This window comes from Salvia miltiorrhiza, unplaced genomic scaffold, assembly GCF_028751815.1.
Source record: "Salvia miltiorrhiza cultivar Shanhuang (shh) unplaced genomic scaffold, IMPLAD_Smil_shh fragScaff_scaffold_57_2, whole genome shotgun sequence".
Lineage (NCBI taxonomy): Eukaryota > Viridiplantae > Streptophyta > Magnoliopsida > Lamiales > Lamiaceae > Salvia > Salvia miltiorrhiza.
Genome location: NW_026651470.1, coordinates 235,772 through 307,860, shown reverse-complemented (window position 1 = coordinate 307,860; position 72,089 = coordinate 235,772). Strand labels below are relative to the sequence as shown.

The 72,089-nt window shown below is 40.1% G+C and overlaps 1 protein-coding gene across 1 annotated transcript; it reads right to left on the bottom strand.

Annotated features, from left to right (window-relative positions):
• Positions 1 to 49,092: 49,092 nt before the first annotated feature.
• Positions 49,093 to 50,519, bottom strand: LOC131002989 (uncharacterized). Its single transcript, XM_057929463.1, has 4 exons — positions 50,508 to 50,519; positions 50,044 to 50,409; positions 49,565 to 49,572; positions 49,093 to 49,198 (listed from the first exon to the last, which is right to left on the bottom strand). Exons 1-4 carry the CDS (start codon positions 50,517 to 50,519, stop codon positions 49,093 to 49,095), a joined length of 492 nt encoding a protein of 163 aa, XP_057785446.1.
• Positions 50,520 to 72,089: the final 21,570 nt, after the last annotated feature.

The following is a 72,089-nucleotide window of genomic DNA, read 5'->3' as shown; positions in this document are numbered from 1 at the left end:
CCTCCGACAACGATGGGTTTAGCATTAGACATACACCTGACTAAAAATTATACTCCATTATACACTTTTTTAATCATTATTTACTTATGGTTATTCATATATGTTGTTCAAACGGGACTTTATCAAATTGTTGCTATCCAACGCTTTCTTGGAGACGACATCATGGATTTCTTGAAGCAGCTTGAGGAAGGCGGGCTCCACATTCTCGCCGCTGAGCGCGGATGTTTCGAAGAAGAATAGGTTTTGTGTTTGGGCGAATTCCAGCGCATCCTCTGTGGGAACCGCTCTGGAGTCGACGAGATCAGCTGGAGCTGGCTCCATCTCCGGTTCCAGCGATCGTTGGGCACCAGCCGACATTTAAGTTGCTTCGGTTCCAGCGGTAGCTCGGCTTCAGCCAGCGCTGGGTTGCTGTTTTTCTAATTCCTATCAAGTCCATGAAAATCCATGAAAATCAATTTAAAAAGTCAGCCAAACTCTACATAGAGTCTATGAATTTCCTAAATTCACAAAAATTTATGAACTTTTTAAAATCCAAAATAATCCAATACACCCCTCATGATTAACAGTAGTCAAACTGAAATGAAAAATGTGAAATTAAAGTTTGAGAAAAAAATTCTCTCAAAAAAAGAAAGTTTGAGAAAAAAATAAGAGAAAATTTAGCTTAAGATAAGATTTGAGCACCTAGAAAATACTCCATCCGTCCACAAATAGTAGTCTATTTTTGTCATTTTAGGATATCTACAAAAATTAGTTTCTTTTCAGTTTGGGTAACTATCTATCACATGATGGACTCTATTCTCCACTCACAATACAATTAATTATCATTATAAATACAATTTTTTAAGTGGATCATTTCTCCACTCATAATACAATAACCATTCTCATTAAAATTCGTGCCATCCCTTATTAGGATTATTTTTTATGGACGGAGAGAGTATCAAATTGGATCCAAATTAACTTAAATCAGCACATAATAAGTGTTCAAGTTGTTTGTCTTATCAAGTGATAAATCAATTTTGCAGCTTATCTGTTGGACATATAAGAGCATACATAATGGGGGCTTGGAAGCCGGAGCGCACCGGGCTTGGCCGATGTAACATCCCGTACTTTTCCTTATTGAGAAATAGTGTCTTAACACTAATGAGAGTACTGAGGTGTCGAAATACGAGACTATCTTTTTATGAGCGGATAAGACAGATTGTCTATAAATAAAGTTATGAGGGAATAAACCAATGATAGAGTTAGAGTGAAGAGATTTGAGAAATGAGTTGAGATAGAGATGCTGATTGAATTGAGCTGAGATTTTATTTTATTTTCCAACTACCGGGAATAGAGTTACCGGATACCGAATTATCAGAGTTTGACTGCCCTATTAAGAAAATAGGAATAATGAGTTGGAAATAGAGTCGAGAAAGAAAGAGTGAGGAACCTTGATGAAAAGAGTCGGTCGGAGAGACGTCTAGTTTGTTTGTGTTTGCCGACTGCTTTGATGTGATGTTATGTGAATTTACGTGACTATTTGACTATGTGATTTTTGTTATGTGGGTCTTTATGAGGAAGCTATTATGATTTTATTTGAGGACTTTAGCACTTGGAATTTTGATTAAGTTTCCAAAGCAAGTGCGATTTATTTTTACCGAGAAATCGAATGATGCCGGTTTATGGAAATTTTTCCTAGCATAATATTTTTAAATTATTTTTCCTACGAAGAGGAATATTATAATTGAGTGAGTGCACTAATATTAGTGCTATAATTATTTTATTTGGACACATGAATAATTATGCTATGGTATTTTATTAATGAGAAACATTTCCATGATTATTGTGGTTATTATTTAATCACCCTTCTCACACTATTATTTTAATTTCTCAAGTATGTGACTAAATACTACAAATTGCCAAGTGTAGAGATTAGAGAGAGAGTGTAGATATTAGAGAGAGAGAGATCAATATTCCCTAAGATTACAAAATCTCCACAAGATCACACAAGATCAATTCATATCTTGCGAAATCCTCTTTCACTCCTCACTCCCCCATTTTCGACCATCACCTTCTCTCCCTCATCTCTCACTTTCCACCATTGACATCCATTGTAGAGACCTCCGAAGCTTCACAAAATTATGCCAAACACATAAATCTCCATCAAAATCTTACCTAAACACCTCCTATCAACTTGAATCCAAGGAGATCCTTGAAGATTGGCTTCAAAGCTAGAGAGAGAAAGTTTGATACTTGGTGTAAGTTTGGGTAAGTGATCATGTAATCCATAGATATGGCTTGAATGATGTTGTATGTGTGTATTCTTGAAAGATTGAAGCAAGAAAATCACCCCCTTCCTTTTTCAAAATTTTCGAAAATTTGGGTCTTCAACCCTTAATTTTTTTTTTCTTTTTCTTTCCTTGATTTGGGGTGAAAAATGAGATCTATGTGATGTTTGTTGATGATTGATGTGTGTTGTGAAGTATATGCCTTGAGATGTGAAAGTTCGATGGAGTTTAGTTTACCCAAAATTTGGGAACTTTTGAGTCAATGGTTAAAATGATGAATAGATGATGAAGATGAGTCCATGAGATGTATATGATGATGATTGATGGAGTAAATTGAGTATATGATGTCAATTGATGATTTTGATATGAGTTAGTTTAATAAAATTAGGGATATGTGTATCTATGCTCTAATTTGTAAATTGATGGTTTATATGTGAGATTAATTGGTTAAGATTGATAGATCTATGAATGGATTAGAGATTCATGTGTGTTTATAAAATTTCAAAGAGTGTAGTTTAATAAAAATGAGGACTTTCTTGTCTATGTGTCTATTAAGTGTTTTGGCTTAAGGTATATGTAATTGAGCATTAAATTAGTGTCTAATTATGTTTGATTAAGTCTTTAGTTGGCTAAGTAAAATTTTGACTTAGTTTAGTTTATATGAGTTTTTGAGTTCTCATATGATGTGAGGTTGATGCTTGGTAAAATGAGGTCTAATTGCTTTATGACCATTATGTGAAAGTTTGTCATGTTATATTAAGAGTTTTATGATGATACATGAAGTTTCATTAGAGTTTAGTTTACTTGATAAAAGGGAATCTATATGTGTATAATGAGTTATATGATGAATGAGATCATGTTTGAGTATTTGAGTAATTTTGAGCATGAAAATGAAAAGAGAATTGAATTGATGCGTTCGTTGAAACGTTTTCCTTGAGAGTCAAGATTGAGTATGATGAGTATTATGTTGTACTTGAATGTTTTTGAATGCTATAAGTGTTTAAAATGAGCTTTGATGAGTTTTATTTGAAGGAATGTTGAGTTGAGCACTTAAAGATTTGAGATGAGATTTTGAGGAATTTCGTAGACCTACTGACCTACTGTGATCGACGGTTTGTCGATGTCGAATAGCTTTAAACATTTTATAGAAAGTCCTTACATGAGTCTTAAGCAAACCAGTAAAATTTCAAGTCATTTTGACTTCGTTTACTATTTTTATAAAATAGAAAACCAAAACTGCTACGATCTGCCGAATTGTTCGGTGAGTAGCCAATAGAGCCACCTTTTCCAGTATCTTCCCATAACGTTTTGGAACCCAAAATTTTTATTGTTGAGACATGAGTGTCGTATCTAAGTTTTCACCAAATTTCAGACCTTTTCGGAAATGTTTACTATTTTTCAAAAATCAAAGTTTTCGATTGCTCAAAACTGCCGAATATGGTAGACTGTAGTAAAACAGTCATATCTCCTAAAATACTTGGAGTTTTTTATCCTACGTTTTTTTAAATGAAACTAGACTCAAAGAGGTTTCATTTGGTATGCATTACGAGTCTGGTGAGGTTTTGAAGTCGAGTCAGTGCAGAGTGAAGGTTGTTTTTGACTTGTCTATGTGTGAATTTTATATGCTTATGTGTTTGTGCTTGTTTATGTGCTTGAATGCTATGAGTATGATCCGAGTTGAGAGTTAAGTCGAGAGTAGGATGTGTGAATCCTTAGAAGTTGAGTATACCTAGGGATTGAGTTTTAGTGGGTAAATAGACATTGAATGAGAAGTTATGGTTTGAGATGAGATTGGTTTTAGTAATGAGTTCTAACTAAGGTTTGTTTTATCACACGAACCTTCGATGAAGATGATGATGAATTATGAAGGCCGAGCGAGACGAAGAAGTAAGTCGCCTGTTTTCTTTCCGAAACTAGCGAAGGACTTCAGGTGGGCAATATTTTGAAAATACGTATATCGTATGAGCTTTCTAAAATGACTTAATGATGTTATGAGCTTATCAAATGATTTGAGATAAATGATGTTTGAGAACTGTTTGACTTGCCAATTTTTGATGTTGAGCTTGTATGTTACCCTCTACTGATGAGATGAGACGAATTCGGTCCTACCACAAGCGGGATTTTGTGCACAGAGGTGACTGTGAGCCGTTTTCGGGTCGGCCGGTCACTGTACTTGAGAGGGAGGCCTACTTCTCAGTACCTTTGATGATGATGAGTTGTAGATGTGGTACATGCATGATGAGTACTTTGATAGCGCTATCGTTTCTTTATGAAGTTATGATTATTAAAACTGCATGCACAGATTCATTTACACTAACTTATTTCTGTGTGTTGCTGAGATGTGGCAAGTTTCAAACATATAGCTCTAAGAGCACCTTTCTTGTTTTTCGGCGTTTGCCCACTGAGTATTATGTAGTCACGCCTTGCATGTATTTCTAAATGTGCAGACTAAGCGAGGAGCGAAATTGGACTGGTGCTGGTGGGGAATTGTTAGAGGATGTATTTACTTTATCGCATTTCCATTTTGACGATAAAGTCTTGATGATTGATATATACTTTGATTTTCTTTTGAATTTAAGCAATGTACTCATGGTTATATGTCTTCATACATATAATCGATTCGCCTTTTGCTGCGATACTCTGCATATTATTCTTCCTTACGAAAAATGAGCTATACCCGTTTTGTTTTTGTTCGTGAAATTCCTGATATATATGAAGTTATGACGATGTTGACGTTTTTACCCTTGGGTTAATTTATGATGATTTTTCCTTAACACCTTTTGATGCGAGCTTCCGCTTGATGTTTGACATATTCATCTAATCTTTTATTCTTTTAAAAATAGTCGTATCGATACTCGTACCCCGCTATTACTAGCGTCGGGAATCGGGCTGCGACAAGGTGGTATCAGAGCAGGTCGTCTGCTCTGAGTCAATTGCTTGATTGAGTTGAACCTATGATTACTGATATCTTTTTAAATTGAGTACTAGTCTAATTTGAATTCTTTGGCTAGTTTGAGAGAGTCAGTTCGAAACGAAACCCCAGCACCCCATCTCCTCCGGCTTAACAAGGTAAGAGGTTGGTGTTGTTTCTTATTGCTTTCCTGTTGAGAGCTGAGTTTGATTCACTAATGAGTTATGTATTGTTTTGATGACGGAATTGTTTGAGATGATGGATTCCGATATGAGGCAGTTGATGTGGAATATGAGGAGAGATGTTGAGGCTAGTATAGCCGATGCCCCACCGTACCAAACGAGGATGAGATGCCGAGTTATATTGAGACAGCGATGCAGCGATGGTTCAGAGAGTATATCCTGAACGAGGATGACACTTTGGGTGAACTTTTGGCACACTATCACCGACGATGGATGAGGGCTATTCCCTATGGGATCGATGGCGCGGAGGCCATTACGCTTTTGATTCCACTACTGCCACCTTCGTGGCGAGACTGGGCGATATCGTTAGTGCCCCAGTACACGGATACTACCTGGTTGGAGGGAATCAGGTACGGAGACCTTAGTGGCTTCATCGCGACGCTGAGCCACCGCTACTTTGCTTATGGCGAGCCACCTTCACCGCCGTATGGAGAGCTTGAGGGACCAGCCCAGGGAGGGGAGCTAGTTGTTGTGCCTCCACTTCCCGAGGAGCCGTTTCCGAATGCACCTCTACCCCCAGCTGATCCGATTCCAGCTTCATTTGAGCTTGATGTTTCAGAGCCGAGGGTCTTCGAGCCGTACTCTCCTGTGATAGAGCATGACCCGTTTGCGTTTGTATCACTTATTCCTTCTCCCAGCGCTGATTTACCGTCTTGGGATTTGACACCGGCGACGGCACCTTTGCCATTGCCACCTGTTGAGTCGGCGCAGCCGATTGTTTCTATTGAGTCTCAGATACAGTGTTTTCCCTTCGATCTATATCTGAGGGTTGCCCCGTTGCCTGAGCCAGGCACTTTGGCTTTCCAGACGTATATGCACTCGATTCTATATTCACCGTCCCGAGACGCCCAGGAGGGAGGATCTCGGCCGGCACGCTCCGATAGTGATGAGGAGGACCCCGATGAGGAGACTCCAGAGATGATGGCCGGCTATGGTTGGACCCAGCCACTGCAGTGTTAGACTACTGCTGACGGAGTCGAGACATGGGTACCTGTTCCTGAGGTGCCGATTTATGGTCCGATGGTGGACACCGACGTCGGGGTTGAGCCGAGCAATGATAGCGTCTACCGACTGATCGACGAATACGAGAGTCAGGAGTCAGAACCGAGCGAGGAGATAGAGCCGAGTGAGGATATGGAGGCCGACGACGCGACGAGCAGGATTTCAGGAGACGACGACTAGCGATCACGTGTATCTAGTAGACGCGTACATATGTTTAGATGCATAGTTGATATATATATATATATATATATAGGTAGAGAGGCATAGTATAGTGTGTATGTGTGTATAACATAGATCTACAGATGCTTAGTACCTATGATGCCTGTATAGCTAGAGCATCATTTTAGTGTTAGGACCTTTGTACATAGGATCCTACTTTTGTAAAAGACCTCGAGAGAGAGGCAATTTTCCTTATATATATATATACAGAGATGTTGATGATTAATGAGTTTCACTATCTTTACCAGAGCTTTGAGAATGATGATGTTGATGCTTGATGATACATGAGAAATAGAGATTGATGAAAATTACAAATGATGATAGATGAGAAATAGACTGGATGAGAATTTTGAGAATTTGGAGAGTACACATGAGATATAGAAGTGAAGTGAGAGAAAGAGAATTTGTATTTGGTAATGACAACGGCTAGTTTCAAGGCCGATAGTTATATATTTCTTTTTCCTTTATAGTATACCTCCGAGAAGAAGAGGGAACTGAAGGAACATAAACCGAGAAGAAGAAGATGAAGAAGAGGAGCAGAGAGACCAACAGTTGAGATAATACGACGAGAGCTAGAGATTTCATTGCGATTTATAGACACGACCTTAATGGGACGAACGTATTATGGAGACCTCATGGGATGCATAGATACTATTGACCAATTGTACTTCGTAATAGAGGTACTTTCACTGGGACCGCGCGTATCATCGCTAGAGTAGTCATGAGAGTAGACTTATTGAGTCCCAATCTCGCTTGGTCGTATTTAAATTTTTCCAGATCTACTGTGTTTGAGCCTGAGCCGTTTGTATTGGAAATCCTTACCCTTTGCTTTAACAGTGGACAATTTATTCATTTTCCACTTAGTGGATTGCTTCTACTTCCAGTATTGATTTACTCCTATCATATCATGTCTCAGTTTTTATTCCAGATTCTGTTCTAGCTTTTGATCCTACCTTGATTGTAACTTCTTCATTATCCTTGAAATAGCACTGGCTGTTATGGAATCATTCCATTACTTGAGCTCGTCTTGTTCAAGATCAGGCATTTTTATTCATCACATCCTATTCCCTACCACATCCGACAAGAGTAGGAATGTCTAGGTAGTTAGGATGGTATAACAAGAAGAGTGTTTGGACGAAACACGAATTACGGGAGCAATCGTAGAATATATTATTACGGGACGAGCACAACTTTTCGATTATGGATTTTCTTATATTAGCCAAGTATGAAAAAATCTAATCTTTTCAAGGATGAGAAGAAGTGATGCTAAGTCAGAGTAGGCAATAGCAGATTCAAGAAGATCGAGATGACATGTTAGAGCAGATAATGTTTTCCACGACAGCAGACTGGATGATGACTAGTATAGATGTAGCATCGTCGTAATATTAGGGGATGTTTTATTTTCGTTATGCCCCACAATTAGTAAGAGTTCTCGAAAGAGAAAATTTCTTATATATATGTCTATATGATGATGACCAGAGAGTCTTTATGCTTGAGTGGAGCTTTGATTTGATGTTACGATGATAGACATGAAATATGTATTTGACGATGAGTCATAAGGATTGAGAAAATAATATGATGTTGAGTAAGAGTCTTATGATTTGTGAGTTATGAGAATTAGTTCTAAGGTTGACATATATTCCCTTAGACTTTTGTCGAGAAAGAAAAACCGATTGAAGAAAGAAATAGAGTTCATGATATGAGATAAGGCAATAAAACCGTAGCTGAATACGAACGTCAGTTTTGCGATTTGGTTCGGTATGCCACATATCGAGAAGAGATGAACGAGAAGATGTCAGAATTGTTCGATCAGGTTTGACACAAGAGGTACGAGACGATTTAACGAGTCAGAATGCGGTTATGTGTACTGAAGCATTAAATAGAGCATTTGATATAGAACTGGCAATGCAGCCAGAGAACGCGATTAAGCTTCAGCACCCCCAAACGAATTAGAGCACTCAAACGTGCAATCCACCTTTTTCTGGACGAGGGCAAGAAGGAAAGAGAAAATGGGATGACCGAAGTCAAGATCCCAAGAAGCCGTGGCAGAGTCAGAATGCGCCACCGCAATATCAGAACTGAGACAAACAGCCTTATGATTGGCCCAACTGCCCCAGTAGCAGTAAAACTTCAAGAACCGCGAGGGATATCGCCTTGTCGAAGAGCAATAAATTACATCTGAGAGAATTCAAGATGAGACAGAATAGCTGTTACACCTGCGGAAGGGTCGGGCACTACTCGAACCAGTGTCCGAATCGTCAGCAAAGTGGAAGCGGAGGACGACCGAGTCAGTTTCGGCTACAACTCAAAGTGATGGAGGGAATCCTATTGCTACCTCCACCACAGCGACAACAGCCAGCCTATCGACCACATCAGTCAAGAAGGCAACCGTCAGCCCCGCAGGCGAATCAACCTCATCACCAGAGACTGTTCGCACTTGAGCAGAAAGCACCAGAAAAGAATCAATGAAATTTGACAGGTATAGGCGAGTTGAAAGGAGTGCCTATAGTAATTTTGTTTGATACTGGAACTTCGCATTCTTTTATCTCACATACTTGTGTCGATACCTTAGAATTAAATGTATAGCCTACTCCACGATCTCTAAGAGTGACCACACCCATAGGCAGAACTACTACGGTTTCGCACGTGTGCCCTAACTTAGAATTTAAGTTAGAATCGATTAAGCTCGAGGCTAGAAACCTGAGACTGATGCCTATGTGGCACTTGGATATAATTTTGGGAATGGATTGGTTAGAGGAGAATCGTGCGAAGATACAATGCAAGGAGAGACGGATATCTTTTCAGCCACCTGGCCAAGAACCTACTTCCTTCATTGGCATTGAGGGAAAATGGAAGAAGACGCCGATCATCTCGGCACTGCAAGCGAGAAAAGCTCTTGCGAAGAAAGGATACAACCGCGTACGTTGTATATCTGAACCAGAGAGACGAATCTAAGGCAAACGTTGATGATGTGCCAGTCGTGCGAGAGTACAAAGACATTTTTCCTGAGACTTTACCAGGATTACCCCCAGATCGACAGCTCGAGTTTACGATCGATTTAGAGCTCGGCACAGCACCGACGTCAAAAGCACCGTACAGAATGGCCCCCCACAGAGTTGCAAGAGTTAAAGCTGCAACTCCAAGAACTTCTAGATATGGGCTTCATTCGACCCAATGTTTCCCCATGGAGAGCACCAGTCCTTTTTGTTAAAAAAAAGGATGGAAGCTTGAGGTTGTGTATCGATTATCGAGAGTTGAACAAAGTAACGTTAAAGAATAAGTATTCGTTACCTCGAATCGATGATCTGTTCAATCAACTACAAGGAGTGAGCACTTTTTCAAAGATCGACTTGAGAATGGGATACCATCAGCTGAAGATACGATCGGAAAATATTCCGAAGACGGCATTTCGTACGAGATACGGGCACTATGAGTTAATAGTAATGCCTTTCGGATTAACGAATACCCCGACAGTATTCATGGATCTCATGAACCGCATTTTTCACGAATACCTGGACAAGTTCGTGATATTCTTTATAGACGATATCCTGATTTACTCGAAGAGTAAACGAGAACACGAAGAGCGTTTGATGATCGTGTTAGAGAGATTACGAGCTGAAAAGCTTTATGCGAAGTTAGCAAATGCGAGTTTTGGCTGGAAGAAATCAATTTTCTTGCCCATGTTGTTCTGCGAGAGGAATTGAAGTGGACCTAGCGAAAGTCCAAGCGATACAGGAGTGGAGATTGCCAACCACACTGCACGAGATTCTCAGTTTTTTGGGATTAGCAGGGTATTATCGACGTTTTATTGAGGGCTTTTCGAAAATCGCTAAGCCATTGACGCACTTGCTAAAGAAAGAAGTCAAGTTCGTTTGGACGAATGAACGCGAGCGAAGTTTTCAAGAGTTAAAGAAGAGACTTACTATTGCCCCAGTTCAGCTATTCCGAAAGCGGATAAAGAGTATGCAGGGTACACTGATGCATCGAAGAATGGTCTAGGTTGTGCACTGATGCAAGAGGGAAAAGTTATAGCGTATGCTTCGCGACAACTGAGACCACACGAGATGAGTTATCTAACGCATGATTTAGAATTAGCAGCCGTAGTGCAAGCTTTGAAGATCTGGAGACACCATCTCTACAGAGTACGATGTGAGATATACACCGATCATAAAAGTCTCAAATATTTCTTTGAGCAAAAAGATCTGAACGTGCAACTAAGAAGATGGTTAGAGTTAGTGAAGGATTACGATTGTGAAATAAATTATCACCCTGAAAAGGCTAACGTTGTAGCTGACACGTTAAGCAGAGAGAATCAGGGAGAGTTAGGATTTCTCCTTACTCGAGAAGTGAACCTAATCAAGGAATTCGAGAAGATAAATTTAGAGGTAGTAATACCACCACAAACGACAGAAATAGTAATTTCTGCACTGAACGTTACGCCTGACTTACGATTGAGAATAGTCACAGCTCAGAGAAAGAGGATGAGAAGATGGAAGGGTTGCGAATAAAGATTCGAATCGAGAAAATGGAAAATTATTAAGAGGTAGCAGATAATGCCATTTCGTTTGAAGGGAGACTGTGTGTGCCTGATGAAAAAAAGAGCTGAAGAAAGAAATCACGAGCGAAGCTCATGATACCCCTTACACCATACATACAGAAAGTATAAAGATATGCCCAAAACTGAAACGACGTTTTGAATAGAGAATAAGAAGCGAGAGATGGCATCTTTCGTAGAAAGATGTTTGACGTGTTAACACGTGAAGGCGCCACTTTGGCAACCTTATACAATTACACCTATTAGAGATTTCCACAATAGAAGTGGGACCACATAGCCATGAATTATGGCATGGATTAGCAAAATCGATAGAAGGAAATCCAACAGTTGAGTAATCACTGATAGATTCTTTTGGCGTTAGAGACAATGTTTATGTGAGTTTTCCCTATCTCGGGGAGCATGTTATTTTCGAGTTAAAGAAAAACTCAAACCGAGATATATAGGACCTTATGATATATTAGAGTAAGTAGGCCATGTAGCCTATAAACTAGCGTTGCCTCCGAGCTTCGCGAACGTCCATGACGTTTTCCATGTTTCTCAATTGAGAAAGTACGTGTTTGATCCAATACACGTCATCCATCAAGAAGAAGTGTCCCTGGAACCAGATTTGAGCTATGAAGAGAGACCTGATGCTATTCTGGACCGGAAGATCCAACAATTGAGGAACAAGTCGATTCCTTTGGTGAAAATCCAATGGAGACATCACGGTCAAGAAAAATCAACATGGGAACTTGAAGAGAAGATGAAAGAGAAGTACCCAGAGCTTTTTCCCGAGGGTGAATAACTGAAATTTCAGGACGAATTTTTTTTAAGGGGGGTGGGATGGAACATCCCGTACTTTTCCTTATTGAGAAATAGTGTCTTAACACTAACGAGAGTACTGAGGTGTCGAAATACGAGACTATATTTTTATGAGCGGATAAGACAAATTGTCTTTAAATAGAGTTATGAGATTTGAGAAATGAGTTGAGATAGAGATGCTGATTGAATTGAGTTGAGATTTTATTTTATTTTCCAACTACCGGGAATAGAGTTACTGGATACCGAATTATCAGAGTTTGACTGCCCTATTAAGAAAATAGGAATAATGAGTTGGAAATAGAGTCGAGAAAGAAAGAGTGAGGAACCTTGATGAAAAGAGTCGGTCGGAGAGACGTCTAGTTTGTTTGTGTTTGCCGACTGCTTTGATGTGATGTTATGTGAATTTACGTGACTATTTGACTATGTGATTTTTGTTATGTGGGTTTTTATGAGGAAGCTATTATGATTTTATTTGAGGACTTTAGCACTTGGAATTTTGATTAAGTTTCCAAAGCAAGTGCGATTTATTTTTACCGAGAAATCGAATGATGCCGGTTTATGAAAATTTTTCCTAGCATAATATTTTTAAATTATTTTTCCTACGAAGAGGAATATTATAATTGAGTGAGTGCACTAATATTAGTGCTATAATTATTTTATTTGGACACATGAATAATTATGCTATGGTATTTTATTAATGAGTAACATTTCCATGATTATTGTGGTTATATTTAATCACCCTTCTCACACTATTATTTTAATTTCTCAAGCATGTGACTAAATACTACAAATTGCCAAGTGTAGAGATTATTGAGAGAGTGTAGAGATTAAAGAGAGAGAGATCAATATTCCCTAAGATTACAAAATCTCCACAAGATCACACAAATTTCAGACATTTTCAGAAATGTTTACTATTTTTCAAAAATCAAAGTTTTCGATTGCTCAAAACTGCCGAATATGGTAGACTGTAGTAAAACAGTCATATCTCCTAAAATACTTGGAGTTTTTTATCCTACTTTTTTTTAAATGAAACTAGACTCAAAGAGGTTTCATTTGGTATGGATTAAGACTCCAGTGGAGTTCTGTACCGAGTCTGGTTAGGTTTTGAAGTCGAGTCAGTACAGAGTGAAGGTTGTTTTTGACTTGTCTATGTGTGAATTTTATATGCTTATGTGTTTATGCTTGTTTATGTGCTTGAATGCTATGAGTATGATCCGAGTTGAGAGTTAAGTCGAGAGTAGGACGTGTGAATCCTTAGAAGTTGAGTATACCTAGGGATTGAGTTTTAGTGGGTAAATAGACGTTGAATGAGAAGTTATGGTTTGAGATGAGATTGGTTTTAGTAATGAGTTCTAACTATGGTTTGTTTTATCACATGAACCTTCGATGACGATGATGATGAATTATGAAGGCCGAGCGAGACGAAGAAGTAAGTCGCCTGTTTTCTTTCCGAAACTAGTGAAGGACATCAGGTGGGCAATATTTTGAAAATACGTATATCGTATGAGATTTCTAAAATGATTTAATGATGTTATGAGCTTATCAAATGATTTGAGATAAATGATGTTTGAGAACTGTTTGACTTGCCAATTTTTGATGTTGATCTTGTATGTTACCCTCTACTGATGAGATGAGACGAATTCGGTCCTGCCACAAGCGGGATTTTGTGCACAGAGGTGACTGTGAGCCGTCTTCGGGTCGGCCGGTCACGGTACTTGGGAGGGAGGCCTACTTCTCAGTACCTTTGATGATGATGAGTTGTAGATATGGTACATGCATGATGAGTACTTTGATAGCGCTATCGTTTCTTTATGAAGTTATGATTATTAAAACTGCATGCACAGATTCATTTACGCTAACTTATTTTTGTGTGTTGCTGAGATGTGGCAAGTTTCAAACATATAGCTCTAAGAGCACCTTTCTTGTTTTTCGGCGTTTGCCCACTGAGTATTATGTACTCACGCCCTGCATGTATTTCTAAATGTGCAGACTAAGCGAGGAGCGAGATTGGACTGGTGCTGGTGGGGAATTGTTAGAGGATGTATTTACTTTATCGCATTTCCATTTTGACGATAAACTCTTGATGATTGATATATACTTTGATTTTCTTTTGAATTTAAGCAATGTACTCACGGTTATATGTCTTCATACATATAATCGATTCGCCTTTTGCTGCGATACTCTGCATATTATTCTTCCTTACGAAAAATGAGCTATACCCGTTTTGTTTTTGTTCGTGAAATTCCTGATATTTATGAAGTTATGACGATGTTGACGTTTTTACCCTTGGGTTAATTTATGATGATTTTTCCTTAACACCTTTTGATGCGAGCTTCCGCTTGATGTTTGACCTATTCATCTAATCTTTTATTCTTTTAAAAATAGTCGTATCGATACTCGTACCCCGCTATTACTAGCGTCGAGAATCGGGCTGCGACAGCCGAGCCCCCCACTAATACCATGCCCCCAAAGCTTGCGCTCGACTTTGTCCGCCGTTCCCGGTGCGGAATCGAAATTGGTTGGGCGCGTGCAATGCACGACCCAATATTCCATACATTAAAAAAAATATTGTTCATATTTTCGGAAGATGTGGCAGACTTCACGTTTCTGGGGCAATGTTGTGTAAGGCGCAACACTTGGAGAGTGTTGTGTGGGCTGTTACTTTTTGATTGTGTGGTGCTTTGGGACTTGTTCCATGATGCGAAACTAACGTTTGCTATGAGTACGGTGATGGGCAGGCGGTTGGGTGATAAGGTGTGGTTGCGGCTAAGAAGAGGCACTTTCTAGGTCGACGTTGATGCTCTTTACGATGAGTCATCTTCAGTCTTTGGGGCCGGTGTTATTGTGAGTGATGACGAGGGCAAGATTTGCGTAGCTATGGTGGTAGAGGTCATGGCTATTGTCTATGGTATTATTTTATGTGTTGAGAAAGACTTGGCTCCTATTAGCGTCTTCACCGATTCTATGCTTGCGGCACGTGTAACAGCTGGGTAAGAGGAGGATCGGACGTTCCTTCCACAGGATATTCAAGATATATTGACGACGGCGAGAGAAGAATGGCTTTTGGGTGTTTTCCATATGTATCACACGGCAAATCTTGTCGCACATAGGCTGGCGCAGGTTGCGCATGATGATGAGGATAACTTGGTTTGGACTAGTGATTACCCTCCATGGTTGGGGGATATTGTACGTTCCGACGTTGAGTAATAAAATCGCTAGCTTTTCGCCTAAAAAAAATTGTTGAACGGTTCTTTTGTGTTGTGTTTGGCAGAATTTTTAATTTTTTAAAGTTGAAGAGAGCTATTGAATGACTCTCTTGTATTTATTTTTTTAGATTTTGCATCATCATGAGCAAGGACACCTCGCAAATGAATCCCAACGAGTTGGAGTTGCACTTGAAGTAGGTTGAGGACGTCAAATGTTGTAATGGAATATTTTACATTTTTATTTTTAATGTTATTTTATTTTAAATTAATTTAGGATTTTAATTTTATGTTAATGTAATTTTAATTTGCAATCAATGTAGTGGTAAATGATGAATTCATTAATTGTGTTTTATAGTTTAAAGTAGAATATTTCACATGTGGTGCAATGATCGCTGATGAATTTAAGCAAAGATGCAGAAGAAGAGAGAAAAGGTGTTGTATTTCATATTGCGTAGTATTACAATGAGGGGTGGGTGGGACTTATATTTATAGAGATATACAAGAGGGGCAAGAAGTCATTCAGCATCCTCGTACAATCACTAGGTTAGTTAGAGAGAAAGCTTCGCATAAATAGCCATCGGAAGTGTCAGTAGTCTGTCGGATTTTGTCTGTTGTGCAGCGCTGACATACTCCCGCGCAGCCAGGACTGGCAGGGTTGCTAGCTCACTTAGCAGAGATACCATAGATAGTCCTCAGATGCTTCCGCTGGGTGACAACTCTTCAGAGAACACTAACTGAGATGATCATCCTCTGCTCGACGTCAGCTCTCCCCTTCGACCTTTGCTGCGTTACAGATACATGTGCATTTTATTCTTCATCAGCTACTCCCCCTCCCCCCAATCTGATTGAATATTCTCTGTCTATATTCAATCACTATCTTATTGCTCCTCTGCCTGGCAGCCCCGTGATCATCCTGACTCAATAGCATTAAATGCTCGCCAGTTCCATGGGTCCCTTGAGTCTAATCAATCCCCATTTTTCAGTAAATGTGCCATTTCACCTTCAACCGCCTTTTCAAATTCTCCAGGTGTCAGCCTTAAGATTCGCCTCAGGGACCCTTGATTATTTTCCGCCCTTACGTATATCAACATCTTTTCATTTGAATCTTTCATTTTCCATTTTCGCTATCACTCAAAATTCATCTGCAAATTTTATGCTCCCGCCGTTCATCCGACGAATCATCGAAGTTTACCAGAGTTTGTTTACTTCTTTCCCGCCTTCATGACCCGACCTAGGTATTCTCTCTATTCCTTTCTTTTCTGATTTCTGGGTGTAAGATCGACCATCATCCTCTATTAGACTTTAAGTTTATAGAAAATGTCTTCGCATTCGGTACCTTTGTCCATGATGGGAGTGAAGGAGATGAGTAGGTTAGAGAGGAGATTAAAGGGGCCAATTCCCGGCTTAAAATTTTGACTTCCTAACCAGAAATCTTTAGAGGGCCCTACGAACCTTCGTGAGAACGGTATTACCCTATGGCCCCTACAAGTAATGGCCGGTCTGCGTTTTCCCTCCCCACCTTTCATTTTTGGTCGAAGTTTGTAATTATTTCCATATTCCCTTCTATCAATTAGCCCCTTCAACCATGAGAAGGGCTTTCGTTTTTCACATTCTTCTTAAATATCATGGCTTTTCGGATACAACTATGCTATTTTGTCAGACTCAGGTCCTAAAAAAAACCAATACCTATTACAGCTTCTCCACCAATACCAAGTATAAGATCGCCTTTTTAACTAACCTGCCTTACTGTGATAAAAAATTCATAAATAAATATTGTTTCGTGATCACCGTAAAGGGGACCTGGTGTTCTTACACCGACATCTCTGACGTAATATGGCACCCAGAGAGGCACAATAAAGCCTTCGAACCTCTCCCTTCCCCTTCCAGTGATGACTTAGCCATTTTACATAAGTTAAACTCGGTTCACTCTGACAAGAAATTTAACTGCAAGAAATTGGTAGAGAACAACTCTGCCCTGGCTGCTAATGGGCTATTCTCTCGTTATCCAGCATCTTCCATAGGTAATAATATGCTCTGATCTATCTTTGTCATTTGGGAATTGTGTCGTGTATGTTGAATCTAAGCATTGTTTGTGCAGGTATGTCTTGGATGGAAGACTGTGATATTCTTCTTCCTGAACCGGAAGGAGATGACGACACTAGAGCTCGAGACGAGGTTGCTGTCCATGCTGCCGATGACAATCCCACCAGTGATAACAATGAATGGGAAAACCTCTCATTTGCTGACGCTGACACGTCCAGAACAGTCAGCGACAGCCAAGATTTCGAGGGGTCTACTGAGATTCCCCATTCTATTAATGTTCAATCAGCCAAATGTGTCTCATCGACTGCCGTTACAAATGCTCCCTTCTCCCCTGGTCCGCGTCGAACTACACCAGTTCTGGAGCGCGTTCCAGAGAGGACGACAATCCCTACTAGCCTTTGGGATGAGGATGAGGAGAAGGTGGACGAGGAGATAGAGGTGATTAATGTAATGCCTATTTCTATCATCCGTCCCTGTCACCTTGGAGTAGACGAGGGCCGCAAACGAAAAAGAGACAATGCGGCTAAGAATAAGGTAGAAGAGTTGGTCCGAAAGAGAAAGTTGACCAAACTTGGGAAGTCCATTGCTGAGGGCTCAGCTTTGTCAGGTGGCAGTCCTAACCTGCATCAGAAATAGTCTGTCGACCCCTCGGCCCGCGCTAAGAAGATTACGCTGCTCATCTGCCTTGTTACTAGCTTGGAGGGCCGTGAATTCTACGAGCAGATGAAAGCTCGGGTCCATCCTGAGGATCAGGCTCTTGCTCGACAAGCCTCTGGGGAGAGTTTGGTCGTGTCCCTTGACCGTCTATATATGACGGTATGTTTTATTTTTCTTTCCTTTACCCTCGTGAATTTTTATTATCTGATCTTTCTTCTTGTTTCTTAGGAGGAGGCTAAAAGGGTGGAAGCCATGCGCCGGGTCGAGGAGTTTGATAAACTGGTGAATGCTTTAGATGAGTCCCAAGTTGCCCTAATCATCAGGGAGCAAGAGGCAGCTAAAAACAGCGGCCCGCCTCAGCTCTGTGGAAGAGGAACTGGCTCGCGCCAAGGCTCGCCTGGCAGAGCTGGAAATTGAGAAGAACTTCTTAGAATCGGCTTATCGCGAGATCAAGAGGGAGAATCACGAGCAATGGTATTGGTTCAAAGCTCATTATGCTGGAGAGTATCAGGAATCCAAGAGACGGTGGAGGGAAGCATGCATCAGAGCTCACCGAAAGGGCTATATTTTCGGGGCCCGAGATCAAAGGCTGAGTTCTTTCTTCCCCCCATGGCCATCAGTTCTTGAAGATTCTATTTGAGGGGACACTGGAGGCTTACCATAAGACTCCCGACTTTATGCTTTAGTTTGCTCCTGCCATGGCTTATCTAATCACTGAGATTGGGATGAAGGGTGTAACAATGATGGGTGCCACTCCGGAACAAGTGGCCAAGCTTGATCTGCGAGCCTTGATGCGATCAATTGATAATGATGCGCTATACAACAAGATAGGCATTGACGCCAAGGCCCCAGGTAGTCTTGACTGGTGGCACCCTGCCTTGGATCGAGCAATCCAACAGTTCACGGTTGGCCTCTGCTCTGTGGCCATTCCCGAGTAGCCCTTTTACGACATCACTTTCCTCAAGATTCTCCAAGAATTTATGCAGGAACGTACTAAGAGTGATGCTGCTCCTCGCTCTTTCGCTGAATTCGGGTTGTACCCTCCTCAGCCTCTCTCTCTCGAGCTCGCTAGCCTTCCATCTTCTCGGGAGGGCATTCTCGACCATTTGGCAGCGCTGTATAAGGGCGAAGTCTATTTTGTGCATTCCATGGTTGGGGACATGCCTAAGGATCCTGTTCCTTTCCTCGATGTTGATGCTGCTAAAGGTCTGCCCATGTTTGATAAAGTTCCCTCCTCTGATGTCCCCTACTCTTCTACAGCCAAAGTCACCCAGGATGTTCCTCAGACTGAGGAAAGAAATGATTGAGCTGTTGCTTTTTATGTTGATCTATTTTTCTTCTGGCATTTTGATGTACTTTTCGGATTTGATGTTTAAAACTTTTATGATGTTAACATATCCCTCCTGTGTTTTGTTATCTTCACATGCTTCGTATTCCCGTTTTGATTTGCTCTACAAGTTATATTAATATTCACAATTTATGTGTCTTCTTTACTTTCAGAGCTGTGCTCCAAAAAGTTAAGGTTTTGTCTATATCGACTCCCTTCTAGTTCATGACTTGTATTTTATGCATGTACAAGACATCGTAACCTTTCGAATTTTTATGGATATATGACCCTTCTTGGAGACGATGATTCTTCTTGGTATGACGGCTCTTCTTTTGAGCGATAATCCCATCTTGGATATTCCAGCTCTGCTCTTGAGCAGTGATTTCGTATAGCATCACAATCATGCATACATGCAACGACTCCCTTGGGTGTTATAGTCGTGTCTATGAGCAGCGACTCCCTTTGGTGTTGATAGCTCGCGGCTAAGGCAGCTTTTAAAGCTCGTGACTTAGCCAACTTATACCCTAACAGCTCGTAGCTAAGGCAGCTCTGGGAGCTCGCGACTTAGGCAGCTCTAAAACCTAATAGCTCGCGGCTCTGGGAGCTCACGACTTAGGCAGCTCTAAAACCTAATAGCTCGCGGCTAAGGCAGCTCTGGGAGCTCGCGACTTTGGCAGCTCTAAAAATTTAGTTGTTATAGCCATGTCAACAAACATCAACGTTCTTTAGATTTTAAATTTTTTATCCCTAAAAAATGTGAGAGGTGACGGGGGTATACACCCCCTACTCCCCCTAGTGTCGCGCGCGTACTTTAGAAGTCAAACACGATTGTGCCCAGCTTTGTATGGTTCTCTGGTTATAAATTCATGGAAAACCCTTGTCGTCGTGTCGTGAAATACTTGATAAATTGATGATAGAAGACCCAATAGATGAATTATGGTGTAGCCCTGTTACATGTCTCATGATGTTTATCAGAGATAAATAATATGTTGCGTGAAATAAAAGCAGAGATGGGTAATTACTCTAAAACCAAGAATTCTGTTTTATTAAAGAAATCTTGATCTCAGACCTCATTAAAACTCCTATGGGGAAAAATAGTATCTGGTCTACATAAGTATGTCTGAAAAGGAAAGTCTGTTCACTAATTTCTTAGCACACCGCAAGTGCACGGGTGCAATTGTGTATAGTGGCAAACAAGGTCGAATCCACAGAGACCAATTAAAATCAATTCCTATCGTAGATCAAAATCCTCTATCTGGATAATCGAAATTAAAAGTTTTTGATTTTAAAACTAAAATACTGGAAAATAAATAAATCAAGCTGCAGGGAAGAATTAAATAAAAATAAATTATCCCAAGGTAAATGTTTAAACAGATTGGAAATATCAACAAATTCAATTCAACAATCAAGATAATTCTCATAGGACAATCTCAAAGCCAGTCTATACCCACTCCCGTGGCGTACAAACCGTTGATTACATGCAAGGCTACCGTCTCCGGATCACACTTCTAACATGCAACTCCTAAAAGTTCCTAGGATTAATTTCCTCACAAATACCAATTCCCGTTAGAATTAAAATAAATGTGTTCTATGTTCTTCATTCACGTAATAATTATTATCTCTCGATATCAAATTAAAACTCAAGATTATGCTAAATTGGTGATCAATCAATAAAGCAAACAACTGGCACAAGAACATAAAAAGGATAAATAAATCTGATTAATTGAATCAAAACTGTCAAACATCCAAATCTGTTTACTTCCTAAACCCTAGGATAAAAGATTACTAGCCGCACATAGACATATGAACCAACAAAGGAAAATCAAGAATAAAAATAAACATTCACAAATAAACTGTAGCGAAAATATATGAATCTTCAGTCTTGCTCTTGAGATCTTCTCTGTTTGTCTCAGCAGCTCTCCAAGAAAAGAGAATATAATAAAAGGTCTTTTCAATATGTTTCTGGGGAGTATTTATATGCCCTAGGTCTCAAAATATAGGTCAAAACTGTGTAGGATCGAAAAATAACTGAAATAATAAAAAAAATGCGCAAAAACTGAGTTGGCACGCGGCCCAAGGCGCGGCCGCGTGCTCAGCCCGCATGCCGAAACAAAACATTTCAGAACTCCTGACAGCTTTGCGCAGTGATTTTGTAGTATAGTTTATAGTAATAAATTTTATTGTCAATTAATATTAGTGATATATATATATATATATATATATATATATATATATATATATATATATATATAGGGGAAGGCTAAAATAAAAATACTTCATAGGCTATAAATTAGGAATCAATATGAGCCTTTGGATTTAAAATGTCGTATGGCCAAAATTTTTTCTATTTCTAAGCCCTGCAATTCACGCCAACTTAGTTTAGGTTAGGATGGTAATTTCATTCTTTTATTTTTAGTTACTGCTTGATTTTGGGGATTACACCATTGATTTTCCATATCCAAACAAATCTTAAAGATTTAACATTATACCTAAACGTAAAAGAACAGAAACATCATTCTTTTCATCATATTGGGGATTACACCATTGATTTTTCATAGAATTTTTTCTGCGAACTTGTTATGTGCATCATATTACATTTAATTCAAACTATTTCATTATTTATTTTATTGTTGATGCATGAACTAGTATGAAATCGTATGAATTAAATAAGTACCCATTATGAACTATACGTGTCAGTTAATTATTTTACATAATTCATGCCAAGACAATAATATAATGAATTACTTGACAAATTATCCGTGTAACAGTGAATTATTTGTCTCATTTCATACAATTCATTACAGTTTGTATGTAGATCACTCTTGGCGGCCACTGACCATTGAAATTGTTGGGAACCTTGTGGAATATCCTAATCCTTGTTTTGATGATACCTAAATTCATAGGTCTTAATTGTAATAGACTAGAACAGTTTTGAACTCAAGTGTTAGAGTTCGTTTCTAGTTTAGTATGCGGTTCTGAAGATTGAAGACTGAAGACTGAAGACTGAAGGACGAAGGACTGAAGACTGAAGATACCAACTGACGTATCAGTTGAAGAATCAGTTTGGAACTGATTACTTAATGCGTGCCACAGACTGATACTAAAGTCAAGTATCGGTTGATCATTCTTCCTCGGACTGATCTTCCAACGTTCAAAGGAAGCCACGTACTCACAAGAGTACAACCGCATTAAATGCAGAGATCTCAGGATCTTATCTCTACAGAGGTCATTCCTATTTGGTGGTTACTTTATCAGAGACGTCACATCTCCTGTCCCTCAAGAGAGCCGTTTCCACCAGACAAGGAACCTCGAAGATTGAAGCCTCAGCCCAAATTCGAATTGCTCTCCAACAGAAGAAATCTTGAGGATGTTCTACGCCAACGGATCTATTCAAGAGTTCTCCTACAAATAGCGCTCGAGGATCATCTTCAATCTTCACCGATTCAACGACATAAGCTGAAGCTCTGCCGAAATTGCTACTCAGCCTAAAGCTTAACCTCCCCAAAGCTTGAATCGAAGAAGAGAATTCCAAAGCCAAAATCAGTCACTGCTGATTACATACATTCTCTTAGACCTTAGGCAAACCTCTGTTTACCCAGAAGCCAAGGTCAAACTTGCTACAAAGAACTTGTTCTTTGCAGTATAGTTGGCACTCATTCAAACCTCCTTTCCAAAAGAAAGATTTGAGTGTTTTGAGTGATTCGGAGTTCAGAAGGGTTATCTGACTCTGAGAGTCTTAGTGCGGGTTGTGCTAAGTAAGAGAAATCCGACGCGAGTGAAGCGTGGGTACTGAAGAAGGGTTTTCTTCAGTGGTACGGTTGTGTGCACTCGGCAAGCACACGGTTTGGTTTGCAGTGCACCTGTTAAGCACTTGCGGAGTTGATTGTTGGTCTGATCAACCGACCGTGGATGTAGGAAAGGGTTTTTCCGAACCACGTAAAAGTCGCTGTGTTGTTTATCGCTTTCAGTTTTACATTCCTACTTGTATTGTTTCAATTGATAAACTGAATACTGATTAACGACAAAGAGAAACCTAAGACCAACAACATGCTCAACCGAGGCTATTGCGAAACTAAGTTTAATTTCCGCTGCGTATGATATCAGTCTGACTGATCTATCTTTTGATAGTCAGGAAGAGTGTTATCATCTCTGTTTTAGCAAACTCGACTGAAGCCCACAAGTGCATCAGTTAAGTTCCAGTAACTTTACTGATAACTCCTTACTGAAGAGCGTTCAGTATCAGTCGTCAATCCTGTTTGGTCAAAACTATTTTCAATCAACAGGTGTCTTTGTTTGCGTGTAAAGTTTCGTTTAGATCTCTATCTTGAGATCGCTCTGATTGAGGATTTTGAAAAAATAGCCCATAGGTGTATTCCCCCCCCCATACACCTATTCGAGACTCCCCTGGACCTAACAATTGGTATCAGAGCAGGTTGTTCGCAAGAACACTCTGTGTCTGATTAGGTTCTAATTGAACTAGATCCTTTTTCTCAAGGGTCTCGAAAAAGTTCTCTTTCTTTTTGTGCTTGCTATTTGTTCTATCTGTTGTTATATGTTCTCTCTTTTTTGATGAAGACTAACCACAGCAGATTATCTTCTCTACCTATGTTTAGTATTGAAAAATACGACATATGGAAGTTTCGGCTTGAAAGCTTCCTCACCGCCCAACACTGCCGAATGTGGAAAGTCATCACCAAAGGACCAATCATCATCACCGAAACCGTCAAACGGATTCCTGTTGATCCACATCAGGATCCTTACGATGAGGTCCAGCCAAAGCAAAAGGCAGACTTCACCACCGAAGAAAGGAAGCAAGATGAGCTAGACAACCTCGCCAAAAGTATCATCTCCGGCACCGTTCCCGACAAGCATGTCATGAAGATCATCAAGTGCGGAACTGCAAAGGATATGTGGGATATTCTTGAAAGAATGTGCGTAGGTTCCGAGGAAATCAAGGAGAATAAGCTATCCATAGCTTGCCAGAAGTTCGACTCCTTCCTCATGATCAAGAATGAATCTATCGAAGAAATGAAACTTAGATTCAATCAAATCTTGAATGAAGTTCAATCCATCTCTAAAGACAAATACACTCAACGAGAAATCAACCTGAAGATTCTTCGAGCACTGCCACGAGGAGAAGGGAAGATCTACTCAGTCGCTCATCAACATAAGCCAGGATTCAGTCAGCTCCCGATAAACAAGCTTTTCTCTGATCTCATGGCAAATGAGTTCGACCTACAGAGAAATCTTGGAATCAAGAAGGCTGGAGGATCAGACGAAGATGGTCCATCAACCTCAAGAGGAGCTGCACTGAAAGCTTCAGTAAGAGAAGGCAAGAAGCAAATCAAGGAACCAGCGGAACTCAACCCTGAGGACTTCTTCAGTCAATATGCTTTGTTGACTGAAAGATTCAACAAAATGGAGTCCAAGTTCCGGAAGTACAGAAGGTTCCACAAGCAGCACTTCAAAGAAAAGGAAAGAGAAAGCAACTCCAGACATTCCACTGATCGAAGCAGAGAAAGGAAGTCACCCGTTTACGACATCAAAGACATGGAATGCTTTGGATGCAGAAAGAAAGGGCACTTTCGAAATGAATGCCCTGAACTGACTCAATCTGAGCGCAAAGAGCTGAAAGCCAAGAAAGATCGCAACTTCTCAAGGAAGAAAGCGATGGTTGCTGACGATGCTGATTCTTCCAAAGACACATCAGGATCATCCAACTTCGACAGCTCCAGCTCAGACGATGAGAGCCGAGCCCTGATGGCCATTGAATATGAAAGCGTGGCTGACAACAGCTACGACAATGGAATGAATGGCTCAGAGGTAATCTCTCATTCAAAAACTCCTTATACGGATAATTTCCTGATGCTTTCAAGAGACCTCTCAGAATCAGGAGAAAGCTCATCCGATGAAACTGACGAGTTTGATCAACTCATAACTGATCACTGTCAGTTGAGGAAAATGTTCGAAGATCTCCTCAAGCAGAATCAGAAAATTGAAAAGGAGATCAATGATGAACGAGCTAGGAATCAGACAATCATCTACTTTCCGGATGAAACTTGTCTTGATCAGCTAATCATGGAGAACAGTCGACTGGAAGAAAAGCTCAGAATCTCCAACTTGGAACGTGATAGAGCATCTCATGAGATCAAGAGGCTCAATCACAAGCTGGAAGAAACAGTCAAGAACTGCATGATGCAGTCACCCATGATGAGCAACTTTCCATCAAAAGGCCTTGTTAAAAGCATTGGAGGAAAGGTTGCATCTGACAAAGGAAAGAATATCATGATCATCTCAAAGGACGATACTTCTGAAATCACAACATCAGAAGAATCAAGAGATCATGATATGGATGAAGTTTGCAAACGCAAACTGATGGCAAGATCAAATGTTCCACCTCCACGGAGCTACAGACGAGCAAAGGAGGCCCCCAACCAGATCACCCTACTGAGAAGACTGGAAAGCAGATTTCAGTCAAAGATCGGGGAAGGAACATCAGGAATCAAGAAGAATCTTCCTCACCAGTCCAGGGAGAAGAAAGGGCACATCAATCAGAGACTGACATCAGTTCAGTTTCAGAAAGAACAACATCCATGGAGACAAAACAATGATGAGTCCAGTCGAGCCAAGCGACATCCACGACGACAAGCAACTGGACATCAAACGACTCATGTTCCACAACATCAGTCAAGTCTCCATCAGTCTGGAAAGACTCAAGTATCTCAAGGAAGATACTTCGCCGAGCAAAGAAGACCTCAACCACTCATCAGACAGAACTCCTACAAGAGTGAGGCCTTCAAAAGGATTTCTCAACAGAAGAATGCTCGTGTGCCAACTGAAGCGCCAACAACGTCAGTCAGACGATCAACAAAGCGCAAGAGATCAGCCAGACCAATTCTGAAGCAGATATGGGTTCCAAAGGGAACTCGAGCTAACATCGAAGGACCCAAATCTTGATTGGGTACCTGAAGTAACTCTTCCTTGCAGGTCAATGTCAGGAGACACAAAAAGAAGGAAGAAGTTAAAGCTTCAATCAGAACATGGTATCTGGATAGTGGCTGCTCGAAGCACATGACGGGCTACAAAGAATATCTATCTCAGTATGTTGAGAAAGCTGGATCCAAAGTTGCATTCGGAGACAACTCAATCGGAGAAACAAAAGGCTATGGTGTGCTCAACATGGGTAACGCCAGTATCAGTAATGTTAGCTTTGTTTCTGGTCTTAAACATAATCTGTTGTCTGTGAGTCAATTTTGTGACAGCAATTTCACAGTGAAGATAAAAAAGGATGAATTCACTGTTAGAGACAATCAAAAGAAGGTGGTTCTGAAAGGTTTCAGACAAGGAAGTCTCTACGTCGTTTCATGGGAAGACAGCCCACCAGAAACATGCCTCATAACCAAAAGTAGCTCGGAGCTCAATTGGCTGTGGCACAGGAGACTCAACCATCTCAACTTCAAGACGATCAACAAGCTTGCTAAACATCAACTGGTAGAAGGTCTGCCTTCTATTGGGTTCCAGAAGAAGCAAGAATGTGAAGCATGTCAAAGAGGAAAGCAGACGCGAATGTCATTCAAGTCAAAGTCAGGACACTCCTCTGGAAGAATCCTTCAACTACTTCACATGGATCTGTTTGGCCCAATCTCTCCAAGAAGCTACAACGGTAGGAAGTACACCTTAGTAGTTGTGGATGATTATTCACGATATACTTGGGTTATCTTTCTCTTAAAGAAGAAAGAGACACTGGAGGAACTGCCAAAGCTGCTGAAGAGACTGAGCGTGGAAAAAGAAGTCAACATCATCAGCATCAGATCAGATCGTGGGACTGAGTTCCTCAATACTGTCATTCGTGAGTATTGCGATGAACAAGGAATCAGTCATCAAACTTCTGCAGCAAGAACTCCTCAACAGAATGGAGTTGCAGAAAGAAGAAACCGGTCTTTAAAGGAAGCAGCAAGGACGATGCTAGCCGAATCAAAACTCCCCTTAAAGTTTTGGGCTGAAGCAGTCAACAACGCATGCTACACGCAGAATCGCTCATTCCTCACTAAAAAACATGGAAAAAACTCCTTACGAGTTATGGAAGAACAGAAAGCCCTCAATTGCCTATTTTCATGCTTTCGGTTCTAAGTGTTTCATCCACAACAATGAAAAGAAGAGGTTAAACACATTTGATAGCAAGGCTGATCCAGGAGTTTTTCTTGGATACTCTGGAACAGAACGTTTGAGCAAAGCCTATCGAGTGTTTAACTCTCAAACTCTTTGTGTTGAAGAAACACCTCATGTGGTCTTTAATGAGTCTACAGATGATTTCAGGGAACAGGAAGCTGAAAGGCATGATCAGAACACTGAAGGTTCCAAAGCTGAAATCCACAACACCGAGCCCTCTACTGTCTTGGTGTGGGGACCAGGAAAAGATGAAGATACTGAAAGGCTTCAGTATCAAAAGATCAGTCAAAGGTCTGAAGTTCAGACTGGAGCCAATACAGATGGCATTAGTTAAAGGGGAACTCCTGTTACTAAAGATCGAGTTGAACGTGCCGAAGCAGCTCCAGCTCAACTCTCCCCTGCTCCAGAAGGTGCTTAACACTTCAGAACCATTCTGACTGAAGAAGCCCCACCCTCTCCAGAAGAAATTAAGAAGTATCGAAGATGGTTTGAACTCCACTCAAAGGAGAACATCATTGGAGAACCATCAGAAGGCGTCAAGACTCGAAGATCAATGTGCAACCTCGTCTTTGACATCAATCATAACTGCATCAACGAAGATAAGAATTTCAGTTGTTTCTTATCATCTACAGAGCCCAAGGATGTTGAAGAAGCTCTGAAGTCCACTCAATGGGTCATCGCAATGCAAGAAGAACTCAATGAATTCAACCGGAATTCAGTTTGGGAGCTTGTGGATCGACCAGACGATGCAAAAGTGATTGGTTTGAAATGGATTTTCAAAAACAAGAAAGACGAAGAAGGAAATGTTGTGAGAAACAAAGCAAGGCTTGTAGCAAAAGGATACAGTCAAGAAGAAGGAATCGACTATGATGAAACGTTCGCTCCAATTGCCAGATTGGAAGCAGTCAGACTCTTCTTAGCCTTCGCAGCTCACAAAGGTTTCAAGGTACACCAAATGGATGTCAAGTGTGCATTTCTCAATGGAGTGCTCACCGATGTAGTCTATGTGGAACAGCCTCCAGGCTTTGAGGTTGCTGGACTAGAAAAGGTGTACAAGCTGAAGAAAGCGCTCTATGGCTTGAAGCAAGCTCCAAGGGCGTGGTATGATACTCTCTCGGAGTATCTTGTTGAACAAGGTTTTAAGAAAGGATCTGTGGACAGAACTTTGTTCACTCTCAAAGAAGGAGAAGATCTCTTACTTGTTCAGATTTATGTCGATGACATAATCTTCGGATCCAAATCCGAACGCATGTGCAAAATGTTTGTTGACATCATGACCAACAAGTTCCAAATTTCCATGATGGGAGAAATGAATTTCTTTCTCGGATTGCAAGTCAAGTAGACCAGCGAAGGAATACTGATCAGTCAGTCCAAGTATGCCAAGGAACTGATAGCCAAGTTCGGTATTCAGCACATGAAATCAGTCAAGATCCCAATGAACACAAACTGGAAAGTTGATCCAGGCTCAGAAGGAAAATCTGTCTCTTCGACGAAGTACAGAGAAATCATTGGATCATTGCTGTATTTGACTGCGAGCAGACCAGACATCGCCTTTGCAGTCGAAGTATGTGCAAGATATCAGTCAGATCCAAAGGAAGCTCATTTGGATGCAGCGAAGTGAATTCAACGATATCTTAAAGGCGCACCCAACTTAGGATTGTGGTACCCAGCAGACGACGACTTCAAGCTCACCGGATACTCAGACTCAGATTTTGCTGGATGCAAAATTGATCGCAAATCAATCTCCGGAACCTGTCAATTCCTAGGCAACAAGCTCATCTCATGGTTTTCAAAGAAGCAGACTTCAGTCGCCACCTCCACAACTGAAGCTGAATATGTTGCTACCGGAAGCTGCTGCTCACAACTCCTGTGGTTAGTCCAACAGTTGAAGGACTATGGGATAGACGAAAAGGAAGTCCCAATCTATTGCGACAGCTCCAGTGCTATTGCAATCTCCCAGAATCCAGTTCATCACACCAGAGTCAAGCATATTGCTATTCGACATCACTTCATCCGTGATCTTGTCGAAAAGAAGAATATCTCTGTGGAATGGATTTCCACTGCTGTTCAGAGAGCGGACCTGCGGACCAAGGCTCTTCCAGAAGAGAGGTTCAACGATCTGTGTGGAAGGATTGGCCTCATCAACTCTGAAGAGTGATGCTGTGTTTGAAGATTTTCTCAAACAGTCATGCTGACTGGTGGTCAACCAACTGCTGTTCTACGATCGCTGACGTGGAAAGCAATTGTAACACCACGTACTTTTCCCTATGTTGTGAGATAGTGTCTTAACACTATAGAGAGTACTGAGATGTCGAGAGGCGAGACTATTTTTTTTTATGACCAGATAAGACAGATTGTCTTTTAAATAGAGTTACGAGTGGACAAACCAATGATGGAGTTAGAGTGATGAGATTTGAGAAATTAGTTGAGCTAGAGATGCTGATTGAATTGAGTTGAGCTTTTATTTTATTTCCGACTACCGGGAATAGAATTACCGGATACCGAGTTATCAGAGATTTACTGTCCTATTAAGAAAATAGGAATAATGAGTTGGAAATAGAGTCGAGGAAGAAAGAGTGAGAACCTTGATGAAAAAGAGTCGGTCAGAGAGACGTCTAGGTTGTCTGTGTTTGCCGACTGCTTTGATGTGATGTTATGTGAATTTACGTGACTGATTGATTATGTGATTTCTGTTACGTATGTCTTTATGAGCAAATTATTATGATTTTTATTTGAGACTTTAGCACTTGGAATTTTGATTAAGTTTCCAAAGCAAGTGTGGTTTATTTTTACCGAGAAATCGAATGATGACGGTTTATGAAAATTTTTCCAAGCATAATATTTTTAAATTATTTTTCCTATGATGAGGAATATTATAATTGAGTGAGTGCACTAATATTAGTACTATAATTATTTTTATTTGGTCACATGAATAATTACGCTATGGTATTTTATTAATGAGTAATATTTCCATGATTATTGTGGTTATTATTTCATCACCCTTCTCACACTATTATTTTAATTTCTCAAGCATGTGACTAAATACCACAAATTGCCAAGTGTATTAATTGAGAGAGTGTAGAGATTAGAGAGAGAGAGATCAAGCCAATTAATGACCAAATATTCTTTAAGATTTCAAAATCTTCCTTAAGATCTCAAGTATCAATTCCAATCTTGCAAAATCTCTCTCTCCTCCATCCTCACCATTTTCGACCACCACCTCTTCTCCCTCATCTCTCACTTTCCTCCATTGTCAACCATTGTAGAGACCTTCGGAGCTTCCAAAAATTATACCAAACACATCAATCCACTCTTAATATTGCCTAAACACCTTCAATCTCATTGAATTCAAGAGGATCATTGAAGATTGGCTTCAAAGCTAGAGATAGAAAGTTTGATTTTTGGTGTAAAGTTTGGGTAAGTGATCATGTAATCCATAGATATAGCTTGAATGATGTTGTATGTGAGTATTCTTGAAAGATTGAAGCAAGAAAATCACTCCTTCCTTGTTTTTGTAATTTTCGAAAAAATGGGTTTTCAACCCTTCAAAAATTTTTCTTTTTCTTTCCTTGATTTGGGGTGAAAAATGAGATCTATGTGATGTTTGTTGATGATTTATGTGTGTTGTGAAGTATATGCCTTGAGATGTGAAAGTTCGATGGAGTTTAGTTTACCCAAAATTGGGAACTTGTGAGTTGATGATTAAAATAATGAATCGATGAATCAATGAGTCCATGAGATGTCTATGATGATGATTGATAGAGTAAATTGAGTATATGATGTCAATTGATGAATTTGAGGTGAGTTAGTTTAATAAAATTAGGGATATGTGTATCTATGCTCTAATTTGTAAATTGATGGTTTATATGTGAGATTAATTGGTTAAGATTGATGGATCTATGATTAGATTAAAGATTCATGTGTGTTTATAAAATTTTAAAGAGTTTAGTTTAATAAAAATTAGGACTTTCTTGTCTATGTGTCTATTAAGTGATTTGGCTTAAGATATATGTAATTGAGCATGAAATTAGTGTCTATTTATGTTTGATTAAGTCTTTTGTTGGGCTAAGTAAAATTTTGACTTAGTTTAGTTTATATGAGTTTTTGAGTTCTCATATATTGAGAGGTTGATGATGGGTATAATGAGGTCTAATTACTTTATGGTCATTATGTGAACGTTTGTCATGCTTTTGTTAAGAGTTTACGTTGATACGTGAGTTTTTGTTAGAGTTTAGTTTGCATGTTAAAGAGAATCTATATGTGTATAATGAGTTATATGATGTATGAGACCATGTTTGAGTATTTGAGTAATTTTGAGCATGAAAATGAAAAGAGAATTTAATTGATGCGTTCGTTGAAACGTTTTCCATGAGAATTGAGTTTAAGATGTAAGAGGAGAGTCGAGATTGAGTATGATGAGTATTATATTGTACTTAAATGTTTTGAGTGCTATAAGTGTTTAAAATGAGCTTGGATGAGTTTTCTTTGAAGGAATGTTGAGTTGAGTATGTTGGCTTGTGTGTTTGAGTTCGGAGTCATTTTTAGTGATGCACTGACCTACTGTTTTCGAGGGGTTTTTGATGCCCAAATACCATGAAACTTTTATGGTAAGTATATTTGAGAGTCTTAAGCACACCGGTAAAATTTCAAGTAATTTGGACTTTGTTTACTATTTTTATAAAATGTAAAACCAAAACTGCTACGTTCTGCCGAAATGTTCGGTGAGTAGCCAATAGAGTCACCTTTTCCAGTATCTTTCCTTAACATTTTGGAACCCAAATTTTTATTGTTGATACACGAGTGTCTTATATATGTACCCACCAAAATTTAGACCTTTTCGGAAACGTTTGCTACTTTTTCAAAAATCAAACTTTTCGGTTGCTAAAAACTGCCGAATATGGTAGACTGTAGTAAAACAGTCATATCTCCTAAAATACTTGGATTTTTTGATCCTACTGTTTTTTAAATGAAACTAGACTCGATGAGGTTTCTTTTGGTATAGGTTACGACTCCAGGAGAGTTCTGTACCGAGTCTAGTGAGGTTTTGAAGTTGAGTCAGTGCAGAGTGAAGTTTGTTTTTGACTTGTCTATGTGTGTTTTTCATATGCTTAAGTGTTTATGTTTGTTTATGTGCTTGATTGCTATGAGTTTGGTCCGAGTTGAGAGTTAAGTCGAGAATAGGACTTGTGAATCCTTAGAAGTTGAGTATACCTAGGGATTGAGTTTTAATGGGTAAATAGACGTTGAGTGAGAAGTTATAGTTTGAGATGAGATTGGATTTAGTAATTGAGTTTCTGACTAAGGTTTGTTTTATCACATGAACCTTCGATGACGATGATGATGTTATATGAAGGCCCGAGCGAGACGAAGAAGTAAGTCGCCTGATTTCTTTCCAGGATTAGCGAAGGACTTCAGGTGGGCAATATTTTGAGTATACGTATATCGTATGAGCTTTCTAAAATGAGTTAATAATGTTATGAGTTTATCAAATGCTTTGAGATAAATGATGTTCAAGAACTGTTTGACTTGCCAATTTTTGATGTTGAGCTTGTATGTTACCCTCTACTGATGAGACGAATTCGGACCTGCCATAAGCGGGATTTTCTGCACAGAGGTGACTGTGAGCCGTCTTCGGGTCGGCCGGTCACGGTACTTGAGAGGGAGGCCTACTTCTTAGTACCTTTGATGATGATGAGTTGTAGATGTGGTACATGCATGATGAGTACTTTGATAGCGCTATCGTTTCTTTATGATATCATAATTATGAAAACTGCATGCACAGATTCATTTACGCTAACTTTATTTCTGTGTATTGCTGAGATGTGGCAAGTTTCAAACCTATAGCTCTAAGAGCACCTTTCTTGTTTTTCGACTTTTGCCCACTGAGTATTATGTACTCACGCCCTGCATATATTTCTAAATGTGCAGGCTAAGCGAGGAGCGAGATTGGTCTGGTGCTGGTGGGGGAAAGTTTCAATCGATGTATTTTAAATTTCCATTTTGCCTTTATGATAATAGAGTCTTGATGATTGAAATACTTAGTTTTCTTTTGAAATCAAGCAATACACTCACGGTTATGTGTCTTCATACATATAATCGGTTCGCCTTTTGCTACGATACTCTGAATATTATTCTTCCTTATGAAAAATGAGCTATACCCGTTTTATTTTTGTTCGTGAAATTCCTGATATTTATAAAGTTATGACGATGTTGACGTTTTTACCCTTGGGTTAATTTATGATGATTTTCCTTAGCATGCTTTGATGCGAGCTTCCGCATGACGTTCAATCTAGTTCTTCTTGTCTTTTATTCTTTTAAAATAATCGTATCGATACTCGTACCCCGCTATCACTAGCGTCGGGAATCGGGCTGCGACAGCAATAAAGTCAGAACGTTCATCTGAAGAAGAAGTCATCCTGATGATTCAACCAGGATCAAGTGGTATCGACTGACTACAATGATCAGTCGATCAGTAAGTATTTTTTAAAAGCTTACCTTTTAAATCAGTTATTTCAATTGAGAGCAATGTGTTTTAAATTCAAAATCTTTCTCTAACTGATCAGTTTCTTTCAAAGACTTTAGCTGATTGTTGGAAAATGGAATATCTGTGAAGGACGAGTATTTTAAAAAGGGAAAATCTGTTTTGATTGAACTTGTCCTGATCTTTTGCCAAAAATCTTTCCAACCCTTTTGCCTCTGTATAAAATTTCTTGAGAACCTCATTGACATGATAGAATGCAATGATGCCTCTCAACTTTTTGAAGTTTCAGTCCCCTGCAGTGACGGCGGACGTGAAATTTTCTTCAAAAACATTTTTTAGGCACAGTCTTCGAAAAACCTTTCATCTTCTTACTTGGTACAAATTTTGTCTATTTAATACCATGTTGTCTTCACTCTTTTTCTGCATCAACTAACAACTCTCCACAGCCTTCACTGTGAGAAAAATCTTCAAGTCTTCAAAGTTGCAGAGAAATCTTGTTCCGACTAAAGGAGAAATCTATGACTGCAAAGTCATGGAGTGGGAGAATGACGCTCACATACTTGGTCTTCACCGGACCCTTCCACTGGATCTCAACGTCTCTCCGACGTCAAAGTTTGCTCTACCCTCACTTGTATCCAGCGAAGCGAGTATCTTCCATCCTCATGCCTGGCGCCAAGAAGCCTCACAGCTTCTGGAGGAGAATTTCCTTATCGAAGATAGTGCACTTCTCCCTGGCTTGCAACAAACAACGAGACTTCTCTCGTTGTTGGCCGGCATCTTCAGCCGCACCAGGCCTATTCTTCAAAGACCCAGTGCTGGCGAATTGACGGTGTTAGTCTTCTCAGCTGCCACCAGTTCGATTCTTCCCTCTTACGCCTTCCTTCACTTCTCTCATTTTTTCTCCTTCACCAGCTCTTCTTTCTCCCTTCAAGGTAGCCTTCTCTCTCTTCCAAGGCAGCCTTCTCCTCTCGTCTTTCCTTCAATTCTCTGCCTCTCTCATCTCCTCACCTTTCCACTGGCGTCTCATTCCTTCTACAACTCTGGACTCACCCTATTCTCGAATCTTCTCAAGAGCTTCTGAGACTAGGAGTTGGGTACCGTCTGATCATTGTCTTCATCATCAGCTCTCTTTTTGATGTTGCCAAAAAGGGGAAAAAGTTGGAAGTCGGAGAAAAACCTTGTCAAAGATTTTTCCTCGTTTTCTTTCTTGACTGAAGATGAGACTACAAAGGATCACCAGAAGTTGTAAGGACGACGTTCCAGTAAAGACCTCAACTCAACGGAAAACAAGTGAGAGTGGAACAAGCTTAGGAACATGAAGACACGAAGACAGAAGATGGAGATCAAGAAGTTCAAAGGCGCAGCCAAGCAAACTGCTGGAGTCCATGGGTTTCCCATGTTGTTTTTTGTTTTTACTTTTTACTCCTATGTAAGTCTCGCTCTGTACCTCGACTGATGGCTTATCAGTCCGTTTTTAATGAAAAGAACTTCTTTTTTATCTCAACCTGAAGACAATGACTTTTTGTCCAGGCTCTGATTATGTTTTTCTGTCTTCTCCTTGTTCTGTTTTAGAACTGTTTCGTTTTTAACCCTAAGTACAAGTTTTTAGGTTCTATTGTTAAGGGGAAACTCTTTTCACCCCAGTTTTAGAACTTGTGCTGTGAGTTCAGTCTTTTTGTTGTCTAGAACTGCTGTATGGTTTTGGCATCATCAAAAAGGGGGAAATTGTTGGGAACCTTGTGGAATATCCTAATCCTTGTTTTGATGATACCAAAATTCATAGGTCTTAATTGTAATAGACTAGAACAGTTTTGAACTCAAGTGTTAGAGTTCGTTTCTAGTTTAGTATGCGGTTCTGAAGATTGAAGACTGAAGATACCAACTGAAGTATCAGTTGAAGAATCAGTTTGGAACTGATTACTTAATGCGTGTCACAGACTGATACTAAAGTCAAGTATCAGTTGATCATTCTTCCTCGGACTGATCTTCCAACGTTCAAAGGAAGCCACATACTCACAAGAGTACAGCCGCATTAAATGCAGAGATCTCAGGATCTTATCTCTGCAGAGGTCATTCCTATTTGGTGGTTACTTTATCAGAGATGTCACATCTCCTGTCCCTCAAGAGAGCCGTTTCGACCAGACAAGGAACCTCAAAGATTGAAGCCTCAGCCCAAATTCGAATTTCTCTCCAACGGAAGAAATCTTGAGGACGCTCTACGCCAACGGATCTATTCAAGAGTTCTCCTACAAATAGCGCTCGAGGATCAACTTCAATCTTCACCGATTCAACGACATAAGCTGAAGCTCTGCCGAAATTGCTACTCAGCCTCAAGCTTAACCTCCCTAAAGCTTGAATCGAAGAAGAGAATTCCAAAGCCAAAATCAGTCACTGCTGATTACATACATTCTCTTAGACCTTAGGCAAACCTCTGTTTACCAGAAGCCAAGGTCAAACTTGCTACAAAGAACTTGTTCTTTGCAGTATAGTTGGCACTCGTTCAAACCTCCTTTCCAAAAGAAAGATTTGACTGTTTTGAGTGATTCGGAGTTCAGAAGGGTTATCTGACTCTGAGAGTCTTAGTGCGGGTTGTGCTAAGCAAGAGAAATCCGACGCGAGTGAAGCGTGGGTACTAAAGAAGGGTTTTCTTCAGTGGTACGGTTGTGTGCACCCGGCAAGCACACGGTTTGGTTTGCAGTGCACCTGTTAAGCACTTGCGGAGTGGATTATTGGTCTGATCAACCAACCGTGGATGTAGGAAAGGGTTTTTCCGAACCACGTAAAAGTCTCTATGTTGTTTATCGCTTTCAGTTTTACATTCCTACTTGTGTTGTTTCAATTGATAAACTGAATACTGATTAACGGCAAAGAGAAACCTAAGACCAACAACGTGCTCAACCGAGGCTATTGCGAAACTAAGTTTAATTTCCGCTGCGTATGATATCAGTCTGACTGATCTATCTTTTGATAGTCAGGAAGAGTGTTATCATCTCTGTTTTAGCAAACTCGACTGAAGCCCATAAGTGCATCAGTTAAGTTCCAGTAACTTAACTGATAACTCCTTACTGAAGAGCGTTCAATATCAGTCGTCAACCCTGTTTGGTCAAAACTGTTTTCAGTCAACAGGTGTCTTTGTTTGCCTGTAAAGTTTCGTTTAGATCTCTATCTTGAGATCCCTCTGATTGAGGATTTTGAAAAAAATAGCCCATAGGTGTATTCCCCCCCATACTGTTGGATTTGTATACTGAAAGCAAGAACGTTTTATGCTTGTATACAATGTTTCCTAAGTTCACTATCTAATCTCCTATCTGATTGTGTTCATGATTGCATATGTATGTTCTTTATCTCTATATAAGTAGATTATATGGTGTGTTGTAGATCACAGAAGACCATATAATTGGAATAACCTTAAGAGATATAATATGATCACAGCCGAAATAACTCTAGGACAAGTTATTGGTTTAGGCTGCAGTATAGATGGAAGTAGTTTGTCTTGGCTACTTGTCTATACTGGTACGTCATTACGTATTGATAGGACCACAGTTGAGATGTATTCTTCTATCTGACTTAAGTGAAGAATCAAGATCTCGGTGACTTATAAATCTTAATACTAATAAGTATTCAGATATATATATTAATTCGTATATCACTTTGACTTACTATGGGTGAAAGTTATATACTAACTCGAGTACTCTGTATCTTGGGTGATAGCGGTTAATATATGATATTTGATTATCTGTATTAGTACCCGTATCCGGTATAGGATAATGACATCCCCTTAAGGAGCTCAATAAGGTTTATTACGCTAAACCCTGCAGGTTGATTAAGTTCAGGCGTAATAATAAAGTTTGAGTGGTACTGCTTAAGGAATTATTAAGAGATTAATTAATTTAAGCTGTCAGAGCTCTAATTAATTAATGGATGTCGGATATTTTAAATACGGAGATTTAATAAGTCTAAATACAAGCCCCCCGACTCATCACCGGGAATAAAGGGGTAAGTCAGTATCGGTTCTCTAGTGGAATGAACTGATATTTATAAATTAATTATGGTCTGGGCTGACCATAGATAAATTAATTTATTTGAGGCCCATCTTTATTCCTTGTATCTGGTCCCTGGACTGGCCCAATGTCTCCTAGCCCTAGAAGGAGAGAAAAACGCCTCCTACACTAATTCTGTGCCCACACGTATTTAATTTTAATTAAATACAGCTGTCAGCTCTCAGGAAAAACACACTGATAAAATATTAGGTTTTTGAGAACTGTGGGGCGCAGGGAAGAAAAACGTGTGGGGCTTATTTCTCTCTTGGGACTTTCATAGATCGTTGTCCATCCAACGGTGAAAGCTGAGCGGGATACAGTCGAGAAGATCAGAGCTGGAGTCAGATTTTCGCAGGAAACCAAGTTCTGGCAGTCTCCGTAAAATGGCCATAACTTCCTCCACAGAACTCCGATTCAGACGAATCAGGCGGCCACGGAAAGCCCTCTCGAAGACGAAGAAGTCGTATTTCTGGGCGAAATACGATTTGAGGACGTTTGAGGCTTCAAACGAAGGCTTGAAGCTGACTGGTCTGTTCAGATGCGAATCTGCGAATTCTTCTGAATTCTTCAGGTATTTCTGAACTCCAACGTGCAGCTGTTAAATTCATAGGAGCATGTTAGGATTAATCGTTGTATGATAAATTAATAATAATCCAAGAAACGATCATCGGGCAAAGCGGAACGTTAATTCAGTTTAATATTCCTTCAATTGGTATCAGAGCCCAAGATTTATTTCTTGGCTCTATTATTAATTTATGTACGATTAATAATGTGCGTTGTTTTACTGCTGCTGTTCTTCGTGGTTTGTTGATTCGTGGAATACGTCGTTTGACGTTGTAATCGTTTTTCACCACGAGAAAATCCGTGGTTAGATTAGGATTTCAACGAAACGAGGATGACGACGAATCAACGACGAGGAAGGTGTAAGGAGGACGTCACGGGCACGGTGCGGCACGGGCTGCCGGCGCCGAGGGCCGCGCGCGCACGGGTGCTTCGGCACCGTGTGCTGCGCGCGCCTGGTCAGGCCGTCTGCTGCTGCGTGCTGCTGTCACCGTTGCTGCCGGATCGTGGCGAGGCGAGGAAGACCGGGAGCGAGGGGCTGCGGGCGCCGAGGGGCAGCGCGCGCGCGGGTGCGTGCACACCATGCGCAGCGCGCCCAGATCGGCGACCGCGCGGCCGCTGCTGTTCTCTGGTCCGTTCTGCGCGCTGAAGGCGAGGAGGGCAGGAGCTGAGCGAGGGCTGGAAGCCACCGGCGGGGGCGGTGCGCGCTCGGGGCCGCGCCTGCGCGCTCTGCGCGCTGCGCGCCCGGCGGGCGGCGCACTGCCGCTGCTGCCGTTGTTGTTGCCGTCGGGTGCTGCTGCTATCGCCGAGTTCGCCGAGGAGTTGCTGCTGCTGGGGGCTGCCGGAAGGGAGCTGGTGCAGCGGTCGAAGAAGGTGGCGGCGCCGCCCTAAGCGGCGAAACCCTAGGCGGCGCCTTTTCTCGCAAACCCTAAATCCAGACGCGGGTCGAATGGCGGGTCAGACGGGCAGGGCGCGGGTCGACGGGTCCTGAGCGCGGGTCTGGGCTGCTCCTTGCGGGCCTGGGCTTCTCCTTGCGGTTCTGGGCCGCTGCTGGACGGGCCTGGGCGGCTGGGCCGCGTTTTTTGAGCCCAAGCAAGGGCTGTTTTGTTTTTCAGCCTTTTTTAGGCGTTTTTGGGCATTTTTTTGTCCATTTTTTATTTATTTTATTTTCTTTTAATATAGAATAGATGTTGGGTTTCCACGAATGGGTCACGAAGAATTTTAATTCTTTTATTACTGTTCTTTGCATGTCGTGGTTGTTAATCCCTTATGCTCTTTACCTGCTTTTGCACGTCTTTGCTTGTTAATATTTGTTTATTAATTGCGCTTAGACGAGCATGCTAGTAGGTTTACCGTTTTCTTAAGCATGTTTTAGAATTCTGCGAGCATGTTTTACATGTTGCGTTCTAGAAGAGCATGTTTAGGATTATGTGTTGAGCATGATCAAACCTTTTGAAAGAAAAAGACTAAGCTGTATTAATAATTTTATAGATGATTAAAAATTATTTAAATTACCACAAACGGTCTCAAGACAAAGTGATTGAGGATGGGAGTAAACGTCCACACGATCGTGGCTTACTTCATGTTCGATTTCACAAGTTTGTTGAGTTGAGACTTCTATTCAAAATATTTAAATCCATTTAAGTAGTGGGAGTTATGCGGTAAACGTCCACCCTATCGTGGCTTACTCGTATGATTTTCATAAGTACTTTAGAGGATGGATTTTAAATAAGATAACTAAGAAATTAAATTGAATGCGGCATGGTCCTAGTGAGTATGTCAAATTCGAGAATTTAATTTCAAAGTTAGATTGTGGTTATTACTAAATAATTTTTATTCTTAAAATTATGTAGACCTCCACATGCGGTCTCAAGACAAAGTGATTGAGAATATGAGTAAACGTTTACCCTATCGTGGCTTACTTCATATTTGATTTCACAAGTTTGTTAAGTTGAGATTTCTATTAAAAATATTTAAATCCATTTAAGTAGTGGGAGTTATGCGGTAAACGTCCACACGATCGTGGCTTACTCGCATGATTTTCATAAGTACTTTAGAGGATGGACTTTAAATAAGATAACCGAGAGGTTAAATTGAAAGCGGTATGGTCCTCGTGAGTATGCTAATTTCGAGAATTTAACTGTCGAGGTTAAATTGTGGTCGCTGCTTAGATATCATTTCAAGTACAATGTACAACTCCCCATCGGAGTCCCTTCTTGAATATGATATGGTCTAGTTAAGGTCCAACTATTAATTTCCTTTGTCAAAAGGTTAAGTTGACATGGATGGAAATTAAACGACTAGGTAAATAGTCTGGTTGAGGGGTTCATGTGTAAACGTCCACACGATCGTGGCTTACCCGTGAGATTCCTTGGGCAGTTGGAGGTTTCATTAATGTTGTTTTATCAAAAGGTTACAATATTATTGTTACGAAAGATGTGCTTTATGTTCGTTACTTTCAGATATGTCTATGTCTCTTATTGTTTATTTATTCTTGCACAAATTCTTTCAACCGGTCCACATATATAAAATGGAAACGCAGTTTTGGATTTCTATCTTTATCACAAACTAAACACATATTTTGTGTTGCTTACTACTCAACGTTCTATTTGTTCGAACAATGAGACAACTGATGGGAAAAAGGAACTACATAAAAGGTGGCATGTGACGAATAATATGGCTATATGCTTTATTATGAGTATAATGTCACAAACCTTGTAGCTCCAACATCAGGGCATGGACGATGCTATTAGCATCATGCTGAATCTCAAGAAAGTGTTCGAAGAGTTGGACTGAGCTGTTCATTTAAATTTGATGAGAGTAATCTTGTTAATTTTATGAGTGAGCACAGCTTAGTGCACGAGCATGTCATGCAAATTTTGACGGACTTGACTTGCTCAGTGGGAGTATCGACGGTGAGGCAAAAGTCGATATTATCCTGAACTCTCTTCCCAAGTCTTTTAATTAAGAATTTCCGCCTCAATGCTGTTATGAGCAAGAAAGATACTTCTTTTGAGTTACTCTAGTTACGGCTAAGGAAGTTGTGGGAAAGAGATGTGCAAGCACTTGTTATTGCCAAAGGTGAGCCATCTTCTTCGTCGAATGACGGGAAGAAGAAGGGTCCAAGGGGCAAGAAAGATAAGGGAAATAGTGGGAGTAGTGGTGTGATAAGATTGAGTATTGGAAATTTCTTCTTTCGATACTCAAGGCAAAGGGTTAAGGTACTTCACTTGCTATAGTAACTGAGACATGTCAGCTCGTTTTCTACTCAGTTGTGAGTAGTGGATAACGAGAGAAACTGATAATGATTGTTGCACCTTGCATGGCTTTTAGGCTGACAAGGAAGCTGAGAAGTGATGAGATGATTGTCTTCATAGGCAACGTGACTAGAGTCGCAGTTGTTGCTATTGGAGACTTGTCTTTAAGTTCTAAAGACATAGTTTTGTTTTTGAGAGTTCCTTATCATGTTCCAAAATTTTGAATAGATGGATCTTATGTCATTTTTGATAGTGGTGTTTCTATCATAAGAAATGACAAATTTGTCTATTCTGGTATTTTTGAACATCTCTCTTCATACTATAACTTGTCTACAAAATACCTTCATATTGCATTTACATCATCGAACAAAAGAAAGAGAAAAGTTAAGGCTAATCTCTCATGAGGATCTTACACATATATTGACACCCTAGATTAGGTCACATCTATCTTAACAGGATCCAAAGGCTCGTGTCTAAATAGTACATTGGATTCAATCCAAGTTGTACCTTTTGGAACCTGCGAATCCTGTATAGAGGAAAAGATGGAGACCGGGTCATTCATGGCAAAAGGGAGAAAGAGCCAATAATGTGTTAGGAATGATCTTTTCTGATTCATTGTCAGTGTTTGGGATTCCAACCCAGTTTACTACACCGTGTAATCCCTATATAAGATGGTGTGGTGGAGAGAAGAAATAGGTCACTCTTGAAAAATATGTCCGATAATGAGTTATGCATCTTTGCAATTAGTCCTAAAGAATCAGAAGGTGGTTATTAGCAATGACACACGATTCTTAGAAGTGGACTATGGGAATAATCACTAATTCAAGTCAGATAGTGTGCTTCAAGAAATTGAAGACATTAGACAGGCGATTCCATCACCCAAGCCAAGTGTGCAAGAGTTTTGTACCACAAGACACTGCACGCACTGTTGACACACATGTGCCACCACAGATCCATTGTAGTGGGAGGGTTGTGGGACAACCCGATCGATTTATGTTCTTGGGAAGATCTTTGGATTCAGTCCCTGATAGTGAATATAAGAGAATCGACCCAGATATCTACTTGGAATTAGTGGGAAACGAGAATGTAGATTCATGGCACGCCTCAATGGAGCAATCCATTAAGAATATGGGTGTATACTAGAAAATCTTGCTACCAGGAGGCAGTAAAGCCTTAGGTTGTAAGTGAGTATACAAGATAATGACAAGCCCGAATGAGCAAGGTCATAGCTTTCGAAGCTAGACTGGTGGCGAAAGGTTATGCCCAGTGTATGGGTATAGGTTATGATGATATTTTCGCCAGTGCCATGCTCAGAACATTCGGATCATTTTACCCATAGCAGCTCACTTAAACCATCGAGGTCTGGCAAATGGATGTCATATATATTACCTTGAAAAAGGTAAGGGCATCCATGTGCAACAACCTGAAGGTTACGTGAGGGAGGGAGAGAAGCATCTCGTGTCAAACGCTCTCGTGTCATCAGTGATGTGGTTTATCTTGCATTTTATGTAGATAATATCCTCCTAATTGGCGACAATATGGAGCTATTGTCAAGACATAAAGTAATGGTTATCCGAACAGTTTCAGATGAAAGACTAAGGAGGTATAGTATACATCTTTGTGATCAAGGTTATAAGGGATCACTAGAAAAAGATGTTGGGCTTATCTCAAGTGTCTTACACTGATACTGAGAATACTCGTTTTAGTATGAATACCGCCAAGAAAGGATTGCTACCTTTTAGATATGGCGTTCCTTGATCTAAAGACTATGTCTTAAGATGCCTATTAAGGTTGAGGAAATGAAGGCAGTATTCTACGTTTTCCGCAGTAGATAGCTTCATGTATGGATTACTATGTACGAGATCTTATATTTGCTATGCAGTTAGCATGGTTGTAAGATATATATAGTCCTAGTTAAGGATACTGAACTGTGGTAAATTATATTTTCAAGTCCCTGACTAGAGAATAAGGATAGTTTACCAGTTAGACAGTTTAGTTCCTTTTAGGATTATATGATTTCGGATTTCCAGGCTGACCGGAACAAAGAATAATTACCTCGAGCTATGTGTTTTCCTTGGGAGGTAAAACCTTTTGGTTTGACCACTACCTCCAGGGTCTAAGAGTGATTCCTAGTTTGCGTGAGAGCATCACCTTCGTGGTACCTCAAGTGCAGTTGCAAACTCTAAGGAATCCTAGAACCACAAGGGGTCAAACACATGGAGAGTAAGTACCAAGTTATACGATTATTCGTAAATCGAGGTTATGTGCTCAAAGAATAAATTCTCACATATTGGAGAAACCTACTGATCTTTTCACAAAAGGCTTATCGCAAATGGTCATTGAAAGATGGGAATGCGATTGATGCCAGATTGATGCCACCCACTTAGGAAACTTTAAGTATAAGTGGGAGAAGTGTTAGGTGATTGGTAAATAGACGCATTGTATACTAAAAGTTTGCTTTAGTATAAGTGGGAGATTGTTGGATTTGTATACTGAAAGCAAGAACGTTTTATGCTTGTATACAATGTTTCCTAAGTTCACTATCTAATCTCCTATCTGATTGTGTTCATGATTGCATATGTATGTTCTTTATCTCTATATAAGTAGATTATATGGTGTGTTGTAGATCACAGAAGACCATATAATTGGAATAACCTTAAGAGATATAATATGATCACAGCCGAAATAACTCTAGGACAAGTTATTGGTTTAGGCTGCAGTATAGATGGAAGTAGTTTGTCTTGGCTACTTGTCTATACTGGTACGTCATTACGTATTGATAGGACCACAGTTGAGATGTATTCTTCTATCTGACTTAAGTGAAGAATCAAGATCTCGGTGACTTATAAATCTTAATACTAATAAGTATTCAGATATATATATTAATTCGTATATCACTTTGACTTACTATGGGTGAAAGTTATATACTAACTCGAGTACTCTGTATCTTGGGTGATAGCGGTTAATATATGATATTTGATTATCTGTATTAGTACCCGTATCCGGTATAGGATAATGACATCCCCTTAAGGAGCTCAATAAGGTTTATTACGCTAAACCCTGCAGGTTGATTAAGTTCAGGCGTAATAATAAAGTTTGAGTGGTACTGCTTAAGGAATTATTAAGAGATTAATTAATTTAAGCTGTCAGAGCTCTAATTAATTAATGGATGTCGGATATTTTAAATACGGAGATTTAATAAGTCTAAATACAAGCCCCCCGACTCATCACCGGCAATAAAGGGGTAAGTCAGTATCGGTTCTCTAGTGGAATGAACTGATATTTATAAATTAATTATGGTCTGGGCTGACCATAGATAAATTAATTTATTTGAGGCCCATCTTTATTCCTTGTATCTGGTCCCTGGACTGGCCCAATGTCTCCTAGCCCTAGAAGGAGAGAAAAACGCCTCCTACACTAATTCTGTGCCCACACGTATTTAATTTTAATTAAATACAGCTGTCAGCTCTCAGGAAAAACACACTGATAAAATATTAGGTTTTTGAGAACTGTGGGGCGCAGGGAAGAAAAAACGTGTGGGGCTTATTTCTCTCTTGGGACTTTCATAGATCGTTGTCCATCCAACGGTGAAAGCTGAGCGGGATACAGTCGAGAAGATCAGAGCTGGAGTCAGATTTTCGCAGGAAACCAAGTTCTGGCAGTCTCCGTAAAATGGCCATAACTTCCTCCACAGAACTCCGATTCAGACGAATCAGGCGGCCACGGAAAGCCCTCTCGAAGACGAAGAAGTCGTATTTCTGGGCGAAATACGATTTGAGGACGTTTGAGGCTTCAAACGAAGGCTTGAAGCTGACTGGTCTGTTCAGATGCGAATCTGCGAATTCTTCTGAATTCTTCAGGTATTTCTGAACTCCAACGTGCAGCTGTTAAATTCATAGGAGCATGTTAGGATTAATCGTTGTATGATAAATTAATAATAATCCAAGAAACGATCATCGGGCAAAGCGGAACGTTAATTCAGTTTAATATTCCTTCAATTGGTATCAGAGCCCAAGATTTATTTCTTGGCTCTATTATTAATTTATGTACGATTAATAATGTGCGTTGTTTTACTGCTGCTGTTCTTCGTGGTTTGTTGATTCGTGGAATACGTCGTTTGACGTTGTAATCGTTTTTCACCACGAGAAAATCCGTGGTTAGATTAGGATTTCAATTGTATTTGTTTTTCCGTTGTAAATCTGTAAAACTGAGGAACGAAACGAGGATGACGACGAATCAACGACGAGGAAGGTGTAAGGAGGACGTCACGGGCACGGTGCGGCACGGGCTGCCGGCGCCGAGGGCCGCGCGCGCACGGGTTATATATATCGTTCTAATTACAGACGGTCTGCACAATCAAGGTGAGAATGACATTCACCAGTTATATATACCAATTTGCGATACTATCAAGCCATATGTAGGTCAAGCATTTAAATGTGAAGAAGATGCCTTTCAGTTTTATGGGACATAGGGATATTCGTCTGGATTCGATATTCGCAAAGGCAGTGCAAAAAGGGGAAATATTGCCAATAATTCATGCAATATACGCTCAATAATTCATGCAATATGCACTGTCAGAACATACATTAAAAAAAACAATAAATATATTTTTTTACTACACCTCGCCTACATTAAAAATTCCTGGAACTTAAGAATCAAACCTAATTAAGTGTATGAATTATTAGGTAGATGCAGATGCTTCAATTGTATGAATTATTAACTTTTTTTTACGAATTAATGTATGGATTATTTAACGTGTGCAAATGCATTAAAAAGTCATACCATTCATTCATTTGCACAAGCTAAACAATTCATACTAGCACTAGCACAAGCTACATAATTCATACTGTAAGAATTATTTAGCAGATGCAAATATTCAATCTTCACGCAGGAATTGATGGTTCTCGATGAGCCCATTTCGTGAAAATTCAGATTTGAAACCGATGGTGTATTTTATTCAACCAAATTAGCGGCTGTATCCTTCTGCCTAAATTATTATTAGGTTAAATGTTTTGAAATCCTTATATTCTAGAACATGTGATAGCCGCCATTATTCATCCACAAATCATAAATTCTTATCATTTTAGAAATCAGCCACCAAACCAAAAGTAAAAAGACTCCATAGTTTATTGTATCAAATAAAAATATTAATCACCAAAAGAATCGAAAAACTCACCATTCTTCTTGTTACCTTTTGTTTTCGCCATAACTTAATGATGTTGAAGGAATTGAGTCGATTCACAGGAGCAAAATTTTCTGAAGCTTGTGCACTAAAAATCGATTCAGAGTGTATTTTTAATTTTTGGAATTTCTTAGCCACAAAAACGAAAAAGTACCCCAAACCCTAGCAAATACAGTGAAGGTGTTCTGATTCTGAATTTCAATGATAACATCTTCGTTTCCAAAACTAATTCGCTTTAATTCCGGAAACGCGTTATTAGGAGAGAGAGAATTAAAATTTGAGTACCCAAATATACCCTTGACCGATTTATTGCTGTGAACTACAAGTATGTAAGGGCTAAATGTAACAGCCCATCAAGATTAATCACATCCGTACAATAATTGATTTAAATGGTCAGGATTTATTTTTATATTATAGTCTAAGGAGAGTTTTCTGTACAGCCCTCCCCTATATATATATATGGGGCGGTTATTCAATAAACCACCCTTATTTTAAGAATTACGAACTAGCAAAAATGCATGAATTTTATGTATAACACGCATGAATAAACTGTATAAAGGTATGAATTGCGAAAAATAATTTTTTGCTACCTTTGGGATTCGAACTCAGAACCATGAATTTATCCAACAAGGTGATGAATCAACCGTAGATATTGATGATCTAAGGGCTGAAAATGGTTCCTAATTTATATTTTAAGAAGCGTTCTTATTTTAGCTTTCCCCTATATATATATAGGGGGAGGGCTATAGTGAAAACACTTCTTAACATATAAATATAAACGTTTTTTAATGTACGAATTTTATCCAACAGGGTTACGAATTCATCCAACATGGTTACGAATTGTGAAAAATAAATTTTTGCTACCTTTGGGATTCGAACCCAGGACCACGTATTCATTCAACAAGGTTACGAATCAACCGTAGACCTTGATGATCTAAGGGCTGAAAATTGTTTATATTTTATATTTTTAAGAAGTGTTTTTATTTTAGCCATCCTCTATATATATATATATATATATATATATATATATATATATATATAGGGGCGGTTATTCAATAAACCACCCTTATTTTAAGAATTACGAACCAACAAAAATGCATGAATTTTATGTATAACACGCATGAATAAACTGTATAAAGGCATGAATTGCGAAAAATAATTTTTTGCTACCTTTGGGATTCGAACTCAGGACCATGAATTTATCCAATAAGGTGATGAATCAACCGTAGATCTTGATGATCTAAGGGCTGAAAATGGTTCCTAATTTATATTTAAGAGCGTTCTTATTTTAGCCTTCCCCTATATATATATATATATATATATATATATATATATATATATATATATATATATAGGGGAGGGCTAGAATAAAGACACTCTTAAGTGTATAAAATATAAATGATTTTCAGCCCTTAGATCATCAAGATCTACGGTTGATTCGTAACCCTTTTGGATGAATTCGCGGTCCTGGGTTCGAATCCCAAAGGTAGCAAAAATTTATTTTTCACAATTCGTAACCATGTTGGATGAATTCGTAACCCTGTTGGATAAAATTCGTATATTAAAAAATGTTTATATTTATATTTTAAGAAGTGTTTTTACTGTAGCCCTCCCCTATATGTATATATATATATATATATATAGGGAAGGGCTAGAATAAAAACACTCTTAAGTGTATAAAATATAAATGATTTTCAGCCCTTAGATCATCAAGATCTACGGTTGATTCGTAACCCTTTTGGATGAATTCGTGGTCCTGGGTTCGAATCCCAAAGGTAGCAAAAATTTATTTTTCACAATTCGTAATCATGTTGGATGAATTCGTAACCCTGTTGGATAAAATTCGTACATTAAAAAACGTTTATATTTATATTTTAAGAAGTGTTTTTATTGTAGCCCTCCGCTATATATATATATATATATATATATATATATATTATTTTTATTTGATATTATCTGTACAATTTTTAGTGGGACCTATTTTTTATATGTTTGTTATATTGTAGAATGAATACCTAAACAATTATTAGTGTTATGTACGACATATAAGAAAACTAACTCGTAGAACATTTTGCAATAATTTACTTACGAAAACTAAAGGCAACGATACTCAACACAACAACTCACTAACCAAGCAACTGGCCAAATCTTCAAAAGCAAGCAATACAACAGTCATTTCCAATTCCCCACTTGAAACCTTGAATCTACAATAACCTTCATAAGCTTTGTCTTGAAGAGGAAGTTTCTAAATCCTGAATTGCAAATCCACACATAGCCTCTGCAAGTAAAAGATATGATATACATAAGCAATAGCCAGACATAGAAATCCAACACTCATTCCCATCCATCTCGAATAGCAGTGTTAGTAATACATCAAATCTAAAAAAATAGCTTATCTTTATAAATAAACTACGTAACTCATTAACAATTAGTCTATAATTATCAGGGCAAAATCAAAATGCAAAGACACTCAAAATGACCAACTACACGACTCGTATTGCTAAAAAGTACGAGTCTTTCCTTAAGAAATCTACAATAAACTTTTGAAAGTACATATGTTAAGTAAATAGCATTATAAATGTTTAATGAATGCTACTAGTCTATAAATATATGAATAAGATGACCAAAGTTATATCGTACTTACCTTTCAATCTATCAAAAACTTCATTGTATACCACGTTACATATCAAAACTTTGAGACCTTTTTTGCTAGTGACTCGTGAGATTGCGACATACAGTTGGCCATGACTGAATACAGGTTTTGGTAGGTAAAGTCCTACATTTGAAAGAGATTGTCCTTGGCTTTTTTTTTTTAGTCATAGCAAAACAAACACTTAAGGGGAACTGTCGCCTCTGAAAGCGGATGGAAAATTTAGTGAAATCCGACGGACTCATGACCATTCTAGCAATTGGAAATTTCTTACCAACATTATTTCCTGAAATCAGTTTTGCTTCAATCACACGTTCTCCTATTTTAGTAACTATCATCCTCGTTCCATTGCACAACTCATTGGACGGATCGATATTTCTAAGAAGCATGATGATGCATCCCTTCTTCAATTTTATTTCGTGGTTTGCTAATCCTGAACACTTGATTGTGTTAAGATATTCAATAGAAAATACTTCATCATCGACATCCACTTCTGCTTCTACTTTGCAAATGTTATCTGAACTAAGGTATACTTTTTCTTCGGCCGGCATTAAAGACATGGCGCAATCATTGATCGTATCCAACATTTCACTCGTGGGCGCCAAAATAGCTTTGTCTTTAAATTTTTCTGTATCAGACTCTGTATTCAAAACATCTGTATATGTACTTCTCACTATAGATTCAATAGGATTAGCTGTTTTTCGTATAAGAATATCATCTGATAATTTCACTTCAGCTTCTCCATCATCAAAAGTGTCACCAACAATACCATCCCCTACATTAAGTATCCATTCTGCAAAGTTCTTAGTATCTTCAGCCTCTGATCCTGACGTGCAATTCTGATATAAAAAATAAATTTGAATAACATTATAATCAATAAATAAAATAATTTAGATGAACATATATCTGTATAAAATTTTAACTCTAGTTTAATTACCTCCAATCTCATGTTCTTAGTTAATTTAAGAACTTTGCATTGATTCCAAAGTTTAGAAGAACTTATTGAGGCGTGGACAATATCATGCCTGCTACCGTTTGGTACAACAGTATTTGTCTGAAATCTCCACCTAAGACAACGACTAAACCGCCAAACGGTTTTGAAGAACAAATTCCTGTAGGTGACCGTAGCATATCCCTTAGACTCCTATCGAGAGCTTTAAAACAATATCTATGCATCATTGGTGCCTCATCCCAAATTATGAGTTCGTCTTCTAAAGGAGTCCGGTCAGATCACTATTAGGTTTGATCTTGCTACATGTTGAGTTCTCATCACAGTCTAGGGGTATACCAAATCTGGAGTGTGCAGTCCTATATTTAGGAAGCAGTAGTGAAGCTATGCCACTTGAGGCAACTGGTAGTACAATATCACCCCTCCCACGTGATTTATGCTTAATTGTTCTTATTTTAGGGGTTTGCATATGCATATTTTAAGTTAAATCTTTTGGAAATTTGTGCGTTTTATGGTTTGTTTTATGCTTTGCAGGAGATTTAGGTTTTATAGCTGGAAGAGTGTAATTTTGGAGATTTTGGGTTAGAATGGTGTTTTTAGGCGTACTCTGGTGTGCAGAGCTGAAAGGCCCGCTGCAGAGCTGAAAAGCCCGCGCCAGAGTAGAAAAGCCCGCTACAGAGCATAGCAGAGAAGTTCGCCAGAGCAGAGCTGCGAGGATAGGTCTGTAGCAGAGCAGAGCTGACTTGCAGAGTCAGAGCCGAAATTTCCAGAGCTGAACTTCCCTATGCAGAGCTAAAATCTCCAGAGCAGAACAAATGTGTCAGAGCAGAGCTAAATCAGCAGAGTTAAACTCGACAGAGCTGACTACACGCCAGAGTGAACTTGGCAGAGCTGAGCTAATGATCAACATAACTGAACTTTACAGAGCTGAACTTTGCAGAGCTGACTTTCAGCTCTGCCATATTCAGAGCGCGATAACTACAGAGATGACTTTTAGCTCTGCACTGCACTATGTCTTTGCAGAGCCGAGTTTCTAGAGTTAGCCGATTTTTCGCCAGAGTTGAGCTAACTTGCAGAGCACGCTGCCAGCTGGATTACCATTGGATGCACGATTCTTTTACCTTTAGAGTCCAGTTTTGAAGCCGAGTTTGATGCTAATTAGGATTGAAAGAAGTCTATAAAAGGAGGTTTGAACGTGAAGAAGGAAGAATCTTTTGCCTCAGGCACATAGTCTAGCTTAGTTCGAACACAATCCTTTGCCCTAATCTTTAGTTTCCGCTAGGCAGCCAAAGTTTAGGTTTATTGCTTTCTTAGTCTTAGTTTCGAATTCTGTTCTTAGTTAGTTTAGTATAGTTCTTTTAATTCATGTTTTAGATTAGTTTTCCGTTTAGAGTTGTAATTACGTGACAGATTACTTCTCGAGACGATTTTACGGTATTTCTTTAATCAAGTTTATTTATTTGCTTTTACTTACTTTCTTTAAATTACGCACTATAAATTATGCACTTTAGTTTATGCGTTTTTATGATGTTTTCCTTTAAATTATGCAATTTAGTTTTATGCTCATTAGATTAGAAGCTTTTAAATTACAAGTATTTAAATTCCTAGTAAGTATTTAAATTCCAAGTTGCTTTACTTTTATTGCGTTTAAATCTTGCCTAGGGTTTAATAGTTTAATTCGCCTAGATAATTTTAAGATTAAGTTTTAGTTAAGTTTAATTCACGTTAATTTACTTTCCATATTTTAGTTTAATAATCCTTAGTTTACAGTTTTCGTGTGACATAATTAATTGCCCTTTAAGATCTTCCTTGAGAGATAACACTGGGTCAACTTACCATCGCTAGGATGTCCGTGTTCTATTGCAAGTCAACTTAGAGGTGTTTCTAGTTGAGTCAAATTTTGGCGCCATTGCCGGGGAAGGTTTTAGGCTTTTTAGTTGTGTCACTTTTCTTTTCGTTTTTATTGCTTTCTTTTCTTTACGTTTTGTTTTTACTTTTTCTCCCGCCGGTGCGTTTAACCCGTGTGTTAACTGTTGTATATGCAGGGACGCCGTAGTCTGAAAAGAAAACTAACGTCTCCGCTGGATAACACTCGCACACGTGACAGAGCAAACGTTCTCTACTCTGAAGGGAAGGCGCATACCAGAGCAGACGAGTTATACTCTGACTCTGGTTCTGAGGCATGCTCTGACTCTGACTCTGACCGATCAGAGCATAACAAAGAAAGGAAGGAAGAAGCCAGCTCTGACCGTGCAGAGCACACCATAGATGACTCAACCTAAACACCTCTAGATTGATTTGCAATAGAACAAGGACATTCTAGTAGTGATAAGCTAACCCAAAGTCGTCTCTCAAGGAAGATCTTTAAGGGCAATTAATTATGTCACAACAAAAACTATAAACTATAGATTTAAAGCTGTAAAATTATCTAAAGCTGGGAAAAGTAAACTTAACTAGAAACATAAATTAAAGAATTATCTAGGCATGAAAAGAATTATTAACTAATGCGTGTAAATTAAACTTAACTAAAACTTAATCTTAAAATTATCTAGGCAAGAAACTATTAAACCCTAGGCAAAATTAAATGAACTTAAAGTAAAGAATTGACTAGGCAAATTGAATTTAAATAACTTTAATTAAAATCTCTAATCTAATCTAACTAGGCAGAAACTAAATTGCATAATTGAAATTGCAGAATTTAAATTGCATAAATTAAAGAAACGCAGGTAAAAGAAAATAAATAAACTTGATTAAAGAAATATCGTAATTCGTCTCGAGAAGTAATCTGTCACGTAATCACAACTCTAAACGGGAATTAATCTAAAACATGAATTGAAAGAACTATACTAAACTAACTAAGAACAATTATCGAAACTAACACTAGAAAAGCAATAAACCTAAGCTTTAGCTAACTACCGTGAAACTAAAGATTAGGGCAAAAGGAATTATCTAACTACACGCCTGGAGGCAAAAGGGATTGATTTTTACAATGAATAACTAAGCCCTATTTATAGACTTCAAATTCTTCTTGATCACCATGCAAAGTAGAACTCTAAAGGCAATAAAATCGTGTAAGATAAGGTAACTCCAGCTGGCGTGCTCTGCAAGTTATTTCCATTCTGGCGAAAAACGTAGCTCTGGCAGCATATGCGAACTCTAGATAGTCGTCTCTGCAAAGGCGTCGCAGAGCTGAAAGTCAGCTCTGGCGACAAGTGCAGCTCTGTGAAGTTGACTCTGTCGATTAGTTCTGCTCTGTCAATCTTTACTCTGACGCGTAAGTTATACTCTGTCGAGTTTAGCTCTGCTGATTTAGCTCTGCATAGGGAAGTTCAGCTCTGAAGATTTCAGTTCTGCTTTGCATGTTGGCTCTGCTCTGCTACAGAGCTATCCTCGTAGCTTTGCTCTGTCGAGCGTCTCTGCTCTGCTCTACAGTGCGGGCCTTCCTACTCTGGCGCGGGCTTTTCAGCTCTGCAATCCAGAGTATGCCTAGAAACACCATTCTTTGCCCAAAATCTCCAAAATTTGTACTCTTCCATCTATAAAGCCTAAATCTCCTGCAAAGCATAGAACAACACATAAAAAGCATAAGCTAAGCATAGAAAGACTAATCTTGCCCAATTTGAAAAATATAAGCACAACAAAACACCCCCCTCCCACACTTAAAACATGCCATGTCCTCAGGGCACAAAAGAGTTACGAAGAGTTTTAGAAAACTTCCCTGATTAATGGCATTGCAGAGCTGAAACATCATTGGAGGTGGTGGAGAGTGGGATTTGCGCTCTATGGCAGAGTAGGATTTCAGCGCTGGCAACGGCAGAGTAAAAAGTCAGCTCTGACTCTGTGCGACAGAGTCAGAGTAGAAAGTGCAGAGCTGTCATTCTGCATAGTGGAAAAAATACAGCTCTGGCCATTGCAGAGCTGGGTTGTTCAGCACTAGAAACAAGGTCATGAACATCCATAGAATCAAAGTATCCGCATAGCAACCAAAACTTAGGAAAATACAAAATAAAAACGTAAAGCAAAAAACAAGAAAAGTAAAAACACAAACAAACCAACGGTGGGTTGCCTCCCACCAAGCGCTAGTTTTAAAGTCGCCAACCCGACGTAGAGGATCCCTTAACCAAAATCGCTATGAAATGTCAGCTGAATTAGTCCTCGTGAAAGCACATCATCCTCCAATTCAGCTGCGGGTCCTCTTAATGAGCAAGCAGAGCTCATCGCATTCATCATTCTCTCGAACCAAGAGCTATGTCGAGATCTCTCATCTTTCTTCTCTTCCAAAGGTGGTGCACTCTGCACTCTTAGCACGGTATCATCCTTGCATGGCAGCACATCAGCCCATTCTTCCTCAACGGTTACATCATCTTTCACGGTAGTTGGCACTTTTTGAGTGGCATTAACGTCGAGTGGAAGCTTGGCCAAAAACTGATCTTCAATGGCCTCCTCATCCTGCAAATTATCAAGAAAATTTTGTATAATTTTGTCCTCTTCCGGGCTGGTGCACATCAGTTTCTCCTCAGCATAAATCTGGTACGTGTTGTTCAGAGCTGGGGCGCTGTTCAGAGCTGGTTGAAGAATTTCTACTCTGTCCTCCAGCGGCAGAGCTGGAGTAGTCAGCTCTGGCTGGAAGACTTTCTGCTCTGTTATTCAGTGGCAGAGCTGGAGTAGTTCAGCTCTGGCGAAAGACTTTCTGCTCTGTCATTCAGCGGCAGAGCTGGAGTAGTCAGAGCTAGCTGAACGGGCAAAGCTGGCGGAAGAGTCAGAGCTCGAGCGCTTGGCAGATCTGGCGAAAGACAGTTAACTCTGAAAATTTCTACTTCTTCCTCATGGTCAGCAATCTCAACAAGATAACAGATATGCATTGAAGAGTTAGAAATAACTAGGCTTTTTATGAAAATCGGAGAATGTTACCAATCTACCAGACCCGGCCATTGATGCGTCTTCGACTTTTGGGCCATTTGGCCCTATTTTTCTCTTTATTTGTGTCAGTTCATGTCTGTCCAGGGGAAAATGAAGTTGTTGAGAAAGGAAGGTCCAGTGGAGCGGAAACGAAAAGAATGTGGTTGGAATGGGCATTACCAGGCCCAGATTGCAATGTTATGTTTGCCAGCATGGAGTTTCGGCCGTAGTACCTCTCCAATTTAACTTGGGGCATGGGAACCTGAAGCAACCCACCTGGTATGAATCAAACCGAAGAAAGCTATCCGTCTGATCACTACAACGAGAAACAGACAGCCAGAGCCAAGAAAGAAAAGTAAATCCCGAAGATTTGGAGGAATGATGGAGAAGGACGATGAAGGAGCTGGAAGAATCTGGAAGAATGGGAAGTTTGACTACAACATGTAGCTGGAAGCTATTTTCAATCGGATCAATAAAGGATTGAGCTAAAGAAGGAAAGAAGATCCCGATGAAGATATGAAGTTGGCGCATCTAGGGTTAGACCTTCACCATTCGGCAGTATAAAAGATTGATGATGTGCAGCGTGCACAGCTCTTGGCACCCTTTTGAACTTCGTTTTATTCTAGTTTACTACTTTAATCCGTCATGTGTAGCATCAAAAACAATTTTTACATTCCAGTTCTATTTCCTATTTCCATTGTGTTTTCATTCGAACAAGATTCAAGGCTCGTAGCCTTAGGTACTACTTTATCTTAATCAAGTATTTCCTTTTATTTCATGTTGTGTTTAATTCATTTCGCATTTATGAATTCTGCTATGTGTGAGTAATTCCTTAGGTGAGGTTTTAGGGGTGGAAATAATTGTTGTCAATATGTAAACACTCGTGAGGCATTTGTTCTTTCGGTTGAATCTCGTGGTTTCGGAAGGATCTGTTCGAAACCATGGGCAGTAGGGGCCTAACGGGTGATTTCCGTTCGGTAAAACGCTGTCCACGTCAAGCAAAGGCCAGGGTGTACCAGGGCGTGACAACCAGTATACCCAAGACCGAGTAGCTGAGCAGCGTCAACAAAAGGCGTTGTAGATCCGGACGGTGGGGAAAGGATTGATGGGATACACTGTCCTTCTCCAGTCTTGGGCTTCTCTAGAGACTATCCATCAACTGTGACGAGGCATAAAGCCATGGTTATCAAACGAGGAAAGCAATCTCTGCGCCGTAGCATGTCTATGACTGGTCGGCTGACAAGCCAGAAATGGTTGTGTCCAGGAGGCATGTGTCACTCAAAGTGCAGAGTTGGGGACCTCGGGAGAGAAGGTTGGTGAGGGTCATACTTGGTGAGTAACGGGTATGACTACTATCTAAGGAGGAGTGAAGCACTGCCTTGTGACCGGGGAATGTGTGACCTTCGGACCAAGTGACCACAATGGGATCAACCATCCTAAATGTGAAGTATAACCCCTTGAAACGCCCCAATGTCTTTGGGCCACGCCTTGGGTTTATATGGACCATGGACGGATTATCAGTATGCCTATGACCGAATGAATGTTGACAACAGTTATGACCTAACCGAATAACCTCACCCCTTTGTTATTATTGATCTTGTTAATTTCTTGTGCAGAGTATACAGATTGAGACTTGTGACACCTCAGTTTGTCGTTGGAGAACAAAGTGGTTCCTCACTCCCTACGGGATTCGACCCTACACTTGCCACTAAGACTGAGTTCTTGTTGTGGGACGTAGGAGCGTGTATCGTCTGTACTGGGCATACACAAGTATTTTGCCCGCACCGCACGACGGGTGTGTGTCAAAATTGGCGCCGTTGCCGGGGAGTGACGTGCAGAAATTTTGTTCTCTCCTCATTCCATTTTCCGCTACTGGTGTATGCGTGGAACTCATAGAGTTGTAAGAGCATTGGTGTTTGACCCTGATATTGATCGCACCGAAAGGCGACTACGCGCAGAAGCACAAATAGCGAGACGCGAAGCTATGGCAGAAGCAGAAGCAGAGCAAGCAGCTGCCGAGTAGGCGCAGACCCTCAGACAGTTGGCATACCCAACTAATCTCAACTTGAGACCGAAAGGAATCACCTTACCGGCAAACCCGTTCGCACCTCGTCGGTATGACCTGAAGCCTTCTTTACTTCAGATCTTACCGAAGTTCAATAGATACCAAGGAGATGATCCTCACACTCATCTCCAAGATTTTGAGATGACAATCATGCATCAATCCAGTGATGAACAACAAGAGTATGTCAAGCTGATACTCTTTCCTTTTACCTTGGTGGACAACGCGAGAAGATGGCTGTATGACCTACCCGCAGGAAGTGTCACCACATGGGCACAACTGCAACAGGCCTTCTTGGAAGAGTTCTTCCTAGCATCAAGAGTGGAGCGGATGAGATGGGATATCCACAGCATCAGACAAGATGGGCTAGAATCCTTCTATGAATATTGGACGAGATTCAAGAGAATGCTAAGCAACTGTCCTCATCACCAAATCTCTCCAAAAGATCAGGTGGAGAGTTTTGTAAAGGGCATGCGGAGGAATGATCGCAGTCTGGTCCTAGCAGCCTGTAATGGATCGTTAATAAGCAAGACTCCATTGGAGATCTTTCAATTGTTGGGCACCATGGCAGAAGAATCACGCGATGAGGGGCATGAAAGAAATCTGCAAAAACCTAGGAAAACTGAAGAGAAGGAGGAGATGTCCAAACTGGAGAAAACTATGGAAAAGAGCATGAACGAACTCAAGAAACTTCTGTCGGGTCTGACTATACCGAAGAAGATTCGCCAGTGTGGCCTTTGCGATGCCACCGGACATCAGTCTGAGAATTGTCCCAATTTTGGCGAGGATATTATTGACGTTAATGCCATCGGATGACATGATGGAAATCCACGGAAGTATGATCCATTTGCAAACACTTATAATCCAGGGTGGAGGGATCATCCTAACTTTCGGTGGAAGCAAGATGGTCAGCCCCAACAGCAGAACAATATGGGAGGACAGATGCAACGTCCTCAGTATAATCAGAACCAACATCAACAACAGTACTAGCTGGGACCACCTCAACACCACAACCAGAATCAACAACAACTTTCTTACCAACCACCACACCGGAGAGCACCTTGGGAAAAAGCCATCGAAAACATGGCTAAAGAGAGCGAGAAATTTCGCAATGAAATTCGTGTCGATATGAACCAAACCAACCAGCAAATTAGTCATTTGACTAAGGCAGTGGCCAAATTGGAAGAGAATGTCGGTAAGCTCCCAGCCATGGGAATCAACCCCAGAGAACACGCCCAAGTTGTGCTAACTGAGTTTCCAGAAGGAGAGAAAAAGAAAGAAGAGTTGTTAGCTGAGGCTGAACTGCTTCAAGGAAGCTGGAATAAGAGTGGTAAGGGTCCAACTGATGAACAAGCTGGAGGTAGCAACCCAACCGACGCACCTTACCCAAGGCGCCTGAGACAGAAAGCTAAAGAGAAGGAAGCAAGTGAAATGATGAAGATGTTTCAAAAAGTTGAACTAAGCATACCCCTACTCGATGCTATCAGGCAAATTCCGAAGTATGCCAAATTCTTGAAAGACCTTTGTTCAAGAAAAGTCAAGATGGAGGAAGAAGTCCGTTATGTGATGGGGGAGAGTGTCTCGGCGGTGATCCAACGGAAGTTGCCCACGAAGAGGAAGGATCCAGGGATGTTCACCATTCCGTGCAACATTGGCGGAACAAACATGGACAAGGCCATGATGGACTTGGGAGCCTCGATCAATGTGATGCCATTGGCTGTGTACAAGAGACTGAATATTGGTGAGATGAGGAACACCCGTGTGGTCATACAGTTGGCCGACAGATCTAACGCTTACCCTGAAGGAGTGGTGGAGGATGTACTGATCAAGGTTGGGGATTTAATTTTCCCAGCTGATTTTTATGTTCTGGACACCGGACCTGAAATCGGGGAGAATGCCAAATTATTGGGAAGACCGTTCATGATGACCGCTGGAACCAAGATCGATATGAAAATCGGAATTTTAACATGTGAGTTCGATGGAGTTCAAGAAGAATTCAACATCTATGAGACCATGAAGAGAAAGCAAGCAATGGAAACGGTGGACATGATCGATGTGTTTGAACCTTTGGTGCAAGAACAGGGAATTGCTTTTGGTTCCGGGGATACCACAGAGAAAGTGATCCAGTATGGTCTGACTGATCGAGATGCAGAGCATATGGAGGATGATGAGATGAAGGAAGCCATCATGGAACTTTACTCTATCCGAGAAGGTACCATGGAAGCTGAGTTGGAGGTAGACCAGAAGATCAAGGAGCTAATTCAAGAGGTCTATTTAGCTGGAGGAACGGAGACAAGCAAACCAGAGTTATTGGCTCAGTATGGGCAGAACGAGAAGCTTGTTGCCATCAATCCAGAAAGCACCCACACTAGAACTCAAGAAGCTGCCTAAGCATTTGCAGTATGCTTATTTGGGTCCAGAAGAAATGCTCCCAGTTATCATCAGTGCTGACCTAACCCGTGTGCAGCAAGATCGATTGGTCAGAGTATTACGGGAGAACAGGGAAGCCATCGGTTGGATCCTTAGCCGATATCAAAGGCATCAGTCCCACAGAGTGCATGCACCACATCTATCTTGAGGAATGAGCCAAACCTGTTCGAGACTCACAAAGGAAGATGAATCCCGTCATGAAGGAAGTAGTCTTGAAAGAGATTCTCAAGCTACTGGAGTTGGGAATCATCTATCCCATATTCCGACAGTCAATGGGTGAGTCCAGTCCATGTCGTACCGAAGAAATCAGGAATACAGGTTGTGGAGAATGATCAAGGCGAGCTTGTACCCACCCGTTTGCAAACAGGATGGAGAGTTTGTATTGACTACAGAAAGCTGAATGAGGCAACCAGGAAGGATCACTTCCCATTGCCCTTTATCGACCAAATGCTAGAAAGACTAGCTGGTAATGCCTATTACTGTTTTCTCGACGGATATTCCGGGTACATGCAAATCTTTGTGGCACATGAAGACCAGGAGAAAACCACTTTCACCTGTGTATTTCGAACATTTGCATATCGAAGGATGTCGTTCGGATTATGCAATGCACCGGGAACCTTTCAACGGTGCATGATGAGTATTTTCTCCGACCTACTTGAGAATTGCATTGAAGTTTTCATGGATGACTTCACCGTATATGGTAACTCTTTCGACATATGTTTGAAGCATCTAGAGCTTGTGTTGAAAAGGTGTGTGGAGAAGAGCCTGGTCCTTAACTATGAGAAATGCCATTTTATGGTGAGGGAAGGAATAGTGCTGGGGCACGTGATTTCGGAAAGAGGAATCGAAGTGGATAAGGCGAAGGTTGATTCCATCGCCAAATTGCCCTACCCAACAACAGTAAAGCACATACGGGCGTTCCTTGGTCATGCAGGGTTCTACCGGCGATTCATCAAAGACTTCGCCAAGATTGCTCAGCCCATGACCAGACTTCTTCAACAAGATGTACCGTTCGAGTTTGATGACGATTGCAAGGAGGCATTCACAATTTTGAGAAACAAGTTGGTGTCAGCCCCCATTATTCAACCTCCGGTTTGGGATTTACCATTTGAGATCATGTGTGATGCCAGCAACCATGCCATTGGAGCAGTATTGAGGCAGAAGAAAGGCAAAGAGAGTTGCGTGATCTACTACGCATCTAAGACTCTCAATCCAGCACAATGCAGCTATACCACTACTGAGAAAGAACTCTTAGCGGTGGTGTTTGCCATAGAGAAATTCCGTTCCTACCTTTTGGGAACAAAGGCGGTGATCTACACGGATCATGCAGCGTTGAAGTATTTGATGGCCAAAAATGAGTCCAAACCTCGGCTCATCAGGTGGATTCTACTTTTGCAAGAGTTCAACATCGAAATAAGGGACAAAAAGGGAGCTGCCAATCTCGTGGCGGATCATTTGAGCAGGTTGCAACTGGAAGAGGATGATGGTATGCCCATTATCGATACTTTTCCAGACGAAAAGTTATACTCCGTGAGCACCTGAGTGGAAGGGGAAGAACTGTATGCTCCGACCAAACAGGAGCCATAGTATGCCGATATAGCTAACTATCTGATCACTAAAGAGTTGCCTCCAGGATTGACAAGGTTCGAGCAAAGGAAGTTACTTGTGTAAGCACGATTCTATTACTGGGAGGATCCATATCTTTGGAGGACCGGAGCAGACCAAGTCATACGGAGGTACATACCTGAGGATGAACATGCCCAAATTCTAGACATGTGTCATGTAACAGCAAACAGCGGGCATTTTAGGGGAAAGCGCACAGCCCACAGAATTTTGGAGAGTGGATTCTACTGGCCCACCATATTCGCGGATGCAAGAAAGTGGGTACAGAGCTGCCCAAAGTGCCAGATGACTGGAGGTATTACCGCAAGAGATGAAATGCCACAAGTTCCAATCATGCCAGTTGACTTTATGGGACCTTTTCCAAAGTCAAGGAACTACGAGTATATTCTGGTGGCAGTTGATTACATGTCAAAGTGGGTTGAAGCCAAGGCAACCGCAAGCAATGATGCTCACACCGTGGCAGGATTCCTGAAGGAGCAAGTGTTCGAGAGGTACGGTGTACCCAAAATTCTAATCAGTGATCAGGGGTCTCACTTCTGTAATGCCACTATCAGAGCACTGACTAAGAAGGTGGGGGTGACACACAAGGTCACTACAGCATATCACCCCCAAGGAAATGGCCAGGCTGAGATTTCCAACCGAGAGATAAAAAGCATCTTGGAAAAGGTGGTGCACCCTAACCGCAAGGACTGGAGTAACCATTTGGGAGACGTGTTATGGGCGTACCGAACTGCTTTCAAGACACCCATTGGAATGTCCCCGTTCCGCTTGCTTTATGGGAAAAGATGTCATTTACCTATGGAAATCGAACATAAGGCGTACTGGGCAATCAAGCAAATTAACCTCAGTATGACCCTAGCTGGAGAAGCAAGGAAGCTTGCAGCTGAGTGAGTTGGAAGAACTTCGGTTGGAGGCTTACGACAATGCGGTGCTCTACAAGGAGCGGACCAGGATGATCCATGACGCCAAGATCAGAAAGAAGGAATTCTTGGTGGGACAAAAAGTTCTACTTTTCAATTCACGCTTCAAGATGATGGCTGGAAAACTTCGTTCAAAGTGGTCAGGACCATTCGTGATCAAAGAAATTTTTTCAAATGGAAGCATAGAAGTGTACGATCACAATGGAGTCGATACGTTTGTGGTGAATGGGCATCGCCTGAAGCCCTACCATGAACTTGCTGAAGTAGAAAAGGAGAAGGAGGAATGCCACCTTCTCGACCCTGTGTACGAGTAAAGAGCGAAAGAGTGTCGAGCTCAAGACGGGAAACAAGAGCGCTTGCTGGGAGGCAACCCAGTGTGGTTTCTTCGGTATGGCCTTTACCGAATTTTCTTTTCTTTTAAGTTGTTTTGTTTTGTTTGGATGCACTAACTTGCAGATGCGTTGCAAAGTGTGTAGGTGGAGGATTGGGAATTTTGCGAGCAGGAGAGGTCTAACCGGGAAGAGGTGACGTTAGAGAGGCGGAGGCAGCAGTCTGACATGATGGGACGGGAACGTTTGGGTTTCCAAAGGAAAATTTGAAATTCAAATTTTGGAGAGATTTTTCTTTCCTTAATTTCAAGTCTTGCCATAACCGTCACCCCCACTTCCCTTAAACACTTCTCCCCACTTCTTCCAAAACCCTAAATCTCCATAACCGCTACACACGATCTCCACTACCTCCCACCACCTTCAATTTCAGTAACCGCTAACACCACCTTAAAAACCACCTAGTTCCCTAAATTCCTACCCAAAACCCTAACTTTCCAAACACTTTCTCAATCCCAAAAACCCGCAATGGCAAAGACCAAAGGTGAAATTGGTTCCGGAAGCACTCAAGTTCTGACGAAGAAGAAGGCTGCCAAGCCCCGAGCCGCATCCGAGGAAACATCTATCAAAGCTACCGAAGAGCCGGTCGTGGCCAGTCATACGGAGGAGAGAGGGCCATAAGATGTCCCTGTAAGGGAAGAACGTGAGGTAGAGAAGGAGACCTCAGAGGAAATGATCGAGGTATCGGAAAAGCCCATGGAGGAAGAACAGATCGCACCTACCCCGCCAGTGAAAAAGCCGAGAAAAGCTTTGAGGAAATCAACTCCCGCTCAAACTGCCAAAGAGCGGGAGCCCACTCCAGTTCTCCCTACACCACCAGCGCCATCTCTTGAAGAAGGGAAGACGGCGATAGGGTCCGAAGAATGAGAAGAAGAGGGAGAGGAGGCCACCCACGAGACCGAGGTGGAGGCCTCCACCCCTTAAAGCAAGGTGGCGAAGATTGGAGCGAAAAGGAAGTTGGATGTCACCAAACCCCCTCTACCCACAAAGACGAGACCGGCGGTGGCCGGAAGTAAGACGAAGGGCAAAGAAGTCCAGAGCAAAACTAGGAGAGCAACCCCCGCTGAAAAAGGAAAAGGCAAGCAAGCCGAGGAAGATCCGGAGAGGACTGAGACCGTGGACAGCTCCAGATCTGAGGATGTTTTGGCGCCAAAGAAACCCACCTCCAGTACAGCCACTACCACAAAACTGAAGCTTGCAAAGTAAAAAGGGCTGATACGCACCACTGTTTCAGGAGTGGTCATACCGAGAGACAGCCAAAGGTATGCCACTCTACATAACAGAGAAATTACCCCTTGGTATTTTCTGGTTAATGGAGCTTTGGAGGAGTTGGGGATAAAGGAGAAAGTGGAGGGTTATTTTGAGGGGATAGGTTGGAAGAAGGTGCTGGAGTGGAATCCGAAGGCATTCCAGAAGTTGACGGAGGAATTTATGGGCACTGTTGAGTTTAAGCCCAAGGGAAACTATACGATCGAGACCCCAGGTACTTTGCGGTTCCAGTTGCAAGGTAGGATATTCCCGCTCTCGATCAATGAGCTGAATATCCACCTGGGGTGATTGAAACCACATGAGTTTACGAAGAGGAGTACAGGCAAGCGGAAACCATAGCCACACCAGAGTGGAGGAGTCGGATTGACCATTACTGGTCACTGTTGTCTACCGGAACCAAATATGTCAAAAATATCAGCAAGTCGAACGAGATTCGGGACCCCGCCCTGCAGATCTGCCACAGGTGGCTGGCCTACAACATCTACGGCCGATTGGAGGGTTCCAACGTGGTCACCCAACAGGAAGTCTTCATGTTGTGGTGTATGATGGAGAGGAAAAAGGTGAACTTCGGGTTCACCGTGGCGCTTCAGTTCCAGTATGGGGTAACCCATACTAACAAGTTTATCTCCCTTTGCCCACTGGTGACCATCCTGGCGGAGAATCTTATCAAGTTCGACGTGGAGAGCTCGGATGACACAGCTCTGGCCGACAGTCGCTTTCTGGACCTGGCAGGTTCGTGCGATGGAAGGTGGTTGAGGCCGACGAAGGCGGGAGATATCGTTTGGTGTATCCTGAATGAGCAGCAGCTAGGCCAGAACCGAGGAGGCCACAAGAGCAAGATGCACCCCGCCTTGTCAGCAGCGAGAGCGTGATGTTGTTGGCAGTGATGAAGGAAGTGAAGGACGAGCTGGTGATGTTGGGCGCGGAGATAGCAACCTTGAGGAAAGCAATGGACGCTGGCTTCAAGGCAATCATGGACCGGTTGAATGCGGAGGAGAGATCCTCCGACCAAGACAATTAAGTTTCCCTACCCTGAACTTTTAGATTAGGTTTTGTTTTATCTTTTGATTTTCATGTTTTAGTGTCTTTTAAGTCTTGTTTGAGTCGAGTCTTACTTGCACTGTTTGATGGTGATGAGAATATGCATGCTGATTTGGTTATGGTTTGATTTGGTGGTTGAGTGTGATATGCATGATAGCAATTGCGAGCTTACAGTTAGTACCCCACCAGTGAGATTAGGGCCAAATTTATGAAAAATTGCATGTTTCTGGTGAGACTTTGTTGTGCTAGGGAATCTAGATTTTGTTTGAGAACTTATATTGCTAGTAATGACTTGTGTGATTTGGGAACATTTCTTTGATTAGGGCCCCAGATTCTTCTTTGTTGATAAATGTGAAAAGAATCCCTTGTTATGCCAATTTGGGTCGAATTCATTCTTTCTTGAGCCTTTCTATTGCTATATCTAAAAGAAAGAATTGTTGGAGTGCATGAAATGGTAAACAAGGAACTGGAGAGAAGAAAGAAAATATGGGCACAAAAAAAAATGAATGAAAATTGTTGCCAAAAATCAAAGAAATGATGAACCCTATTAAAAATGGGGGAATAAAGGGTTGGTTGTAGCTTTACTGAACAGGTATGCTTAGTAAGGGTGATACTGAATTAGCCACTGAACCATATTTATCCCACCTTTACTCCGTATACCCCATTACAACCAAATAAAGACCCTCTGATGAGTCATACTAGTGTGTTCCACTTGTAGTTTTCAATCAAACTCTTAGAAGAACTGGCACAGCAAATTAAGAGTGTATACACTTAGCCCTGTACTTGAGAGAAAGAGAGACTGCTATCACACTTTATGCATGTTCATTATTCTGGTTTGTGGTTTGACTGAACTGAATGATGCATGTTAGTATGATCTGATCCTGATGTTGGTGCAAGTTTTGTGTCTCGTAGTTTTATTTCTTTTCTTTCAACTTTTCGTCCGTGTCTTCTGTGAATCCACCTACATACTTGAGGGCAAGTATGGTTTAAGTGTGTAGGTGTGATGCGTCTTCGACTTTTGGGCCATTTGGCTTGCTTTCTATTGGTACTTTTGGCATAAATTATAACATTAGTGCCAAAAGTACTATCTGAATCCGCGCACCTAACCCGATTTGGTGCGCCCAAATTAAGGGCAATACAGTCAAAAATTACAAAAAATTACCAAAATTTATATTTTTAATATGGATGGCCAAATATTGAGTTTCATTGCAATATGACTATCTCAAAAGTTGGCTCTTGTGAAAGTGTTTTTTAATTCGTATTGAAAATGGTGAAAATATAAAAAATAAGGGTAAATGAGATATTTATAGGTGGTGCAGTATAGTCTAAAAATAGATATGAAGTTCTTTTGTGGACGTCCCAAAAAAAAGAGTGGATTTTGAAAATAGCCACTTTTATATAGTAAAAATAAATTTTACCCACTCAAATAAAAACATAAAAAAATACCCACTTTTTGTGTTAAAGGACTAAATTGCCCTTCTATATAAATGGGCAAACCCTAGTCTCCTCTCATTCTCTCATTTTTTTCTCTCTCTCTTCTCTCTCTCTGCACGCTCTCTTCTCTCTATCTATCTCTCTCTTCTCGATCTGGAGCTTGCTGAGGCCGAGGACTGCGGCGGCGATCGGATTCCTCCGCTGCTCCAGGCTGTCCTCCTCCCCGATCAGCGTCGGCGGACGGCGGAGCACCGTCGGATCGAAGTTGAAGCTGGTCAGCGTCGACGGCCTTCCGGTCGAGGAACGGCGGCGTGACGGGGCCGACTGCTTCATATTTTATAAAATTCTCGCTCTCTCCTCTCTGTCTCTCTCTCTCGCTCCCCCTTTCTTTCCTACAGAATGTACCTCTCCTACCTTTCTCAGGTGTGCCTGCAGATTTCAAGACACTCGAGTTTGTATTCATTTCCCGTGTTTAATTTGAGTGTTAGATATTGGTAATATATATGATTGAGTAATTGAAGGAAAATTTTATCTAACAAGCTCAATATTGTTCAATCCATTAGAGATGTTATGTACTGTAGATGAATTAGAATATATTAGTATTATGTTATAAGTAACGAAGAAATTGATGAAAATCGCGCAATTTTGTACTAATGTTCTTGAATTCACAACCAAATTTATGAATTCACAACTGAATTATCGGCGTTGGTTGTGAATTCACAATTGAAATAATGTTGATAATGAATTCAAGTTTTATTGGTTGTGAATTCACAACTTGAAAAAATGTTGGTTGTGAATTCAAGTTTTATCGGTTGTGAATTCACAACTTGAAATAGCGTGGTTGTGAATTCACGCGAATTCACAACTAACACTATTTATAGTTGTGAATTCAAACTTTAAAACTTGAATTCACAACCAATACATGTTATTCAGTTGTGAATTCGAGTTTTAAAGCTTGAATTCACAACCAAAATTTATTTTGGTTGTGAATTCACTGGTTGTGAATTCGTGGGTATTTGTAAAAATTTATATGCAAGGGTAAAATGGTAAATGTGGGTATTTTTTTAAGTTTTTATATTAGTGGGTAAAATTTATTTTTACTATATAAAAGTGGCTATTCTTATATATTAACACAAAAAAAAATAGGAAGTTCTTTCGTAGACGGAAGAGTATTATTTAGTGACGAGTTCAATTGTTAATGGACAATGACCCAATATAAAAAATAGTTGATTTGAAAGAAAATAAAAGTATATAAAAGTATAATTTATGTTTACAATATTGTTTATATTTTAAAAATAGTTTTGATTCCTATAATTAATTGATGAACAAATCAATATATTTTGTATAATTTTAATATATATTGTTATATTTGTCTTATAATATTTGAACTTATCATATGCATATTTCATTATACACAAGAAATTCTATAAGATATTCATATTGTGCAACACACTGGTACAAAGTTACTTCTATCGTCCCTCAAACATCTTATGCTCTTTTTATTTTGGTCTGTTCCCAAAACATCTTCCTAACTTATTTTTGAAAATAATTTCACTAATTATTACACTTACAATCTTCATTTTTTGTGGGACTCATCATACACTCATAAAATAAACAACTAATTTTTATTAAAACGTGTATCACCCTCATTTAGGAAGATGTTTGAGGTACGGAGGAAGTATATTTTTAGCAATGAAGTTGTATAATTTTAGTTGCTATGGAATATAATAGCAATTATATTAACTTTTAATTTTTCTCATTTTTTATTATGATATCTTAAGAAAATATATTTATGTTTAGTATAGTTAATGTCATGAAACTTATAATATTAAATTGGTAGTATTTTACAAAATTACATTGAATAAAATAGTTATTTTATATTCATGACGCTGAATTTTTTTTTTTTATAGAAGAATAAAATATTATTCTCAAAATATAATTATAAAATAGTTATGAAAATTCATCTAGAATAATGCACACAAGAGAGTTCAAATGAGTAAATTTAGTCGAATGGTTATTAAAATGTATAGAAAAATTTAGTCGAATGATATTTGTACGTTAATACACATGAGTTTTGTATTTTTTGTTAGATGGGAAGAGGAACGATGGATATCGAACCATAAACTTCTCTATTAACAAAAATGATCTTTACTTTTGGATGTCATTTTATAAGTATATTTTTTTAGGCCCCTTTTGAGTATTTTTTTTACTATTAAAATTAATAATAAAATTAGGATAAATATCACTTTTTGGCCCATCGTTTGAGATTTTTCTCAAATATTACTGTGAGACTACAGTTCATAATTAATTTTGTATAATACTATTTATATAAGTTATATTATCACTTTTCATTTATAATAATTATGAATGTTGAAATATAGTTTACATCGTTGTCGATTATTCAATAGTATGACTCAATTAGATTATACAATTGTTTATTCAGATGTGCTTGATTAAATCACATTTTTTTTTCAATTGGGGGTTGAAGGGATTGAAATTCATAACTTGATCACCCCCTCTTACAAATAAAAGAATATTGTTGAACTACAATACTCCTAAATCATTATTATTTATTTTAATAATAATAAAGCACTCAAAGGGGCCCTCTAAGAAAATATGCAATTGGGGGATGAAGGGATTCAAATTCATAACCTGATCACCCACTATTACAAATAAAAGAAAACTACTTAACTATAATACTCAGATTGATTAAATCATTATTGGTTAGTCAATTTATGTAAATAGTAGTAATATAAAAAAATTAATAATGAACTATAGTCTTAAACTAATTTTATTATTTATTTTAATAATAAAAAAATACTCAAAATGACCCCCACCCCCCCACCCCCCCGAAAAAAAATACTACAATTCGGAGATGAATGGATTCAAATTTATAACCTGATCACGCACTATTACAAATAAAAGAATACTATTGAACTACATACTCAGATTAATTAAATCATTATTAATTAGTCAGTTTATAACATACTCCCTCCGTTCCAAATGAAATGTCTTATTTCTTTTTGGCACGGAGATTAAGAAATGTGTATAAAGTAGATAAAGTGGGTTGGTAGAAAATATTTAAATATTAAGTATAGAGAGAGAGAGTGTATTGCCAAAAAAGGAAACAGGACATTTCGTTTGGGACAGCCCAAAAAGAAAAACAGGACATTTCGTTTGGGACGGATGGAGTAATATTTTTTAAATATAGTATTTAGTATAATTCATTTAATATTATAATTTATTGATAATTAATTTATAAATTAACAATTTAGATATATATATATATATATATATATTATATTAATTTATATTATTATTTATATTGTGCATCAGAATAATAATGGTCTATAAATTTACTAGAGGAGACTTCATTTCTCATTATTTGAAAATTTCGTAAAGCAAAACAAGGGTTGATTTTATTGGGCCGAACAATGATGGTTATGAGCCCGTGGCCCGCGGGGGAAAGCCCTTTGAAAAAAGAAAACAGTGTGTAATTATTGGTAAGCAAGAGGGATATAAAATTTCTGCCTATTTCTGCAGCTATCAATTTAAAAGTGTGATTGACAATTCTGGGTCAGTCGCCGTTGAGTAAAAGGTGAGGAGAGATTTCTGTTTGCAAGTCTCGGTTCCTGTGGGTCGGAGGCGCATCACATCGCATCAATCACTCTTTTTCTTTCCTCAAGCCTTTTCTCTTTTTATCTCTAATTTCCTCTTCTTCTTTTTTTTAACATTGAAGGTAACGTCAAATTCATGCTTTTCTTTCTTTAATTTGTTAACATAGGATGGAATGACTCGTTCTATGGTGCATCCACTATAATGCATCGCCCGTTCATATCTTGCCACGTGGCAAGGTCACTTTTTTATTTTTTATTTGAATAAACTTTTTTATTTAATACAGAATTCAGCTATATATCTTGGTTGCTTTTTCCAACTATAATTGCACGCGTAACGAGAATCATTTTTCTCTTTTATTGTATTTTACTTTTTTATCCCTCGGTCCATTTTTTTTAAAGGTTAATACATAAAAAAAAGGGGTAATAGCCGGTAAATACATGAGAAATTTTCATTTTCTGGTTTATATCATGACCCCTAATTTTGGCGGCTAAATACACCAATTTTTAATTTGTCTGATTTTTCCCACAGCGAAGGACTCCGGCGAAATCGAAACTGACGTGGCAAGTACTTAGACAAAACGACGTCGTTTCATTATTAATTAAAATTAGTTTATATTTAATTAAGAATAAAATTATTAATTATATCCCCTAATCTAGCCACATCACCCCCTCCCCTTCCCCCACCCCCTGCGCAAACCCTCCTCATTCTCCACCCCGGCGCCACCACCGTTTTTCGACCGTCTCCGTCGCCGACTAGACCAACGCCCTTCCTCCGGCGACTGGTCCATCATGCCGCCAAGCACAGCGCTGCCCCCTCCTCTCTCTTTCCCGGCCACCCCTCTCCCTACGAAATCCCGCCGCTGCAACCTGAAGAATGGCAAACGGCTGCTGCTTCAGCCCATCTCACCTCCTCGTCTCTGCACCTCACTCTCCCACAATCGAGGCAAAAGGGTGAGCCCTAATTTCCCCCCATCAGTTCGACGGGAAATGCCGCTCTTCCGGAGAATTCGACGCCCTGCACCAGAGCTTATCTCTCTCTGAATTCTTGTTCACAACAGGGCTCGACCCCCCTCCCATTCTGGTTCGACGTCGCCGTTTGAGAGAATTGTGAATTTGGTGTTGTGGAATGAATTTGGAGGTTGTGGAGGGCGGCGTAGGGGGGGAGAGAGGCGGAGACGGAGGTGCAGAGGAGATAAGCGAGAGAGAGAAGTAGAGGCGGAAGCTCAAGCTCGATCTGTTTGAGGCGGAGGAGATGAGCGAGAGAGAGCAGAGGCGGAGGCTCTGGGCCGGCGAAGCTACCGGCCGGAGCTGTGGTGGCGGTCAAGGGGGAGGGCGGCGGAGCCGAGAGATGAGAGGGAGTTGTGAAGCTGTGAGAGAGTGGTGACGTGTAAGAAAGAGAGAAAGTGGGGTGTGTGAGAGAGAGAGTGGGGAGTGTGTGTGTGTGTGTGACGTGGTTATTCCGGCTGCCACGTTGGCATTCCGGCGTCCACGTCAGTTTCGATTTCGCCGGATTCCTAAATCGAGGGAAAAATCAGAACCAATTATAAATTGATGTATTTTGAAGTCAAATTGAGGGGTCATGATATAAACCAGAAAATGAAAATTTCTCATGGATTTAGCGGCTATTACCCCTAAAAAAAATGCAAATACAACATAAAAAACGGGTTTCATGATTTCACCTCCTACACGATTTCACCTTCCACACGATTTCACATTCCCTGTCTCTTTGAGAACGAAGGCGCGCCAGCACCAGCTCTTCTCCACTCCACCAACGGCTTTCACCTTCCCTGTCTCTTTGAGAACACGAAGGCGCACCAGCACCAGCTCTTCTCCACTTCACCGACGGCGAACTTCTGCTCCAAAGAATTTTAGAAGGTATTTACTCAAAA